This window comes from Mesoplodon bidens, assembly GCF_964165515.1.
Source record: "Mesoplodon bidens genome assembly, chromosome: 4".
In the NCBI taxonomy this organism is placed as follows: domain Eukaryota; kingdom Metazoa; phylum Chordata; class Mammalia; order Artiodactyla; family Ziphiidae; genus Mesoplodon; species Mesoplodon bidens.
In genome coordinates, this window is record NC_138160.1 from 97,986,532 (window position 1) to 98,058,620 (window position 72,089).

Consider the following 72,089-nt stretch of genomic DNA (forward strand, 5'->3'; position numbering starts at 1 on the left):
TGCTCACTCCTCGGGCATGGGTGGGGGCTGAGAGCTGAGGCTCGGACTTCGGAGGTCAGATCCCAGGGAGAGGACTGGGATTGACTGTATGAACACAGAAATGAAGGGGGCGACTGTGCCACAGCTAGCTGGGAGGGAGTCCAGGAAAAAGTCTGGAACTGCCTAAAAGGCAAGAGACCATTGTTTTGGGGTGTGCAAGGAGAAGGGATTCAGAGCACCACCTAAACAAGCTCCAGAGACAGGCGCAAGCCTTGGCTATTAGTGCAGACCCCAGAGACGGGCATGAAATGCTAAGCCTGCTGCTGAAGCCACTAAGAAGCCTGTGTGCAAGCACAGGTCACTATCCACACCTCCCCTCCCGGGAGCCTGTGCAACTTGTCAAGGCCAGGGTCCCGTGATCCAGGGACAGCTTTTCCAGGAGAACACACGGTGCACCTCAGGCTGTTGCAATGTCACGCTGGCCTCTGCCACTGCAGGTTCGCCCCACATTCCATACCCCTCCCTCCCCCCGAAATGAGTCAGCCAGAGCCCCCTAGTCAGCCCCCTAATCAGAAACACAAGAGAAGGAAAAGACCTACAATAACAAACGCAAAACAATTAAGAAAATGGTAATAGGAACATACAAATCAATAACTACCTTAAATGTAAATGGACTAAATGCTCCAACCAAAAGACATAGACTGGCTGAATGGATACAAAAACAAGACCTGTATATATGCTGACTACAAGAGACCCACTTCAGACCTAGGGCCACATACAGACTGAAAGTGAGGGGATGGAAAAAGATATTCCATGCAAATAGAAATGAAAAGAAAGATGGAGTAGAAATTCTCACATCAGACAAAATAGACTCTAAAATAAACACTATTAGAAGAGACAGAGAAGGAAACTACATAATGATCAAGGGATCATTCCAAGAAGAAGATATAACAATTGTAAATATTTATGCACCAACATAGGAGCACCTTAATACATAAGGCAAATGCCAACAGCTATAAAAGGGGAAATCGACAGTAACACAGTCATAGTAGGGGACTTTAATACCCCAGTTTCACCAATGGACAGATCATCCAAAATGCAAATAAATAAGGAAAACAAGCTTTAAATAATACATTAAACAAGGTGGACTTAATTGATATTTATAGGACATTCCATCCAAAAACAACAGAATACACATTTTTCTCAAGTGCTCATGGAACATTCTCCAGGATAGATCATATCTTGGGTCACAAATCAAGCCTTGGTAAATTTAAGAAAATTGAAATCGTATCAAGTATCTTTTCTAACCACAACGCTCTGAGACTACATATCAATTACAGGAAAAAAATCTGTAAAAAATAGAAACACATGGGGGCTACACAGTACACTATGAAATAACCAAGAGATTACTGAAGAAATCAAACAGGGAATCAAAAAATACCTAGAAACAAATGACAATGAAAATATGACGACCCAGGGCTTCCCTCGTTGCACAGTGGTTGAGAGTCCACCTGCCGATGCAGGGGACATGGGTTCGTGCCCCGGGCCGGGAGGATCCCACATGACGCGGAGCCGCGGGGCCCGTGGGCCATGGCTGCTGGGCCTGTGTGTCCGGAGCCTATGCTTCGCAATGGGAGAGACCACAACAGTGAGAGCCCTGCGTACCGAAAAAGAAAAAAAAAATGACGACCCAAATCCTATGGGATGCAGCCAAAGCAGTTTTAAGAGAGAAGTTCATAGCAAAACAATCCTACCTCAAGAAACAAGAAATATCTGAAATAAACAACCTAACATTACACCTAAAGCAATTAGAGAAAGAAGAACAAAAAACCCCCAAAGTTAGTAGAAGGAATGAAATCATAAAGATCAGATCAGAAAAAAATGAAAAAGAAATGAAGGAACCAATAGCAAAGATCAATAAAACTAAAAGCTGGTTCTTTGAGAAGATAAACAAAATTGATAAGCCATTAGCCAGACTCATCATGAAAAAAAGGGAGAAGACTCAAATCAATAGAATTAGAAATGAAAAAGAAGTAACAACTGACACTGCAGAAATACAAAGGATCATGAAAGATTACTACAAGCAACTCTATGCCAATAAAATGGACAACCTGGAAGAAATGGACAAATTCTGAGAAAAGCACAACCTTCCAAGACTGAACCAGGAAGAAACAGAAAATATAAACAGACCAGTCACAAGCACTGAAATAGAGACTGTGATTAAAAATCTTCCAACACACAAAAGCCCCAGACTAGATGGCTTCCGAGGCGAATTCTATCAAACATTTAGAGAGGAGCTAACACCTATCCTTCTCAAACTCTTCGAAACTATAGCAGAGGGAGGAACACTCCCAAACTCATTCTACGAGGCCACCATCACCCTGTTACCAAAACCAGACAAAGGTGTCAGTAAGAAAGAAGTCTACAGGCCAATCTCACTGATGAACATAGATGCAAAAATCCTCAACAAAATCCACACAAACAGAATCGAACAGCACATTAAAGGCATCATACACCATGATCAAGTGGAGTTTATCCCAGAAATGCAAGGATTCTTCAATATACACAAATCCATTAATGTGATGCACCATATTAACAAATTGAAGGAGAAGAACAATATGATCATCTCAATAGATGCAGAAAAAGCTTTTGACAAAATTCAACAGTCATTTATGATTAAAAAACCCTCCAGAAAGTAGGCATAGAAGGAACTTACCTCAACGTAATAAAGGCCATATATGACAAACCCACAGCCAACATCGTTCTCAATGTTGAAAATCTGAAACCATTTCCTTTAAGATAAGGAACAAGACACGGTTGTCCACACTCACCACTATTATTCAACTTAGTTTTGTAAGTTTTAGCCACAGCAATCAGAGAAGAAAAAGAAATAAAAGGAATCCAAATTGGAAAAGAAGTAAAACTGTCACTGTTTGCAGATGACATGATGCTATACATAGAGAATCCTAAACATGCTACCAGAAAACTACTAGAGCTAATCAATGAATTTGGTGAAGTAGCAGGATACAGTATTAATGCACAGAAATCTCTTGCATTCCTATGCACAAATGATGAAAAAGCTGAAAGAGAAATTAAGGAAACACTCCCATTTACCTTTGCAACAAAAAGAATAAAATACCTAGGAGTAAACCTACCTAAGGAGACAAAAAGACCTGTATGCAGAAAGCTGTAAGACACTGGTAAAAGAAATTAAAGATGAGACAAACAGATGGAGATATATACCATGTTCTTGGATTGGAAGAATCAACATTGTGAAAATGACTCTACTACCCAAAGCAATATACAGATTCAGTGCAGTCCCTGTGAAACTACCACTGGCATTTTGCACAGAACTAGAAAAAAAATTTCACACTTTGTATGGAAACACAAAAGAATAGCTAAAGCAATCTTGAGAAAGAAAAACCGAGCTGGAGGAATCAGGCTCCCTGACTTCAGACTATACTGCAAATCTACAGTAATCAAGAGAGTATGGTACTGGCACAAAAACAGAAATATAGATCAATGGAACAGGATAGAAAGCCCAGAGATAAAACCACGCCTATATGCTCACCTTATTTTTGATAAGGAGGCAAGAATATACTGTGGAGAAAAGACAGCCTCTTCAATAAGGGGTGCTTGGAAAACTGGACAGCTATATGTAAAATAACTAAATTAGAACACTCCCTGACACCATACACAAAAATAAACTCAAAATGGAATAAAGACCTAAATGTAAGGCCAGACACTATAAAACCTTAGAGGAAACATAGGCAGAACACTCTGTGACATAAATCACAGCAAGATCCTTTTTGACCCACCTCCTAGAGAAATGGAAATAAAAACAAAAATAAACAAATGGGACCTAATGAAACTTAAAAGCTTTTGCACAGCAAAGGAAACCATAAACAAGACGAAAAGACAACCCTCAGAATGGGAGAAAATATTTGCAAATGGAACAGCTGACAAAGGATTAATCTCCAAAATTTATAAGCAGCTCATGCTGCTCAGTATCAAAGAAACAAATAACCCAATCCAAAAATAGGGAGAAGACCTAAATAGACATTTTTCCAAAAAAGTTATACAGATTGCCATCAAACGCATGAAAGGTTTCTCAACGTCACTAATCATTAGAGAAATGCAAATCAAAACCACAAGGAGGGGGCTTCCCTGGTGGCGCAGTGGTTGAGAGTCCGCCTGCCGATGTGGGGGACGCGGGTTCGTGCCCCGGTCTGGGAGGATCCCACATGCTGCGGAGCGGCTGGGCCCGTGAGCCATGGCCGCTGAGCCTGCGCGTCCGGAGCCTGTGCTCCGCAACGGGAGAGGCCACAGCAGTGAGAGGCCCGCGTACCGCAAAAAAAAAAAAAACCCACAAGGAGGTATCATCTCACACCCGTCAGAATGGCCAACGTCAAAAAATCTACAAACAAAAAATGCTGGAGAGGGTGTGGAGAAAAGGGTACCCTCTTGCACTGTTGGTGGGGATATAAATTGATACAGTCACTATGGAGGACAGTATAGAGTTTCCTTAAAAAACTAAAAATGGAACTACCATATGACACAGCAATCCCACTACTGGGCATATACCCTATGAAAACCATAATTCAAAAAGAGTCATGTACCACAATGTTCATTGCAGCTCTATTTACAATAGTGAGGACATGGAGGCAACCTAAGTGTCCATCAACAGATGAATGGATAAAGACGATGTGGCACATATATGCAATGGAATATTACTCATCCATAAAAAGAAATGAAATTGAGTTATTTGTGGTGAGGTGGATGGACCGAGCATCTGTCATACGAGTAAAGTAAGTCAGGAAGAGAAAAAGAAATACCGTATGCTAACACATACATATGGAATCTAAAAAAAAAAAAAAAGTTCTGAAAAACCTAGTGGGAGGTCAAAAATAAAGATGCAGATATAGAGAATGGACTTGAGGACGAGGACACAGGGAGTGGGAAGAGGAGGCTGGGACGAAGTGAGAGAGTGGCATGGAAATATATACACTATCAAATGTAAAATAGACAGCTAGTGGGAAGCAGCCACATAGCACAGGAAAATCAGCTCAGTGCTTTGTGACTACCTAGAGGGGTGGGATAGGAAGGGTGGGAGGGAACTTCAAGAGGGAGGAGATATGTGGATATATGTATATGTATAACTAATTCGCTTTGTTATAAAGCAGAAACTAACACACCATTGTAAAGCAATTACACTCCAATAAAGGTGTTAAAAAAAAATCTCCTAGAGGAAAATAGGCAGAACACTTTCTGACATAAATTGCAGCAAATCTTTTTTGATCCACCTAGAGTAATGAAAATAAAAACAAAAATAAACAAATGGGACCTAATTAAACTTAAAAGCTTTTTCACAGCAAAGGAAACCATAAACAAAACAAAAAGACAACCCTCACAATGGGAGAAATATTTGCAAACGAAGGGACCAACAAGGGATTAATCTCCAAAGTATACAAACAGCTCATTTAGCTCAATATCAAAAAAATAAACAACCCAATCAAAAAATGGGCAGAAGACGTGAGCCATGGCCGCTGAGCCTGCGTGTCTGGAGCCTGTGCTCCGCAATGGGAGAGGCCAAAACAGTGAGAGGCCCGCGTACCGCAAAAAAAAAAAAAGGGCAGAAGATCTAATTCTCCAAAGAAGATATACAGATGGCCAAAAAGCACATATAAAGATGCTCAACATTATTACAGAAATGCAAATCAAAACTGCAATGAGGTATCAAATCACACAGGTCAGAATGGCCATCATGAAAAATCTACACACAATAAATGCTGGAGAGGGTATGGAGAAAGGGAACCCTCCTACACTATTCGTGGGAATGTAAATTGATACAACCATTATGAAGAACAAAATGGAGTTTCCTTCAAAAACTAAATATAGAATTACTGTATGATCCAGCAATCCCACTCCTGGGCTCATATCTGGAAAAACCATAATTCAAAAAGATACATGCACCCCAATGTTCATTGCAACACTTTATACAATAGCCAAGACATGGAAGCAACCTAAATGTCCATTGACAAAGAGTGGATAAAGAAGATGTGGTATATATATACAATGGAACATTATTCAGCCATAAAAAGAGAATGAAATAATGCCTTTTGCAGCACATGGATTGACCTAGTGGTTGTCATACAGAGTGAAGTAAGTCAGACAAAGACAGATATCATATGATATTGCTTATATGTGGAATCTAAAAAATGACACAAATGAACTTATTTACAAAACAGAAATAGAGTCACAGATGTAGGAAACAAACTTATGGTTACCAGGCAGGAAAGAGGTGGGTGGGATAAATTGGGAGATTGGGATTGACATTTACATACTACTATATATAAAATGGATAATTAATAAGGACCTACTGTATAGCACAGGGAACGCTACTCAATACTATGTAATGACCTATATGGGAAAAGAATCTAAAAAAGAGTGGACATATGTATATGTATATGTATAACTGATTCACTTTACTGTACACCTGAAACTAACACAACATTGGAAATCAGCTGTAATCCAAGAAAAAATTTTTTAAAAAAGGAAAAAATCAGTAAATACATTGCCAAAGCTTTATTTATTTAGTAAATTTACACAATATTTTTTCTTCCAAAGTGCTACACAGTAACAGCAGCTAGGCAAGATCCAAAAGGCACTTTGTCTTCTGGCTTCAGTTATTTTCCCTGAGCTCTTTTCTAAGAGCTAGCTCCAGTATCCAGCAGCTGTCTGGTTTAAGATGCAATGCACTCTCCTTTTTTTCCCTTCCCGACTCTCCTGTCTAAATCTTGACATTTTAACTTGCTTGTTTTGCCAACATTCTCTCCACCCCACCCTCTTTCTCTTCCTCTGTCTCTGTATCTCTCCCATCATTAGGACTCATTCCAACCTCCAAAGAAGAAAAAGTAAAAACATAAGCATTAAATCACTTTTTAATGTCTTGATAGGTCTTCTCATTTCTTATGTAACTTTGCTTTCTCACCTATGTGAAATGTTTGCTTTTTTTGTTGCTCTTCTCTAAGTTTCTCCTATTCTTATCCGAGTTTAACTCGGATAAGAATAGTTTGGACTAGTTATTTTTGTTTAGATGTCAATCTTACTACCTCAGTTTAAGAAGGAAGAATAAAATAAGATAAAAGAAAAATATTTAAAATGTGAATTAAAATTAACACACAGCTAATAGCATTTGGTGTTTAAATTATTTTTTTAAAGTTTCCTTTAAACCCAAACTCCCAATTTAAAAATGAGTTCCATATTTAACCCTTCCACTCTTGGTTTCTACTGCTGTTGTATTTTTTTGGATGTCCCTCTGTTCCTTAGTTGTTAATCCTCTAAGGGTAGGGACTATGGTTAAATCAATGTTTAAAGAACATTGTACCAAATAGACATGATGATATGTAATCAAAATAATAATCAAATGTGCTACCTAGCTTTATTATTTTTTTCTTTTACTTTCGGTAATGAATGCTCAGCCCAGTGAGAGGCAGAAGGAGAGAATGCTCTCTGAAGTTTCATTTTCTTTCGACGTATCTCCAACAGTGGGACATTAATATGTCTGTAACTTTGAAATACTGATTCTGAAGCCAGAATTACAACTATGAAGGCATCAGGAGTGCCTCTGGAACATATGTCTCTGGACAAATTACCTCTAATAGCCTGGAATCACTAGCGATCACTGCTCTCTTTTCATCAGATCTTCTTTGAGATACCAGAGATCGATTATTGATTCTTGATTGCCTGGGAAATATGATGGAGACTAGCCCTGGTTTTAAACAGCAGTGCATCCATTTAATTTCTATGAAAATATGAAATTTTATCCTTCTCTCTAGTTTCTATCCCAATTATCTAATGACTTTGTCCTGTGATGATTATGTGCTCTGAAAGTCTGACTGAGGTCTTCCCCAGATGTGGCTGTATGAGTCCCTGGTTAAGGAATTCCTTTACAGAAGTTTGGAAGGTGTGCTGGGAGTTGTTGTAATGGAAGGTGTTTACTTATATGCTGCCTCAGTAAATCAGAGACTGCTGTTTCCCATACAGGAAGCCTGATGAGCCAATGGTGACTGCAAAATAAAAGCAAACTTGGTGTTGATCGTCCCACATATAGCTATTAGGAAGAAGCACCAGCTGTAGATCATGCTGAGTCGGGGCAACAGGACAACCAATTTTACTGTTTCCTACTGTTGCTTTAACAATAGTTTAGCGCTTAAGAGGTCACAAAGCATTTCTGTATCTAACAGCTGTCATGTATTAAAACAATTTAGACGGCTCTCTTCTTTATAAGCAGAAATAAGACATTTCATGTAAAGGATGTATCTAGCAGATAACAACCTGGAAAGGCATCTGAACAGAGGAGAGTGGTGCTAAGGCACAAAGAAGGAAACCTCTGATTTCCTGTGTATTCTCAGCGAAACCTTCGGAGTCCCTTAGTAGCTACTTTCTGCTGCTTATGTGGGTCACTATAATGGCAAGGGTGCTGTGAGGGCTGGTGGTTTTAATTTTGTATTCTGAGATGCATTTTCCTTGTACATATGCTTTTAGGGACACAGACAAATACCCTTCTCTATTATATGGTTATTCTGGAAATTCCACTTCTGATATGAGAATACTAAGAGGAAACACTGAAATAGAAAAAGCAATGGGAAATCTCAAAATTTAGGGGGAGTTTCTTCTTGCTATACTCCAGTGGCCTGAAACTCCAGTACTCCTGGGGAGGAAAGGTTTATGCTGGTTGAACTGACTGAATTTATAAGCAAATTGCCAACTGGGAGATGAGAACAGACCCAAACAGGAAAGGAATAGGAGAGACAAAAGCTTAGCTTTGGTGAAAATGTACTGTGTGATTTTTAGAACAGAAAGTGAGATGGAAGAGTGGGAGAAATACAAATATTTGAGGGGAAATGAAACCATTCCATTAAACAAAGCTGGGTTGAGCCCACACATCTGTCATACACACACACACACACACACACACACACACAGAGGAACACATACCCAGTAAGGGACTGTTAGTCATTTTCTTATGCTTTTATCTCACTATCAAGAATCAAAACCATTGCTCTCAATGGGACCTCAATGTCAAGATACTAGACAAAAGAAATAACTCTTTTGCCAAATTGTGCAGTCTTATTCCAGGGTCACTAGTCCACTTAGAAATTCCCCATGAGAGCCATGGATTTGAAACTCAGTGGGTGTGAACAAAGAGGTGGACCTTTCCTGATCCTTGCTGTTCTGAGCTTGTGGACAGTCACGAACTTTTCATTTTATGTGATCTCATGGGTGAGAGAACTGCACACCTGCTTGGCTCACACTAAACTACATTAAAAAAAAAAAGTCTACATACATAACAGATGCACCAGAGGATTTCATTCTGGGAGGAATTATACGTTCAGACAGTTCACACATCCCCCCCAGTCCCAATCCTATCCCTATGCCAGCATTACGGTGCAGATTGGGCAAGCTGACGTGTGTGTTTCTCGTGGAAATGAATCCAGTATATTTCCCACATACTTGTTAGATATGCTCAATAAAGCATACTGCACATACATTCTTTTTAACCATCTTTATTGGAGTATAATTGCTTTACAATAGTGTGTTAGTTTCTGCTTTATAACAAAGTGAATCAGTTATACATATACATATATCCCCATATCTCTTCCCTCTTGCATCTCCCTCCCTCCCACCCTCCCTATCCCACCCTTCTAGGTGGTCACAAAGCACCGAGCTGATCTCCCTGTGCTATACGGCTGCTTCCCACTAGCTACTGGTTTTATATTTGGTAGTGTATATATGTCCATGCCACTCTCTCACTTTGTCCCAGCTTACCCTTCCTCCTCCCCATGTCCTCAAGTCCATTCTCTAGTAGGTCTGCATCTTTATTCCCATCCTTCCTATAGGTTCTTCATGACCATTTCTTTTTTTTTTTTTTAGATTCCATATATATGTGTTAGCATATGGTATTTGTTTTTCTCTTTCTGACTTATTTCACTCTGTATGATAGACTCTAGGTCCATCCACCTCACTACAAACAACTCAGTTTCATTTAAAATATGAGACAGTTTTGTACATTTTATTGGAAATATAACCTAGTCAAATATTTCAAATGACAGCAACAGTGGACAGGTAACATTCCATTTGCAAATCTTTCTAGAACATATCGGGGCCACCAAATCTGTCAGAACACTTTCGAAACCTACTTCCTCAAGGAAACTTCCCTCAACTAATTAGTGATGGTGAAGACCCTGACATGGAAATTCCACCAATTCTCTGTCCTCACAGCCTCTCTGAATGCATTTTGCTCTACAGAGTCAAAACACCCTGATGACACTTACTGGCTTTCCTCAGTGTAGGTATTCTGTGCCCTCGCCCTTATATGAAACAGTAGATTTCAAAATCAGAGTTTCTCAAATTTTTTTTTTTTTTTTGCAGTACGTGGGCCTCTCACTGTTGTGGCCTCTCCCGTTGCGGAGCACAGGCTCCAAATGCGCAGGCTCAGTGGCCATGGCTCACGGGCCCAGCCGCTCCACGGCATGTGGGATTTTCCCGGACCGGGGCATGAACCCGTGTCCCCTGAACCGGCAGGTGGACTCTCAACCACTGTGCCACCAGGGAAGCCCTCAACTTTTTAATAGTGTACTTCCAATAAACTGTTTAACATATACAAGTATAAATCCTACTCCTAGATAAGAAATTTTATGAAATAGACTCACTTTTATACTTCAGGTCATTTATTTGAAAGGGAAATTTTATATTGGTACTAGAGATGTGAAATTAGTATTTCATGAATTGAAGATAAATAAAAACGTAAATCAACGAATACAAAACCATGTAATTGAATTCCAGCTTGAGACAGTTGCCAGCCAAATCCCCTTTAAAGCCTGATTCCCCGAAGTCAAAAGAGGGAGAACAATGGTTTGGGAGATGCTAAGGACTTAATAGTACCTTGCTGAGACTTGTCTTTGATGGAAGCCTAGAGAATAACAAAGAATTAGATACTCTTAAAAAAAATGAGAATTAAAAAGGAGTAACTTTCTTGCCACTATTGAATGGTGCATCAGTAACACTGACTAAAATCACCACCACTGTGTGTGTCACATACTTGGGAACACCCTGCCTTGTTGTTGTGCAGTATTAGTTATGTATATAACTATGTAACGTGATGTAAAGTTTTGACAGTAACTTTTTTCTACATTAAAAAAGTATAATTCCATATGTAAAGTTCAAAACCCCTCTAATCAGTGATGCTGAATCAAAGTCATGTTTACTTTTGTGGGTTAATGCACGAGAGAGGATATGTGGGAGACTTCCAGGGCTGATAATGGTCTATATCTCAGTCAAGGTGGTAGTTAGTTACCTGAATGTGTTTACTTTGTGATAGTACATTCAGCTGTACATGTGATATATGTGCATGTTTCTGTTGTGTGGCATGCTTCAATAAAACATTATTTAATACAATAATAATTAAAAGATGTACTTGCTTACTTAAGAGATTTCATAGGAAGGGTCCTTCAGGGTAACTAGATTCCAGTGTTGTACTGGATCTGGCTTGTACTAACTTGTGAGAGCCAACAGCTAATTTTCAGGAATTCTGTGAGCTGGCTGTTAAACAAAGCCTTTTTGTGTTGTTGGTTTTTTATGGCCTCACTGCGTGGCCTGTGGGACCTTAGTTTCCTGACCAGGGATGGAATCCAGTCCCCAGCACTGGAAGCGCAGAGTCCTAACCACTGGACCACCAGGAAATTCCCCTTTTTGTTGTTGCTTTTTTGGTTTGTTTTTGGGTTTTTTGTAAACACAGCCATTATTAAAAATCAAATTATAGAAACTAAAACCTAAATAAATTATATTAAAATAAAGATGATAATTACTCAAAACATATCACTTGGTAATTATTTTACTATTACCTGTTCTCAAGGTTACTTCCATCTTTTGTATTTCTATAGTGGAAATACTATATAATGTTGTGTTCCTAAAACTTTTGTTCAGTGACCTCAGATTATTACCTTGAATTGGCAATGTCAGGAGTGCTTACACCACAGAAATCAGTAAACACTATAAATCAAGGCTTTCTTTACCCCTGAAGGGCCAGTTGTTAAACATTTATAGCACAGAACTCCTAAATCCAGTGTTTCAACAATGACATCAGTGATCAGATACTCGTAATACATGTAGTTGACAAAGGACTAATATCAAGAATATAAAAAAGCCCTACAAATGAATAAGAAAAAAATGGAAAATTAAATAATTAGAAAAATAGGCAGATGATTTGAACATTATAAAAGGGGATATGTATGAACATATGGAATGTGTTCTCCTTCATTAGTCATTAGAAATGTAAATTAAAATAATGAGAGCTTCCCTGGTGGTGCAGTTGTTGAGAGTCCATCTGCCGATGCAGCGACATGGGTTCGTGCCCTGGTCTGGGAAGATCCCACATGCCGCGGAGCGGCTGGGCCCATGGGCCGTGACCGCTGAGCCTGCGCATCCAGAGCCTGTGCTCCGCAACGGGAGAGGCCACAACAGTGAGAGGCCCGCGTTCCGGAAAAAAAAAAAATTAAAATAATGAGTCACAAATATAAATCCATCAGAGGGACTAGAAGATAAAGACTGACAAATCCAAATGTTGGTGAAGAGTAGAACAATTAGAATTTTCATAATCTGCTAGTAGAAGCATAAGTTTGTACAAACATTTTGAAAAACTATGTGGCAGTATTTAATAAAGCTGAGCATATGAATACCCTATGTACTACCTTCCTAGGTATATATTCAAAAAGAATGCTTACATATGTTCATCACAGGATGTTCACAGTAGAACTAGTCATAATAATCCCAAACTGAAAAATAAAGCAAATGTCCATCAACAGTAGCATGGATTAATAAATATAATGTCATGTTACATAACAATGAACAAGACTGAACCATAGCTACACACCAATCATGGATGCATGCTACAAAAATAAACTTGAGAAAAAGCAGCCTGACACATAAGTGTACATGGAGTAACGTTACAATTACAGTTAAATTAGTGTAAGAAGTTAGAGGACATGATAGTGGTACCTTTGTGAGTGTAGTAAGGGAGAAGCCACACAGGAGACTTCTGGTTGCTGGAAAGATTTTATTTCTTTATCTGGATTCTGGTTACATGGGCATCTTTGTGAAATACTGTTGTCAGCTTAAGGCTCTTAGCTTGGGGGCTATTTTCTCTTTGTTAAAAATGGAGATAAGCAAGTGTTGAAAAGTTGTTAAGAATATATGAGATTTTCTCTTTGAGACAATGAGAAGGAATGAGAGAAAACTGAAAATAGCTATACATTAAGATGTGTATATACTCCTATACATATACTATACTTCAATAAGAAGTTAACTTTGAAAGGTAAAGAAAAATGCTTGCTTACCTGAGAAAAAGCATATAGGTTGTACATACATCAGGATTGGTAGAAGCTTTTTTTTTTTTTTTTTTGCTGTACGTGGGCCTCTCACTGTTGTGGCCTCTCCCGTTGCGGAGCACAGGCTCCGGACGCGCAGGCTCAGCAGCCATGGCTCACGGGCCCAGCTGCTCCGCGGCATGTGGGATCTTCCCGGACCAGGACACGAACTCGTGTCCCCTGCATCGGCAGGCGGACTCCCAACCACTGCGCCACCAGGGAAGCCCTGGTAGAAGCTTTAATGTCAACAATGTCATGAAGGAATCTGTCTATTCTCTCTGATGACCAAAGAGTTAGCTTTATCCTGGGTCTAATTCCCCTAGGAGTTGTCTGCATCAACAGGAATGTTTTCTCTTTGTTTAACTCTGGCACAGCAGAGAGGTTTCTCAATTCTCTATTTGAAAATAGGAAAGGACTTTCCCAGTAGTCTACAGCAATATTACCCTTAAATATTATTGGTCAGAAATTGTCTACATGCTTATTCTTGAATCTGTTGCCATTAAAGAAGTGATATTCCCTTAATTTCAGTTCAAGGAATAGGCCTGACTGGTGAAATTCTTCAAACCTTGAGCTATTTAACAATGCACAGAAGATAGAGCAGATCTTGAATAATCACTCCTAACACCCAAGCCATTCTGGTGCTTACTGGTGGATACGTTTTAACTTGTGTTCCATACTTAAGCCAATTTTTTAATCCTGGAAAATTTTCAGCACAGACGACATCAAAATTTACATTATGATGTAAACATTAAATCTCACCCCCTTAAGACCCATGATCCCTTTAATGTCTTGAATGAAATTCACAATGCTTTACCCAGCCTTCCCATATCAGCTTAAAATACCAATACAATTGTCTAATAACAATATAAAAAAAACACTTAAAATAATGTTCATTATTAAAATATAGAGGATTAACTACATGAGTTGGCATAATGATGTAGCTGGATGCTTGCAAACATTTCATAATAAACAAGGTTGTATTTAGTAAAAGGAAGATAAACAGAGTATTTTGACTTTTTCTAAATATTTAACATTTCAATATGAGAACCAAATAAACACATGACTATGTCAGCGACTATTGCAGACTGCTAATGAGTGACTTAAGTGATTCTGGTAACTTAACTACCATGAGCAGCAATGTCATGAGTGAAGAGATTTTTGAAATGGCATATAGATCTTGGGAAATCTCCAAACAAAACAAATTTTAATCTTCTTCCTGAATTATCCAGAAGTTGCATTTCTGGAAAATTCAATATATATTAAAACAAAATATTTCTATTTATATGCAAAGCAGAGTTAGGTTTGAGTCTTGTAAAATCATAAACAGGATGTTTTTCTCTATGGTAATCTCTAGGAAAGCTTTCGAGTCACAGAACACACAAGTCATTTCTTTATTGTGTAAGATTGTCTTAATATTGCAGGCTGTCTAGACACTATCCTAGCACATCAACCATTAAATGCCAGCAATGACTTGTGATTCCTAAACATTTTGACAGCTTACACACATCCCCAAATTTCTAAAACACCTCTATAGTCTTTAGCAATAGGGTTATTAAAATTCTCTTAAAACGGAATGAACATGGATACTTGAGTTAGAGAGATCTGGTTTTAATTCTTTACCTTACTCCTCATTGTTTGCCTGGACTTGAGAATGTTAATTCAGGGTCTTAGTTTTCTCTTTTGCAAAAGAGGAATAACACTGCAACCTTCTTTTTAGGATTGATGCAGTTACTAGGCACAAAATAGCTGCTCTACAAAACTTACTTTCTTTATCTTTCCCTCCCTTCATTTCTCTCCTGTTTCTTTCTTTCTCTATTGCTCTAGATTACCCTTTCCAGCCTCTTTATTTGCTAAGAGGCTTTACCAAGAAAGAAAAGCATAAATCAAAGCTAGAGTCCAATCCAGTGTGGAGGACATTGGCAACCATATGGAAAAATACGAAAGGAGGGACTGATGATATTTAATTTCTTAAAAAGGGATAATTGAAGGAGTCAATTTATTAGCTATATATTAACTCTTTCTTCAGTTCTTAAAAATTTTTAAATTAAAACTTCATCTGTGCTAGTTTGAGTTTCACACTGTACTTGAATCGAAGGTCTAGACCATGTAAATACAATACCACCTCTTCACAAGTCATAGTGATATCATTAGAGCAAAAATTTTCAAAATAACAATGCCAAAAAAAAACTGGCTGAGATAAACAGCCACACATACCTGCAGTGATTACATTCAGTTGTTTTAATGTATGTATGTGATGAGTGAATTAGGAAAGGGGCTCTTAAGCTGATTTTCTTTTGCTAACAATTCATGGATTTCGAGGGGAACAACCACAAGTATACTAATGACAGATTTTTCTCCAGTAGTTGATTAGGAAATTCTGATTGATTGCCTAAAGTTTGCTTTAGATTGTTCTTTGGAAAAGTTTTTTGCATGTTCTCAAGTGGTAAAAAGGTCTTTTATTTCCTGTAGTTGGGGGAAGTCTTAGACATGGATGTCTGCATATATTAGGAGGTTAGAGGAATGTGAGTATAATGCTCTTACTCAAAGGTCACCAACAAGCTCCACATCTGTTGCCGTAAATATCTTCAGTATCCACATCAGAAATTTTACCTCAGTTGTTTCCTCCATTATTTCAATTTAGGCAAGATGCTCTGTCAATAAGTAAATTCCTGGAAATGAAATATAACAAATATATGTAATAATAATATATATATATATTATGCAGCCACATTTTAGAAGGGGTTACATTACTTAAGGATAATAGCATTAGTACAACTGAAATAATGCTTAAACATTTCTTGATCCTAATGAAGGCACTATATTGAATACATTGGCATACTGTTTCTCAGTAATTCAGATGCTTTCAATTTTTCCTTCAGTGTTGGAATAAAATCCTACTTTATTGATTGAGCAGTGTGGGCAAACTAGTTTTCTTGCACTTAGGATTTGTTTTGTGTGACATACAAAAATCTTAGCAAAGTTAAATCATGTTCAACATATGAGAGGTGCTCATATAATAAAAGGTATTACAAACTGAGGTTCACTGGAGACACAATAGATTTATGGTTTCTAGAAATAAATTTTTAAAAGAAGTGTAAAAGCTTTATAGAAAAAAATAAAGATCTTCTTGAAAGGCATAAAGTATGTCCTAAATTAAAGAGAAGCTATAGTACTTTCACTGATGGGAAAATCTACTGTCTTGAAGTTATCACTATTCCAATCAAAGTTCCAATCAGTGTTTATAAAAGTTAAATTGCTTATAGAATTTATATAGACATATAAATGTCAAAAATGGCCTAGGATATATTAACAACAAGCAAGGGAGAATTGATTTCCAGATATCAAATATTTTTATAAAGCTAGATAATTAAAGTTTTGACATAGTGGAGGAGAAAAAGATGAATGGATCAGTGGTACAGAGAATTCAAAAACTTACTGTTGTGTATCATGAAATCACGGACTAAAACAGTGGTGGTTGACAGTTCTTTTCTTTTGGAACTTGAAGAATGTTGTGCTACGTCCTCCTGGCCTCCATGGTTTCAGATGAAAAATCTTCTGTCACCCAAATTGTCATCCCCTATAAGCAATGCAAAGGGCTTTTTTTTTTTTTAAGCGTTATAACAGTTTAAAGGAATGAACTAATTAGATGAATTTATCAGTTTGAATAGTTTTCAAAAGCCTAGCATTGACATGAAAAGAAAATCCAATGGTGGAATAAGATACACATTCTAATAGAATTTACACGATACTTTTTAAACAGTCTGATAATATTGAACATATTTGTGTGTCTAAAAATTGTTAAAACAGTCTAGAAGTTTTCATGCACAGTTTTTATTGTGGATGCCTCTCAAAGGGTGAGAGAGAATGGGACAGAAGAAAGGAGGAAAAACATTGACCTTATCTATCACAGTGTATTTCTTCTCTAAAATCAGATTTTGTGAAACTCTGATAAAAGATATTCTTTTATTCTGAGCAGAACACACAGGAGTATTTATTATTTTTTTAGGTAACTTTTTTTTAATATCTAAAAAGTAGAAGCTTCCATTTGTAAGAACTCTCATTTCAAACTGTTCTACTGATGGTAATTTTGATAATATAATAAAAATATTAAATTTAATACCACTTATAAAATATGCTATAGAGAAATTGGAGAGGTTCACTGGATATATCTGAGAAAGTCACAGTGCCAACGATGCAGGAGCAGGGACATGGACCCAATTACAGTTCATTCTGTTGGTTAAAATATGGACATTCTGACCGAGAGCTGTAATTAGGCATAGCTCCCTCTGAACTATAATTCTGTCTTAGGTGTCTCGAGGAGGTATGCCTAGAATTAAATGGGGAAATCTTATACAGTAAGTTATTTCTCCTCTTACTATAAATTACATAATTGACCTTCAAATCCATTATTTCTCCACATAAACTATAGTAGGTGGTATTCTCTACAAATTATACTCTGCGAAGCAGTAAATTATAGGGCTCCTAAACTACTTACTACCCATCATAATTTTTTAAAACATAAAACTCTCTTCACTAATGCAACTGTACTTAGCCAAAGTTAAAATGTATATTTATCTAAATTTATCTAAATGTTTCTATGCCAGACTATAACATTCACAGACCTATGTGAAAGTGTTGACATTTTGATTTAGGTATATAAGAGTTTCTCTTCATTAGGTATTTCTAATAAAGTAAAGTAAAAAAAAAAAAAAAAAGACCTTCCTGAAGGAGAAAGTTGCACTTTTGAGGCTTCTAGTGGTTGTAAATCTCAACAACCTTTACCTTGTAACTCTTTGATGCATATGAAATTTCATTTGTCAAGTATAGAAGGCTTTAATACTCTCACAGCAAATGTATGATGCTCTGTACACATCAGATAGGAAGTTTGCTTTGTAAAGGGATCCTACCTCTTGACCTGTCATATTAACTTAATACCAGTGACTCCTGAGTTCCTAATTAAGCTTTTGCATGTTTTATCGGGAAGATTAGAGAAAGATATAGCAGGAGGAAGGAGGAAGAGGATTAAGGAAACCTTCCTTCTGAGGATGATAAACAACTAATAAACATACAAAGAAACTACCTTACATGCCTGCAGTGATTAGAATGAGGAGACACTGTTTTAAGCACTTTAAAAATATTAACTTATTTAATTTTCACAACCATTTTCTGAGATAACACTATTATTATTCCCATTTTACAGAATGAGGAAATAGAGTCACAGAGAAGCGTAGTAACATTCCCAAGATCACACAGCTAGGAAACAATGGAGCTGGAGTTTGAATCCAGGCATCCTGACTCCAGAGTCTGTATTCTTGGTTGCTGTAACACATTGCTGCACAAAAATCAATTCAAGGCTCTAAAAGGGTGGTGATAAAGAAAAACCACAAAGGTTAGATCTGTTTTTCGTATCAGTATTGTTTTAGTTAGAGGACTTTGAAATATATTTGATAACACTATTTTTTCCTTGCCAAAATTGTTTCTTTTTTCTCATTGCCTATCTAAATAAATGTGACCAGCTGTCATCTAGTAACACAAGCTAGAAAACTTAGACTTGTCCAAAATCTCTACTTCCTTTATACTTCCTACATCTAATCATTGGCCAAATCTTGTGATTTATGACTATGAATGATTCAAACAGCTTTCATTTACTATGCACAGAAGGTTACCAACTGTGCAAGTTCCCTTATTTCTGATGTATCTTAATTCCACAGACAAGATATGTATTAATATTTTTATCCCTACCTGAGATTCATAAAGTTTCATTAGCTTGCTTAAATCACTTTTCTAATAAGTAGCTGAGTTGGGGTTAAATCTATGTCCATATTCAAAGCCCATGTTCTTTCCAGCTATAACATACTATATTAATTCTTAAATATCACTCCAGTGTAACGTATCTTTTCGATCCCAGTGCCATACCCCTACATTGCAATCTTATCTCATCTCAACTTCTATAAAATCTTAACAAATTTTCTTTTTCAGTGTTGCAAAAATTCTCCTACTTCCATCCACTCAAATTCTACTGACAAATTCTTATCTAAATTTTTTCATACCACACCTCTGTGAAAAATAATCTTCATTTTCTACAAAATACAGTTTTCTAAATTGCTAAGGCCCTTCCAAATGTCTACCTACTTCAACAGCTTCTTATTTATCCAGACCACTCCATCTCCCCCCATACACACACTCTGTCCATAATCCAGCAAAATTAAACTGTAGGCAGGTCTCTGAAATGCATTTAAGTACTTCATGTTTATAAACATTTATTTATTCAAATCGACTTTGTTGTAATTGCCCTTGCATTTTTTTCTTTCTTTTTTTTTTTTATAAGTTTTTTTTTTTTTGACAGTTTTGCTTTATTTATTTATGGCTGTATTGAGTCTTCGTTTCTGTGTGAGGGCTTTCTCTAGTTGTGGCAAGTGGGGGCCACTCTTCATCGCGGTGCGCGGGCCTCTCACTGTCGCGGCCTGTCTTGTTGCGGAGCACAGGCTCCAGATGCGCAGGCTCAGTAGCCGTGGCTCATGGGCCCAGTTGCTCTGCGGCATGTGGGATCTTCCCGGACCAGGGCTCAAACCCGTGTCCCCTGCATTGGCAGGCAGACTCTCAACCACTGCGCCACCAGGGAAGCCCGCATTTTTTTCATAAACTATAAACTCAATTCAAGTATTACTGCTTCATGAACTATTTTATACACCCCCCCCCTTTTCTCAGTCTGGGTTATATATCTCTCTCCTCTGTACATAATTTTACGATAAGACTTTGTTATAATTGTCAGTTTTATTCTTTTTACATATTGTATACAACATAAGAAATTTCAGCACAGAGTTTTAAAGAAAACCATGACTTTATCAAATTTTAATGAAGAACAAACAGCTACATTTCTGGAAGGCTTTAATTAAAGTCAGTATGTAAGCAGTAAGATGGGTCATATTCTCACAATTCCCAACGGATAGCATGTAATTTAACTAATAAATATTTCCTAAGTAGGCCTGCAAATGAACACTGCTATAAAAAATCGTATATTATCATTAGTTTCATTTAAAAAATAAACTCTTTTTAACCAACTGAAAATATGCATTTGAATGCTGAGTAACGGACAGTGTGGGCAAACAATGATTTAACCTCGGGTAAAGAAATATTATATGTGGTTCAAAAAGAAAGCAAATGTACTTATGTACTTTGGTCTGAATACCAAACTCATCAGGTTAAAATTAATGTGCTGTTCATGTTGATAGGGAAATTATATTCAGTGATTTTTCTCAATAGATACTTACTGAATGTCCCAGACAGAGGAGGAGAGAGAAGGACAGTACATTTGTGGGCACATTAGGAGGTGTGTAATATACATGGGGTGCAGTACAGATAGATGAGGAGCAGAGTGCTAGGAGTACATAGTGGACCAATGGTAACAGACAAGAGGAAGCAGTGTGAAACTGAAGGCCCTGTGTGCTAACCGCAAGATCGAAAGTTATCTTGAAAGTATTATAATGCACTGGAGAGTTTTAAACAAAGAATGTCATAAATGGATTATAATTTTAGAAATGTTACTCAAGCAGCATCATGAAGTTTAGATAGGAGACTAACAGTGGGGTTGGGTTGCTGCTGGGTAAACTGATGGTGGAAAGATAAGATTCGAGGCTAGTCAAGTAGGCCTGGAGGTGAAGCCTGCATAATCAGTGACATTGGATAAGGAAAGATAAGGAATGAACAGAATGAGAGAGTTTCCACAGGAGTTGGAGATTGCTGATTATATTAATTTCCTATTGCTGCTGTAACAGATTACCACAAACTTAGTCAATTAAAATAACATAAAGTTATTATCTTACAGTTCTGGAGATCAAAGCCTGAAACAGTTTTGTTGGGCTAAACTCAAAGTGACAGAGGGCTCTGCTTTTTTCTGGAGGCTCTGAGGGAGCATCTGTTTCCTGGTCTTTTCCAGTTTCTAAATGTCTCCTGCATTCATTGGCCCATGGCTCCTTCTTCCATCATCAAAGCCAGCAGCGTAGCATCTTCAAAACCTTCCCTCTCTGACCTCCGCTTTATGACCCTGCCTCCCCTTTATAAAGACCATTTCAGTACGTTGCACCCACCAGGATAATCTTCTTACCTCAAAAATTCTTAACTAAATCACATCTTCAAGATCTCTTTTGCTATATACGGTAACAATTTCACAGGTTCCAGGGATCAGGATGTGGACATTGCGGTGGGTGGGTGCCTTATTCTGTCTACACACAATGATGAATGAAAGGTTGAGTTTTAGACTGATGTTCACATGTTTGTCTTGGGAAGTATGGATAATTGGTGATACTCTTCTCTGATACAAAGAATAAAGGGGAAAGAAGAAGGTAGAAGGGAGAGCAAATTAGCTTATTTGTGGACTCAGATTTTGAATTTGAGCTAACTCAATGTAGTACACCATATAGTATAGTTAACCTGTAGAAAATTGACCATATGTATTAAAAGCTTAAAAGAGGGGATTTGGCCAAATATATGGATTTCAGAGCCATTAACATTTAAATGCATGGTCGGAATGGTACTTCAGGCCATTAAGGAGTAACTGATTCTGAATCACCGCTCCTCCTATAAAGAGCTATAAAACATGAACATGATGAGTAAAAAAGGCAGTGGTTTGGGGGCATTGGGCAAATGTTGAAAAAGTATTTCAATTTCCCAGTTTAATAAAATGCATTAATTTTGATATCCAAGAAAGTCAGTGAACACTAAGCAAGGTGAACAGAAAGAAAAACACATCTAGATACAACTCAAAATATTTTGAAGAAATATTGTTAAAGTTTTCATATCTGTATTTATTAATTTTATCCTGACAGAACATAGGGATTCTGAATCAGAGAAAACACCTATTATTTACTTTGAAAGCATCTTAATATAGGTTCCCCACATCCCAACCCCACATGAAGTGGTGAGATGAGGGCAGATATCACCTGTATATATGGAGGTGTCTGTAACACAAGATAAGAGCTTAAAAAATCTGAATTTAGAGCTTATATGATTGGTGCCACAGCTAACTCTCCTCCTTCTGGAAAGGCAGAATGACTTTGTTCTAAGTGTTAAAGGAATCCTGTTTTCGGGGAGGTGAGGAAAGTCCCTAGGCTCAGAACACTTTGGAATGCAAACAAATAGCTCAAGTGGAGATAAACCTGTGAATGTTTCCGGAGGTCTCTATCATTTGTAAATAGCTACCAAGGAATGTTTGCCTTTCATGCATACTTTAACCTGGGTTGCCAGTAGGTTTTGCTCAGAAAGCCCTGATCATGCCAAAACATAAAAAGATTATTTGTTTCCCAACAACTTTATGCCAATACATTTAATAATTTAATTGAAATAGGCAAATTTAAAATTTACACATACACAAATAAAAATTTGAATAGGCCTATACTTAAAATTAAATTTATAGTCATAATCATGTCTACAAATAAATGGTTTAAGTGGTGTATTCTACCAACATTTAAAAAAATATTATGGCCAACTTACATAAAGGAGTAGAAACATTTTCTGACTTATTTACCGAGACTGGCATAGCCTAACACCAAAACCAGATAAAGACGTGATAAAAACAAAAAATTGTAGGTCAATATCTTTTGTGAATATAGATGTAAAAATCTTTCTGAAAATATCAGCAAATTTAAACCAGCACCGTAAAAAACAAAAAACAAAAGCAAAAACTATTACAATATAAGTGAGCATTTATCCCAAATACAATTCTAAAATCAATCAATGAAATTTACATTAAAAAAGAAAAGATACAAATCATGTTATCTCAATAGGTGCAGAAAAAAACAGCTTGAGAAAATTCATATCCATTGATGATGAAAAGACTCAGTGTTAGAAGAGAACTTTCTAAACTTGATAAAAGCTATATATGAAAAACCTACATCTAGCATCATGCTTAATGGTGAAATATCAAGAACTTTCTCCTTAAAACTGGGAATAAGATAATACTCACTTTTACCATTTGGGTTTAATATTATTCTTGCAAGAACATTTCTATTTTTAAATCTGCATTAGTTCCTTATTGCACCTGAAACAAATTACCACAAATTTATTGGCTTGTAACAGTAAAAATTTATTCTTTTACAGTTTTGAAAGTCTAAAGTCTAAAATCAAGGTGTCAGTGGGGCTGCATTTTTTCTGGACGCTTCAGAGGATGTTTTGTCTTTTCCAGCTTCTAATGGCTGCCTGCGTTCCTTGGCTTATGGTTGTTTCCTCCATTTTAAAAGTGCATAATCACTTCAACCTCTGCTTCTGTCCTCATATATTCATTTTCTGACTATGCTCCTTCCGCTTCCCTCTTATTAAGACCCTTGTTTTTTACATTGGGCACCTGGATAATCCAGGATGATCTACACATCTCAAAATCATTAGTCACATTTGCAGTCTCATTTACCATATAGGTAATGTATTTACAGGTCACAGGAGTTAGGATTTGGACATCTTGCGGGGGCAGCTATTATCCATTCAAGCACGATAAACAACATATATGACAAACCTATATCTAGTATTATACTATGGTGAAATATTGAATATTTCAATATTAGGGTGAAATATTTTCTCCCTAAGGTTAGAAATAAGATAAGGATGTCCAGCTGACTCTCCCAAAGTAGTCAGACACCTAAGGTGGAAACTCAGGCTTCAGATAGAATTCACGCGGCTTCTGTGACCCAACTACAGAAGTCACACAGTGTCACTTTTTCCACATTCTATTGGTTATGTCAGCCTAGATTAAAGGGGAGAATCTCTCTCTCAGCAGGAGGCATAGTAAAAATTTTTGTGGCTGTCTTGAATCTATCACACTGTTATTTCTCCTCAAATTGATAGTGTTACCATAGTTTCAACCAAAATCACAGAAAGCTTTCTTTTCTTTTTGTAGAAATCAGAAGACTGACTCTAAAACTTAAGTTAGAAGTGCAAAAACTTGGAATAGCCCAGATAATTTTGAAAAATAAAAACACATTTGGAGGCCATGCAGTAACTTATTTCAAAACTTAAATGAAAACTACAGTTCAAGGCAATATGATATTGGTATAAAGACAGAGAACCAAAATATAAGCTCATATATATGGCCAATTGATTTTCAAAAAGGATATTACCGTCATGGAGGAAAATGGTGTTACTAACAAATACTGCTAACAACTCCATTTTTTTTTTTTTTGAGTTTTTGACAAATTACTTAGCAGAGCTGATTTCAGGAGGTTTTTTTAAACTAATTTTTATTGGAGTAGAGTCGATTTACAATGTTGTGTTAATTTCTGCTGTACAGCAAAGTGAATCTGTTATACAGATACATATACCCACTCTTTTTTAGATTCTTTTCCCCTATAGGTCATTACAGAGTGTTGAGTAGAGTTTACTGTGCTATACAGTAGGTTATTATCAGTTATCTGGTCTGTATATATTAGTGAGTATATGTCAATACCAATCTCCCAACTTATCCCTCCCTCCCTTCCCCCTTGGTAACCATAAGTTTGTTATCTACATCTGTGACTCTGTTTCTGTTTTGTAATTATATTCATTTGTGAAACTAGATATTTGTATGAAAATATTTGAACCATGAACTCACTTGAAACCAAACACAAAGCATATCAAAATTTATCATGAACCTAAATGTAAATTCACCAAGTATTAAACTTCTAGAAGGAAATGTAGAAGATATCTTTGTGACCTTGAGATGGACAGGGATTATTGATAGGACACAGAAAGCATTAAACATAAAAGAAAAAATGTTAGGTGTGACTCATCAACACTTAAAATTTCTACTCTTAAAAGACCTTCTTGAGAAAATGAAATGTAAGCCACATACAAGGAGACGATATTTGTAAGGCACGTTTTTGACAAATTATCTATTTCTAGAGTACAATTCAATAATAATAAGAAAAAGGACACAATCAAAATTAACTGGTAAAATATTTGATTTGACATTTAATAATAAATGACTTATGAATGGCCAATAAGTACATGAAGTTATTCTAAGCACGATGTTCAATTGGGATATGCAAATTAAAACTACAATGAGAGGGCTTCCCTGGTGGTGCAGTGGTTGAGAGTCCGCCTGCCGATGCAGGGGGCACGGGTTCGTGCCCCAGTCCGGGAAGATCCCACATGCCACGGAGCAGCTAGGCCCGTGAGCCGTGGCTAATGAGCCTGTGTGTACGGAGCCTATGCTCCACAGCGTGAGAGGCCACAACACTGAGAGGCCCGCGTACCGCAAAAACAAACAAAAAACTACAATGAGAACCTAATTCACAGACATTAAAATAGTAAAAATTTAAAAGTTTCAGTGAAGCTGTTGATGAGTAACTTCAAATTTCTGACATTGCTAGAGGAGATATAAAATGTAAACACTTCGGGAAACATTTTGTTTGTTTGTTTCTTATAAACATATAGTTACCATTTGACCCAATAATTCCCCTCATAGGAATTTACCCCCCCAAAATATCAACTTATAGCCACCAAAAGACTTGTATATAAATGTTCATAGCAGCTTCATTAATAATTACAAATAGTAGAAATAGATAAGATGTCCATCAACTTGAGAATGGATAAACAAATTGTGAAATATTCATACAGTTAACCTATAGATACAATATGCATGAATCTCAAAAAAAATCCTGAATGAAAAAAATGCCTTACACAAAAGATACTTATTCTATTATTTCATTTATGCAAAGTGCTAGAATAGGTAAAATGAATTAGATTAGTGTTTGTTTCTGGAAATGGGTGGAGGCAGAAAATGACTGTGATAGGGCTTGAGGGAAATTCCTGGGGCTATAGAAATGTTCTATAATGTGAAAGGGGTTCAGGATGCACAGATTTATGCATCTATCAGAATTCAGCAAATGAATATTTATCTTTGAATACCTCATTGTATATAAATTTTATTTGAAAAACTCTGTATGAATACTAAACTCTCATTAATGATGTGCATGCTGAAATATTTAGGGAAAAGTGAACTGATGTCTGCAATATATTTTGATGTCTGCAATTTACTTGGAAAAAATGGATGATACATGAATAAATATGTAACAAAATGAGTATATAGTAAAATGTTTGTAGTAGAATGTAGGTGGTGTGTAAATGAGAATTCACTGCCCAGTTCTTTCAACATGGGTGTGTATTTGAAATTTTTCACAGTAAAATTAGACAAAAAATATACAAAGGATGTTATAAATGCACATTACTCACACATCAAAATATTATATGTGTGGTTAAATGCATTACTTTTTGCCAAATATTCTGTTGCCATTCCTTACAGTGACCCTCTCTGAGAAAAGAGGATACATTCCTGACCTGTTATATTCACGTGTGGCTCTTTGACTTAGAAGTGTGAGTGTCATTTCTAAACTGATAGGTTGAAAACCAGAGCATGATTTGCCTTTTTTTTTTTTTTTTTTGCGTTACACGGGCCTCTCACTGTTGTGGCCTCTCCCGTTGTGGAGCACAGGCTCCGTACGCACAGGCTCAGAGGCCATGTCTCACGGGCCCAGCCACTCCGCGGCATGTGGGATCTTCCCGGACCGGGGCACGAACCTGTGTCCCCTGCATCAGCAGGCGGACTCTCAACCACTGCGCCACCAGGGAAGCCCTGATTTGCCTTTTTTGTTGTTGTTCTCCCTCTGCTATAAACCTGGGGATCCTCCAGATAGACTCTTCTCTTTGAGTCTGGCACTCATGTGAAAATGATGTGGGGCAGAGATGTCACTGATTCAAAATGAACATGCATAAGGGAAGACAAAAAAACACTTTTCCTGAAAGTATTTATTGTCATAGCATAGTCTAATATAGTATATTTTGGGGTTTGATGAGGAAGAGAGGTTAGGAAATAGAAGATTAATTGATAAATAGGTAGGTAAGTAGATAGGTAGTTAGATATAATTTGCTTTCATATTAAGTAGCTAGCAGATTTTAGGAAAATGTTTGAGTATCTAGGAGACATTAGCTTTGAAGTTCTCATGTTCCAGCAGATAACCAATATTAATAACATGAGGTAGCATCTTAGAGTTTAAATCTGCTACTCCTGATTTAGCTAAGAGTAGTCAAAATATCTTCAGTAGTACAATGCAGTTTGACTGGAGAATATGCCTTTTCTTTATCTCTTCATGTCAGTTACAACATACAGCTGCCCATGTGTGGCAGATGTTCTTTCAGAAAATTAAGGGCCTGGGGCTGGAGGTGCTAAAATTTCTTTGATGCAGAATCAAACCAGAGACAAAATGGAAACCAATTAGAATAAGCAGGACAACTTGTCACATAAGAATTTATTACCCTATGCCAAAAAGTCCTTCCTTAAATCTGTATTGCCTCAACTTTGAAACTGATTGCTTGCCATTGAATTCTTTAGTAAATTTCATATTTCCACCATAAATAGCATACATCTTTGTCTGACCCAACAACATTTGCGTTTATCAGGTCTTTTAGTGCCACACGTTTGTATCCTCAAATGTGATGACCTTCAGAAAGAGAGAGAGAGGGAGGGAAGGAGGGAGGAAGAAGGAGAGAAGCAAAGAGGGAAGGGAAGAGAAGGAGAAGTAAATTTCTAAATCATATTGCACTCCAAATTCTAAAATCCTAGTTTCAGGGAGCATCTAACATACTAAAAAGTTCAAACCAATAATACTGCATTACTAGGATTTTCTTCAACAATGATATTGATCCTTTTCACTTTAACAGCATAACAGATTCTATGTCAGGCCCTGGGACTTGTGAAAAGATAAAAATCCAGAATGACAAGATTGAAAAAAGGAGGATAAGCTGGTCAGAGGGAAAAGAAGAATCACAGGGTGGAAAGAAACAATATATATGCAGATGTGGGGTGATGGGAAGCCTTAAAAATGAAGAAAATACTGACACAAGATAAAGTGCAGGGACAAATTTCTTTGAAAGCTGAATTTTATATGATTTGGGTGACAGTCACAATTGTGGTAATACACAAAATAGCAATTAGGTTATTTTATTAACCTTTTCTTAGGTCCAATATTTGGGAGATGCCAATTTCATGGTATTCAAGCAGGCTCAAAATATTGATTCAGCTTCAAAGGTAATAGATTCCTATATTGAAAAAAAGAAAGAGTTATTCTAGTAAATATTTATGATAGGTAAGAGGTAATATAATGAAAAAATGGCTTGAGCTATTAAAATACATAAAAATGTAAGGGGGAAATGTATTTTCTAGTTATTTTTTCTAGGTTGCTACCTTTAAAAAAAGTTTAAGGCAGACACACCATCAGTCTTTGAAAACAGTCTAGGTGTAAGAGTAGGTAACTTCTGTGTCAGGTCAGCTGGCTCACAGAGCAGGACCAAGCAGTGTGGTTCTTATATAACTTTAGTTTTTATTATTTGAATTGTTATAAGACAAGCAGCCAATTTTTCTCTGTTGGGTCTTTGTCAAATTTCTCTTTATTTTGTTCCTCTTGAACTCATTCCCAGTTCTAGAAGGTTGTGTTTCTGTCATTATCCTTGTCCACTTTTGCCCCTTCCATCACTCTTTCTCATTATTATGGATTGGCACTAAAACAGAAAACAAACAATACATATCACTTATTGTCTACTGACTTGCACATGTATGTGCTTGGGTCTGAGTGTATTTGTGTGTGGAGGAAACATGGGAGAGGGTATCAAGAAAGGATGAGGTTAAAAAACAAAATATCATGAAGACTCTGAAAATTTTTACTTGGAGAGATAGAGTAGTTATTGACAATGAAACAAGAAAAAGAACAAAGAATCATAAGAGAAAAAACTTAATGATTCCACTTCTTCATGGAGATTTTGGGTCAATATTCATATTAAAATAATACTTGGAGATATTGGATTATACTTTAGAGGAAAAGTAACACTTATGCAACACATGTAGAAAAGAGACTCTAAGAAAATCTACTGAAATAAACAGAGCCAATTCTCCCTATAGCTTTGTAGTAGAGGTGAGAATAATATGATGATAGCAGTTGCTAAAGGATGAAGAAAGATAGGTGCATGTAGAAATAGGATCCATATAAAGTAATGGGAGATTTGGGAAAGTATGTTCTAATATTTGCTTCTGTTTAAAAAAAGGAAGTAGTTCAAATAAGTGGGAAGTTTAATCAAACCAAGTGTCCCCTTAGAGAAGGAAATGAAAAATATCTAGGGAAGATAGGAGACTGATTGAGAAAGTTTACTGGATGAGTCTACAGAACATTTATAAGTTATCATTCTGATGGGATTTGAAGACGAGAACATCAGTGAAAGCGTTAGAGGACGTAGTTGATTATAGGTCCACTCTGTGTAATCATGTAGTAGTCTGGCCTTAGGATGACCTTCCAAAGCTTGGAGAATCCTGAGAGCAAAATTGTACCAAGGGAGCTGTAATAGTTAGGAGTAAAAATTAGGCTTCACTAGTCTAAGGTTCAGCATGAGAGTCAATTCTAGCAATTTTCCAAAACTATCATTCATAGAAAACCACAGCCTTGGTGATAGAGTTCTATTCAAGGTCAGCAAAAGAGAAGCAGACATAGTATCTAGAAATAAAGTAGAATCTGAGATGAGATGAGATGACTGATATTTCAGAGAAATACAATAAAGAGAGTTTGTTGTTGTTGTTTTCTTTTTTAAACAAGGAAGGAAGATGTTATTCTCAAAGCCTTCAAAGAGAGGAAGTCAGTTAAAGCAGGACCTGACAGTTCAGTCAGTCAGGGAGGGCAGGAGGCAGTTGCTGATATAAATGAATGGGCATTGGACTGCTGCAAAGAATGAGATAATCATTTTAGATTCAATCAGTATACACCCCACTTTTAGTGACTTTTGTGACCTATGTATGATCTAGTAAAAAAGATCTATTCTGAATTGTTCACTTCCTTTGCATAAACAACACTTTTCCAAGAGTATCTGCTTTACTGAGAGTTACTAGTCACTATAGGGGAAAGGAAACTGCTGGTGTGGCTGGGAGTTGAAAACAGTGGTGGCCCTATTTTCAGATAAAGAGGAAGGGAAGAAAACCCCAGCATCTAATACTGAAGGTGGTCATCCAGTGAAGCCCATGCACATTGAAATAGTCCATTGTGGACAAAGAGGGAACATCTGAGTCTCATTCTCTTATTGTACATATTTTTTGATGATTGTGATATATATATATATTTTTTTTTAACTGCCATCATGACCAGACATGGAGAAGATCATTCAACTGTCGAACCTTCCCTTAGGGCTCTATTTATGCACATATGATCTTTTAACAAAAGTGCATGACTCAATCTTGCTTTGTTAATCTGAGCAGCAATTTATTGGGAGGCTACCAAATATTCTATTTTAAACTAACATTATAACATAACACTCCATCCCATATTTATTTTCTCATTGTTGAAAAACAACACATTTCCATTTATTCTTTACAAATTTCTAGAATCAGAAACAAAAAAGTGAAATCACATCACTGGGTATGTATATTTCCCAGGGTCAGAGATTGGCCACACCAAGGAGCTTGAGGAAAAGAGATATGAATTAAAATGTAATAGAAGGGAACAAGATCACCCCTCTATTCCAGCTGACGAAAAAGTGAGGAGGGAAACGCCAAAATTCCAGGGTGATAAATTATTCCTATTATTTAAATTTTGTAAATAAACATTTTAAAATAATGCCTTTCTTCCAATAAAATAGATTTTAAATGACTGTGTTCAAACTATGGATTAGGATGTCTAAGTACTCAGATTCCCATACAGTGAGGCTAATGAAATTGCCAAAAATGCTCTGAGTCTTGAGCAGAGTATCTGGCCGCACTATTCCCAGTTGTATAACTTATATTCTCTATTCTGTTGTAGAACATTAGGATCTGAAGTTTATATGACCACCATAATTATAAAAATTATGTAATTAGAGTTTTGTAATTATTCAAAGCAGGTAAATATATATATGTATATATCAATACACACACATATATATATCCAATATTTTAGAAGTTGATAAAATGAGCATATAGAACACATATATGGTGTTCATAAATTCTTTAGATCTTCAAGTAAACTTATTAAAATCCTCACTTTTAAAGATAGATTTTTTTTATGTATTCAGTGTTAGGAGATGTGTGATATATGGATTGGCTGAACTTTGATCACTGTTCCTTCTGCTTTTTAACTTGTGGGTCATGTTAATAATTAAACAAGGTCACTCTATATAAAAAGTGGGAGTAGGGGATGAACAGAAATAAGGGTTGAGAGAGAGGAGAGCAGAGGAAGAAAGGAGGCAGAAGGTGTACATAGTTAAGAGTAAAAAACTAAACTAGAAAACAAGCAAGAAATGAAAAGTAAGGAATTTTACATTAACCTTTGGCTCAGAGTATTGTATCTACATAACATAATGCAGAGAAATCAATTTTTGTTCTGTTCTGAAACCAGGATGTGATATGTGGCTGAACTCCACCCTCTACTAAATCCCAAGCTTCAATTTTGGATTGAATTCCCGTCATTCTTTATATTTTTTGTTTACTTTTCACAAGAACTAAAATAAATCAATGGTGAGGTCAGAAGAAGGAATGAGGTAGAGAATAGAGAAGAGGAAATATTATGTTGACTACAGACTATTTCATACAGATTTCTTATTCTTTTAAAAGTCCTTGCCCTGCAACCTGAGTTCATATCTTCTTTTTTTTTTCTTTTCATATCTTCTTGATGAAGTTTCTTTGAGATAGTGAGCTATGACCCCCACAGGAAGGAAGATTGTTATTCTAAGCTCATCCCTGTCATGTAGTGACTTGTGTACGTTAAGCCCATTTTGAGGCACACTCTAGGTTTCAAACATCTTTGAGGTCATGTAGCAGATTTCAAAAATAGGGTGTGGTGCATTTTTTTGATATTAACTTCTGACCTAGGTAGAATTATTTCTGGTCCTCAGAACAACTGTCAAGAGGTTAGAGCTTTCTAATAAGCTGGTTACTAGCACAATAAATAAATGCAGTCCCGAGGTAAATATGTCTGTCTCTTTCCAAGTGTATAAGATATTGCTGGAAAATTTAGGTGTGCCTTCATCTACATTGGCTCTTGAAATACAGAGATCGCTCAGTTCACCTTTGCCAAGATAGGCTAACGATTGATAATCAAGGTATATATTTTATTTTCCTTGGGCAACCCATTGAAAACTGGTGTGAAATGTTGGCAGAACGGTTTTGGAGTTGTTTGTCTCTGACTTTACCAAAAGGTATGCAGGCCTGGCTGAAAGGCAGACATCCCAGTCCATAGAAGCAAATCATCCAAATAGGTTTTAAAATTATATATATATGTATGTGTGTATGTATATATATATATATATATATATATATATATATATATATATATATATATATATATTTTAAGCTGAAAACCTCTTAGAACCACAATTCACATTCAAAAAAAGGTACAGCTCAGTTTTCAGATAAGAAGGCAGTGGAAACAAAAAATTAAGGCCTTGTAAAAATTCCTTTGTGTTCTTTGCATTACCAAACAATACAATTTTTGCATTCAAACCTTGTAGGTGGGTAATCAAGCAAATGTAGAGCAGGAAGTGATTTCTTCAAGTTAGAGAAAAGCTGAGGTGGTTTGTGGGTAGTTTGGTGTGGAATTTTATATGCTCTGGTGACCACTTTCAACTTGACTTTCTATTAGAGCCCTTAGAGAAATTGTTAACAGTAATTCTCTTATCTCTTCAGTGTATGAACAAACTTCCCTGCCATTTTGATTCAAAATGGAAGATCTGAATTGTTGAGTCATATTTACATTGATAGACGATTCTTCATTTGTCAAGATAGACTTCATTTGACAAGATAGGCAATTGAAGCCTTCTTCAGTTTTGGCATCCTTGTCATTCCTCACAATTTCAACAGCACTGAGGTTCACCAGGTCAATACATTTGAAGAGAGAAGTAAAAAATTGTTTCCCCTATAGTTCGTTTTATAAAGCTCCTCCTGACTCCTATCTGGGCTGGGTCAAGAGAAGGTTGTAGATACAATTGGCTGCTGGCATTCGAGGTTCCAGATGTGTAAAGACCTCTGTGTACCTTGAGGTGAGACTATTACACTGTTCTGTTCTAATTCTTAGTAACAATAGTAATAATAACATAGGTACAACATCACACAATATGTGTAAGTACCATACAGTTATACCTGACAATAGCATTTGCAAATTTGTTATAAAATTTTACACTCAGTAAATAATTATTGAACAAATGAATAAATCTTAAAGTGCATTACTGAGTGATTTTTCAATTTTTTTGGAATCCATTTAACAAATGTTAAGATTCCTGTTTTACAGATGAGACAAGTGATATCCACATAACTTATATGATTGACTTAATTCCACATAGCTTAGTAAATGATAGAGGCAGAACGAAAATCAGTTCTGATTCCTTCTCCTGTACTGATTTCTTTGGCCCATGCTGTGTGGAAAATTAATTTCCAGTTGCCAGTTATCACAAATCAAGTCTTCCCCCTGTAGAATTAAGGCTATAACCCTTATTTAGGCTGAGGATGTTACATCATTTTTCCTATACCCTTTATCTGATTGTCCTTCTTCCCTATTTAAGCTTACCCGGTCCTCCAGGAATGTCTGACCTTTGTCAGCCAAAGATTCTTATGGGCTGGAAGACAAGGCCACAATTACCCAGGTCAAAGTTCAAGGTGGTGAGCATATTCACTTTATCTGCCCATATTTTAAGAAAGAGACTTCAAGGTGAAAGGTCAGATAGATTTTCACATTCTAACTAATGAGATTAACTTCCATTTTTATGTCAGAGACAATGCTAATAATCTACTCAAAAAGAAATGGAGAGTCTCCACCTCCCTTTTTGAGAAATTCATTTGTTTATTTACTCAACCAAGTCTATTGAGCATCTAGTGTGTGATAAGAACATGCGAAGTGCTACGTGTATCAGGGTGAGCAGATACACCACTGCATATTCTCTACAAATGGATTATGTGTTTGGATGGGCAGGAGAGCTTTGCATGCTTGAAATGATGATGCTGTCAGAGCCAGTCATGCATCATAGTACATGCCTTGTAGTTTTATCAAAATCACAGTGCCTTAGGCTTTGATTTCTGCTCCATCTTCTTGGATGGAATAAGTTGCATCCTCTTATAGGAAAATGGAAGGGAAAAAGACAGTGCTTAAGAATCACTGGGAAAGGGGAGAAGTGCAAAAGCAAGATCCAGCTTCTGTGCTGCTGTGGAGCTGGGCACCTTTCTGAATAGGTCCTGAGGCCCACTGATTAGCTCCCTAATCATTTGGGCTGATATGCTGGGTTACAGTTGCAACTGTGGTAAGAGACTAGTCTGGAGGCCATGAGCTGGATGACATAGCACATTTCGGTCCCCTACACAGGAGGTTAGGAATTAATGTTCAGAGACTATAGCAGTCTTTACTTGCAAGTGGGATTCATAAGGCTCCAGTTTGAGGAAGAGGAGAAATACTGGGAATGGCAAGCCAGCTGGCCTTGATTTTTTACACAGTCTATCAATACCGAAATGACTCTTCTGAAACTCATAGCTGTCTCCCCAGGAAGAGGTAGGAAATTCCAGCTCTTCCTGTTGCTGTCCTGCACCATGACAATCCCCTAACACCAATATTGCCAGTGCATACTGACACTGAAAGAACAAAGAAAATTTCCTAACTGGGTGAACCAAAAGCTTAGATTTTTGAAATCCCAAGAGGCTGATTATCATGGAAGATTAACAGATTATTGTTCATCCTATTACTTTGAGCTCTAAGACTTGATGGCTTAAGTCATGTACCTTCTGACCTTAGATGACTATTGCTCTGCTCGTCTTTCATGTCAAAACAGGGTATGCAGAGCAGCAATGTCAGTCCTGTATGATTAACACAAAAGTGGATCTTTACTATAGATCCTCCTATACCTCATCAGTATGAGAATGTTTAGGTGTTTCTAAGAGTGAGTCATGTGGGTATTCTGAACTTTGTATGGATGACAGATCACAGTTTAGGATGATCTTTAGACATGGCTTCAACAAACAGAAGTCTCATTACATACTTCATAAGGAAAAGAGTAGGTTTGCCCTCACACCAGTGCAAAAATCACCGGAAGATAGTCATAAAAACAATAATGTATTTGGTGATAGGCTGATAAACTGTATCTCTGAGGAGAAAAAGGCTCTAATATGTCCAAGTTTCCAACTTTTGTAGTGTAAATACTTCTTCCATGTGAGTTTAACAAATGGCTCTCAAAATTCTTGAATATTTAACAACTGGCTCTTGCAAGCCATTATAGGCTGGCTCCAACAGAGGCTTTATAACTGCATATTTTCCACATGGGAAAAAAACTGACCTTGATATAACCCAGTGTAGTCTTTTGGATTAATTAAAAATAATTACAAAGAGATCAATTCTTCCTCTCCATTGGTATGGAGACTGTGGAAGAATTGGACACTTCTCTTTATGTTGCCAGGGCACTAAGGCATATCCCAAGGATTCGCTTACCCTTAACTGGGATACACTGTGCTGAGGTTATGGACTGGACAGGTGTCAAAGTCAAATGCACAGATTGCAGGCCTAAATCGGGTTGCCAAAAAAGGAACCTGAAGAACTGATGATAATAGTAAATGCAAGAGGAAATGAAAAATTTTTTTAAAACCTAGAATGAATTCATTTTTGTATTCATTTATCTATTCAACACTCACCAATTATTGACCTTATGAACCATATATTCTTTTAGGGAATGGAGAAATCAATACACAAGTAAACAAAAAAAATGCATAAGACAATTGGAGCTAGCAGTATATGCAATCAAGAAAATTAAATGAACTAATAAAATAGAGTGACACAGTTGGGGTTTAAATAAGGAATTCAGAAAAGATCATTCTGAAAAAGCAACATTTAAACAAAGATCTGCGTGATCAGGAGCAAGCAAAGATTTGGAGTCAGCCATCAGTAGAGGGAACAAAAAATACAAGACACTCTAATACAGTAAAATGCTCAGCACATTCAAGTGACAGTTACTGTGGCTGGGGTTTGCTTCATGATCACGGAGAAAATTAGTAGGAGACGAGGCCAAAGAAATAAGGAGGAGTAGGTCACGTCAGGTCTTGTACAGCACAAAAAGACTTAGAATTTTATTCTAATTTTAATGAGAAGTCTTCGGAGGGTTTAAAGCAATGAGTGGTACCTGATTTGTGTTTTTTAAAAGATATGTGGGTGAGGGGGATCAGAGAAATAGAGAGTAGATGAATGTGAGCTAGGCTGGAAGAATCCAGAGACAGACACCTCTGGTTGCTTATCACACAATCCTAGCACAGATTTGAAGATAGACAGAGCTTGTAGAGGCCAAATTAAGATACAGAGACTTGGCTTTAAACGGTACTAACAACTTCGGTATTGAAGGAACATAGGATCACAAGTTACTGTTACCTTAACTGAATGACACACCCAATGGTACAATGTTTCCTGCATAAGACAGTCCAATCCAACCTTTGAAATCAAATGCCTAAGTGGAATGGAGCCAACCTCAACTTTTATATTGATGGTTGCTATTGCAAATGGTTGGTTTAGTCAGCAAAATGCTAGCAGAAAATGAAGCATGGAAAGTTTCTGACAAATAATGGCTTGTGGTACAAACAATAAAATTCAGTGAATATCCCTTCACCAAAGAAATAAATTAAGGAGAGCCAATTTATTTTCCATTCAACTGGATAAAAAAGCCCTTCGTGTGATGACTTGAATTGTGCATCCCCTATGTGCAGACAAGACATTTCATGAATTCACCATGGATTTAGAAAGTCATAGACAACAAATGTATTTCTTCCATTATGTCTCTTTATGGACTCTTAAGTTTCAGTAATTAGCCCAGAAATGGAACAAACCATTTTTAATTAACCTAAAGATAAAAGCTTTAAGAGGTTCATTTTCTATAAAAATTTAAAATGATTCTTTATGAATTAATTCATTTTAATTACACAAAATAAAATTTCAGATTGAGTTTTGAGTCACATACTAATGTGTCTAAAAATTAATTAACATTATTTACCATTAAGAAATATACCTGCAAGTCTTGTTTGTAGTGATGTTCAGCCCTGTCACTGTAATGGTAATATAATGGTGACAAAATACATAGATACAGTAGTAATCTATGACTTTGCTGTATTTCTCTTTACAAACTTCTTATGTCTAAAAATCAGATACATGGTAATTCCCTTTGCAAGTAAGTTTATTGCATTAAACTGTTTCAGACCTACCATCAAAGACCAAAGGTACACTTACAAGCAATAATTATTCATTTCATTACCTTTATAATTAACACCCACTAATTAGTTATTGACAGTATGTATAAGGACATACATGAAACACACACATATCCATTATATGCAGTCAATTTTCTGAATACTAAATGTCCTACAACAAATCTTGCATGTAACTTTTTGTTTACATCATCATTTTCTAGGTTAAATATTGGTGCAATAGTAGCCAAAGATTCAAAACACAGTAATAGTGATCACTTATACTTTTGACTGGAAAAATAGTAACAGCACTCTGATAAGGTAGAATCAGAAAGAGGGAGGTAGAGAGAGAGGAGGGGAGAAGGAGGAAAAAAAGAAGATCAAAAACAAATATCAGAAGAATAGGAAGAAGAGGGAGAGGAGGGGAAAGGAATAAAATAAAAAAAAACAGCAGAAGAGCAAGTAGAGGGACATTGGAAACTGCTGTCTTTGGTTCATTGGCTGAATATGGGAAGTGACATTTCACCTTCCTGCTTCCCCAGTGTGAAGTCTGGATTGGGTAGTACCTTTCCAGCCATCCTGATAATAATATATCAAAACTTTATTTAGAATGTTGTGATTTCCCATAATGTCTAACAGGTCATTTTTTTCTCATGCAAGCTACAGAAGTAATTTTAAGTCAAATATAATTTGGGGAGGAGATTTTATATTACATGGGATTATACAGTGCTCATCTCTTTATGAGAAACAAACTCATTCAGGTTATTCCAACAATAGAAAGTTTATGGTAAGAACACATCAGAACCAGATGGGTCAAGCCTTTGAGAAACCTAGTGAAAGACAAACACCTGGGCCTCTGAGAAAGAACAGGAGCTGCAGGAAAACCATGCTTCAAGATAGGTTCCAAGTACCCTTGAAGTTTTGCTGAAGGGATTATTTTGTTAACTTCTCAGCAGCAGAAAGTCATTGCTTTTCATATGTTCCTATCATTATCACTTGGCTTGTCCTGTTTACTCTCTATTTAAACCAAGTCAACCATTTCTTCTGAGTTTTCCATTTAATCCACCTTCCCTATTTGGTATTTCACAATTACATGACAGTGAAGGCCAATGGCAAACCTATACGTGAATTTCTTTTTGAGCTGTGTGATACTCCTCTCCAATCAACTGTGGTCAGGAGCCTGGGTCAAGAGTAGCAGCAGATTCCTTTCCAAGTGAATCATGGGAATGGCTGCCATTCTTATGTCTGGCTTCTACAGTCACTGAATATTTGAGAGGTAGCCCTGATTACATCTCTGAAATCCCCATCTTTCAGAACTTTATTGTCTGAATAATATATTTAATGGAACTAAAAGGGGAAGGACAGAATCAAAGGGGAATAATACCTGTATAAAGTTCTTATGGTACTCCCATCACATTGGAAAGTGAAATATCTCTTCAAATAAGCAAGTCCCTGTACTTCTGAAAGGAGCACATTCATTTAGTCATCCAATCACTTAGTTGCTTATTTCACACATATTGATTTCCTACTAAATTTCATGAACTAAACAAATAAGTCCCCAGCCTCTACTCCCCATTCCCTGGCTTCAGTGAGTCTTAAACTATTTTAGGAAATGATATACAATTAAACTAAATCAATGATAATGGAACTCGAAGAATTTTCTATTTAAAATTAAATAGTGATGTAAGTTTTCTGAGATTAAATGGGAGAAAACCATGTCAGAGAGTTTGCTTAAGGAAAGTATCTCTGATGAGGTGCTACTTGAGTGGAGACCTGAAAACTGAGAAGGAACCAGCCAAAAGTCATGGCATTCAACTTCAGTGTCCAATTTTTGCATTGCCTCAAAGTGGTAAGGATTAATAGGACAAAACATGTTTTTTAACATCAACTTTTGACCCAGCTCATTTAGTTCTTAAGGTAGAAACGGGTCCAATGGTAAATGGATGGAGGGATGTTTTCTTCACTTAGTTTTTTTAGTATCACAATGGTACTTTTATAATAAACTATTCATTGGCTTGCTTAACATGTTATGTAATTTGGGAATGAGAAAAGAGATTGCCACCTGGAAGAGAGTATTTCTCAAGAATGATAGGACAGAGCACACACCATGAAATTATAGTAAGAGCAGATGAACACTGATCCATCTGGAAACTTTAAACAATGCATCTGGCAATTTACAGGTAATAACGTGCCACATTTGACAGAAAAAGTCATAAATATTACTTATTATTACCAAACAAGACATCTGTGAGCTCAGAGCCAACACTTATAAATCTAGGGGCCATATTGGCTGGCTCTCCTGAAGTAAACATAAAGTCAGCTAATCTTTCAAATTGGAAACTGCCATAAACATACAAAAAAGTCATAAGATTCGTGAATAAAAGTAAACTGACAGTTGGATGCAGTTGGATTTTAAATGTGTCTTTGACAGGGTGACCATAGATCCCTATTTTCCTGGGACTCTCCTGGTTTATGCCATTTGCCCAGTTGTGTAATTAAAGGTGTCTCCTTTCACTCTCAAATGTGTCCTTGTCCCAAGTTGAAAGATAAATGACATCATCTCCTTAGTTTTAACACATCTATGTCCCAGAGGACAAAAAGGCATAAGTGAGAAAGAACAGAAGAACTGAGACCTCCAATTGTTAAAAGAAACAGGTAGTGAAAAAGATGTTAGCTTTACTGAGTCCATTACTGCTTTAGTGTCCCCTACCATGTTATGATCCACTCTGAAGAGATAGGGATGGCTCTCAGGAAAAGCAGGCTAATATCCTAATAAATGATTGATTGGCCGATCGATTGATGGGTAGATAGATAGATGCACATACACATACACACACACAACGTATGTATGGTTGGCTAAACTCTGTACTCAGCTAATTGCATCTCCTCTAATATTCTTTCTGAGAAGTAATGCTGAGCTACTAGTATTTTCTAACTCCCCAGTGATGCGACTCTTTTTCGTCAATCAGTAGATATATTTTATCCATATGCTAAAAACCCACCCAGGCAAAGAAAGAAGTCATTCATAGAAAATTTCAACTTTTTTAAAGATCAAGAATAACTATATTGAGCATAGAAATTCAAATTTCTAATAAAATAAGTTAATATGATGAATTCAGGTAGATATGATCCTTATCACATTATCAATAATTTGAAACATAAAGCATTTAAAAAAAGAATTTTGAACTAATTCAACTTTATTAATATCTCCTTTGCACAAACAATTACATTTTATTGCAACAAGCACATTTCTTCCCATCAAAAACTAGTTTCTCCTTTCCTTTTTAATGGGCCATCTTTCTGAAGTTTTGAACTTCATCTTTTGCTTTAAATAACTCATTCAATAAGAGTGACTAGCATTTTCTACACAATGAAAAATCAAGTCATTTCAGTCTTAGGATTTGATGAGCAGAATTAAACCAACAAAGAAAAACAAAGTAGAAATTTGAATTCAATCAACAAAGAAAAGCAAGGTAGATATACACAAATCACACTTTCTCTGAAGGATCCTATACAATTGTCCATGAAATCAGATCAAGGTTTAGACTGTGAAGGAAGTTGGTGAAGTTTAAAAACAATCGATTAAGAGGCTAAACTAGAATGTTTGCAGTTATATAGTGTTTTTTAAACAATAGCTCAAAGCCATGTTACCTGTATGTATATGCATCTTGGCTAAAATTTAACCAGGTTGTACAAAAAGGGAAGATGAATACTAATGATTAATTATCCTCTTGTCCCAGTTAAAAATACTTGCTAATTAAGATGTCCTGTTTCATTATTACCCCCGAGACATTCATGTAATACCTGAAATTCACAGTTTTTTTAAAAATTTTGCCTTATTGATATAAAACTGAGCAACATATTAAGATACTAATAATTAAAATTAAGGTATAGGGTATTTGCAAGATTTAAATGTCTATATCCTCCAAAGGAGAAACATAAATAAGGACTTGATTAGTGGAATTAAAACATTATTTTACTTTTAGCCACTAATTCCATTTATATATTTTTATCTTTTAAAAAAATTTTATTGCAGTATAGTTGATTTACAACATTGTATTAGTTTCAGGTGTACAGCAAATTGATTCATGTATATATATGTGTGTATATATATATATACACACATATATATCTATTCTTTTTCAGGTTATTTTCCCATATAGGTTATTACAGAACATTGAGTAGAGTTCCCTGTGCTACACAGTAGGTCCTTATAAGTTATCTATTTTATATATAGTAGTGTGTATATGTAAATCCCAATCTCCCAATTTATCACCCCCTTCTCCCCACTGGTAACCATAAGTTTGTTTTTTACATCTGTGACACTATTTCTGTTTTGTAAATAAGTTCATTTGTACCATTTTTTAGATTCCACATATAAGCGATATCATACGATATGTGTCTTTCTCTGTCTGCCTTACTTCACTCAGTATGACAATCTCTAGGTCCATCCATGTTGCTGCAAATGGCATTATTTCATTCTTTTTTATGGCGGAGTAATATTCTTTTGTATATATGTACCGCATCTTCTTTATCCATTCCTCTGTCATTGAACATTTAGGTTGCTTCCATGTCCTGGCTATTGTAAATAGTGCTGCAGTGAACACTGGGGTGCATATGTCTTTTCAAATTATGGTTTTCTCTGGGTATATGCCCAGGAGTGGGATTGCTGAATCATATGTTAGCTCTACTTTTAGTTTTTTAAGGAACTTCCATACTGTTCTCCATAATAGTTGTACCAATTTACATTCCCACTAACAGTGTAGGTGGGTTCCCTTTTCTCCACAGCCTCTCCAGCATTTATTGTTTGTAGATTTTTTGATGAGGGCCATTCTAACTGGTGTGAGGTGATACCTCATTGTAGTTTTGATTTATATTTCTCTAATAGTGATGTTGAGCATCTTTTCATGTGCCTCTTGGCCATCTCTATATCTTCTTCAGAGAAATGTCTATTTAGACCTTCCACCCATTTTTTGATTGGGTTATTTTTGTTTTTTGATATTGAGCTGCGTGTGCTGTTTGTATATTTTGGAGATTAATCCCTTGTCAGTTGATTTGTTTGCAAATATTTTCTTCCGTTCTGTGGGTTGTCTTTTTGTTTTGTTTATGGTTTCCTTTGCTGTGGAAAAGATTTTTAAGGTTAATTAGGTCCCATTTGTTTATTTTTGTTTTTATTTTCATTACTCTAGGAGGTGGATCAAACAAGATCTTGCTGTGATTTATGTCAGAGATTGTTCTGCCTGTGTTTTCCATTTATATTTATATCTTCATTTATATTTATATCTTTTTAAGACCATGTTTATCTCTGTATGTATACCCATGTAACTCTGCTGCTTTTATTGCTTTTATCGGTGATGTAATTAGATACATTTTCATTCATCCAACCTTACTCCATAGTGCTGCTTGAAGGGCACCGTGCAGAAACAGTGAGACAAGGAAACACTCAAAAGCCTCTGAGGGGGTTGATGGAGCTCTAAAGTCTTGCCTTGATTTGTGGCAAGATTAAAGCCATACCTGTTTACTATAACTAGACAAATCCATCCCTAGGTACCAGGATCCCTTCACTCCCATGTCTCCAGAAAATGCCAGATCTGGAGATCGCACCAGGCTGGTGAACAGATGTCTCAGACATGACCAGTGTAGGCAGATGACCCCTGGATGGTCTGACTCACATACGTGTCTCATCACATCAACTACCTATCCTCTCTCACCAGGGAGCCTTTGGGCTCATATTGATGACTCTCAGTGTAGCAACCCTTTTCACTTATCTCCATTTTTCTCCTTCTCTCTTTCTTATACTCAGGGAAAGTGAAGGTTCCCATTTCCAGGGAGCTCAGGAAAGGGGATTTAATGGTGCCAGTATAACTAAGAGTTTTCAATGAGGAGAATTTTTAATGGGTTTATTCTAACTCTCTGGAAATGTTTTATAATTGTATAATGTGGAGTCCTAAATATCTGCAAACCCCCACTTTTAAAGACTATATTCCTGCCTCGTACAACTTCATTTTGTCCGTTTTTTGATTTCCTACACTCTCTTTTATTGCCAAGTAATCCGTCCTAAAAAGCAACAGGTGTTAGGTCAAGAAGGTAGTCTTTGGGGCACCAGCTAGTATAGTTAATTTGAACTTCATGCACTTTTCTTCCCAGGAGAGAAGAGTGGTCCCAGATGAATCAAGCTACTTGTGAATTAAAATATATACTTTGATTTTGTATAATATTGGGTATTTTATCTCAAAGTGTCAACAGATGAAAGATGTGAAATCCTGGTTAGAAATATGATTCTGAGTTAGTAAAAATGTACCTTTGGCATCACCTCTTTCCACCATCTCTTCCCCTTCCAAGATACGGTGGTGCCATGTCTCATCTTGCTCTTCAGTGGATCATCTGGCCAGAATTCTTCTGCAGATCCCAACTAAAATTACACTTCATAGGCATTCCCAAATATCTGGAAGGAGAAAATGTGGATGGTGTGGAAAATACATGAGTCAGACAGGCTTTAATTTGAATCTCTATTCTGCCAGTTCTGGGACATTAAACAAGTTGTTTTGGGTCTTTTATTGTTAACTTTCTTATATATAAGGGAGAAGACCAGCAACTATCCTTTAAGCTTGTTGTGAAAGTTAAATGAGATATAAGTTTAAATCACTTTTGTGTCTGGTACACAGTAGGTGCTCAATATATAATTAGCTTTTCTATTCTACTCTGCAGTCAAACACATCTATCTTAAATAATAAAAATTTATTTACCCCAGTGTACTAATGGGTTAAATAGGTCCTTAATGCCTTAATTTTCTTTCCTGTGAAATGCACGCATTAAAACTAAAACATCACAGAAGCTGAAATTTATTCATAGTTTTACACATTTCTAAACAGAATCTAATTTTACTTTTTCATTTTTCTTACAATGTTTGAATGTATATAATTATAGATTTTAAAAGTATGTGTATACAGTTACATATTATTTCCAGTTTTTTAAATTATTACTTTCAATAGTTCATGTCTCATAGTTGTTGAATTTATAGTTGCATAATATCGTCATTAGCTATTATTGAACCCTTAAGAATATTTCCTGAATTTACCATGATAAATAATCTTGCTATAAACAGCTTGTTACATAAAATATTTTTTCAAAAATTCTAAGAAGTAAAATCACTGGATCAGTCGGTAATCACTTTTTTAGGTGCCTCTTAATAGCAGTATGTGAAAGAAGAGTGGGTTTTTGAGGCAATACCTCTGTCTTTACTCAAAGGAATGGTATTAAAATTGGAGTTCAATTAAAGTGTCTTCCTAATGGTGAGCCTTAAGGAAATACTTTGAGCAGCCAACATTTTTGACTTCTTGGATCTGTCACCAAAATTTGGGATTGATTGTCTTACTCAGGACCTTCCAAGCACTTCACAATAGAAACCTGAGATCACTCTACAAATACGGATCCTGTGCCCCATGAAATATATTTGCCAAAAATGTGCCTCTGGTATAATGTTTTTACACATATAATCAACAATGCTTATCTAGGAAACACTAAATTATGAAGAATTTCACAAATAATTTTCCCAGTACAGGAAGTTTGTATTTATAGGCATATTTACTCATTTATTTTTTATCATTTTTCTATTTTTCAGCTTCATTTTGATTATTGTAACATCTTCACTTTTATGTAAGATGTATGACATCTTCCTAATGCCAGTTTTTTATTCCTAGTTTCAACTCATTTGGAATGCAGAAGATTCTTTCCTGAAGTAATAAATTGCCAATTTGGTGCATATTTCATTTCCTTTGTATGAGTTTCCGTGTTCACCCCTGTTAGGATATGTTTGACTTCTCTCTCTTGATTTATGTCACTTTCTTTTTCCTTCTCTGCATAGCCCTCTCGCCTTCCAGCCTTTCCCATTCATTGAGGATATGAAGGTTTGATGTAGGTGAATTGGCCTCCTTGAAGACAAGGAGTTTGACACAGATTGCAGAAACTTTCCTATAAAGTTGTATATCAGATGGAGAGTTTTTAAAAGAAATAGCTGCCTAAAGCATCTCATTCATTTCCCATTACCTGGGGAGGGAGGTTTTGTCAGAAGCCATCATACAGAATAGGTGAAAATATGTTGCCCAGCATATCCACCAGCAACACATTATAGATGTTATTCCCATGAATAATTGAAATTGTTTCCCACAGAGTTTACATTATTAGCATTCATTTAAGCAGCATGATAATAAATTAGAGAGAAAAACTCACTCTGAATATTTAATAGTAATATTTTGCATTTTTATTGTGTGCTATATTTTGGAGGTGAGGTTAAATGTATTGTAATGAATTAGTGAGTTCCACAGGATGTACCTTGAAGGGAAGTCAAGCTCCCTATGCCCATTTCACAGTTTAGAAAACAGAGGACCTGAGAGATGAAAGGATATGTTCAACGTATATCCATGAGTTGAAATTAGAAGGAAATAACATAAAATTGCTGAATCTTTTATTGAGGTCTGCGGTCAGAAGACATTTTAATCATTCTGTTAGGAAAGGGAAAATTAAGATAAAAATGTAATATTTGGGTTTCTTAATGAAATTTAAGTATCTGAATAACGTTGACAATAACTTCTCAATCAAGAGGGTAAGTGAAGCAAAGGACACTGGTTTCTTGATTCTCTAAAACTCTTCAGTAATAAAGATGCCTATAAGTAGGTATTAGGCATATAAGAGAACTGTAGAGTAATGACAATTTTTAGGTGAATTGCCCTTAAGATTCAGGTCATGAGTACTCTTCTAAGTCAAGAAGCAGTTCTACAAACTGATGTGTGGGCTTGCTGAAATACATGAAATTAAGTATCTTCCTAAGGGCCCTTTTGTCTACATACTAATTTCCAAGAATTCTGTAACTTGACGTGAGAAATTCAGTACCAAATGGTACAAAGTAACCAGACATTCAGGACAATTAAAAACAACACCTAATTTCTAGAAAGTAACCAAGTGAGTGAAACCATTGCCCAAATATTTCCAGTTTATCACTCTAATCAAGAAAAAGCATTCTCAAGAAAAAGGTTTCTGATACTGTTAAACATAATACAGTTGACCCTTAAACAAGGGGTGGGTGGCTAGGGGCATGGACTCCCATACAGTCAAAAATCTGCTTATAACTTTTGACTCACCCAAAACTTGACTACTAATAGCCTACTGTTGACTGGAAGCCTTACTGATAACATAAATAGTCAATTAACACATATTTTATATGATATATATATATATTATACACTATACTCTTACAATAAAGTAAGCCAGGGAAAATGTTATTAAGAAAATCATAAGGAAGAGAAATACATTTATAGTTCTGTACTGTATTTAGCGATATTGTAATTATATTTTGTCTCTTTACAAGATGAACTCTCTGTCAGTACCTACATCAATATGATCTTATTTGATACAAAACACTGGATGTTATATGTGTTACTAACACTAGGCATCAAAAAAAGAAAAGGTGAAAAAGAAATTTATATTTATTTGCAGGTATAAAAATTCATGCATCAATAACAGAGAAGCAGCAGTATGGTTCCTTTATGGTAGCCTACTGTAATTGATAAGATTGCCTCATGATAGCTTAGCCTATACATGTATGAATTGTTATAAAGTTTTTATGGCATACAGTATTACAGTCATATTCATAATACAGTATTGGAAATATTATTACATTTTTTTCACCTCTTACCTGTGGTGATAGGCTAATAGGCAGTTTCTCCAATTACAAGAGAGAGACATACTGTATGGTAATATAATTATTTGAAAACAAAGTTATAAAACAGTAAGAAAAGTAACACATTATTAATTTTATATTGAACATCACTCACCTTATACCTACATAAAGATAGATTAGTATCTACATATATATTTTTTATGCATTCATGACATACCTTTTTCTTAATTTTCTCTTATTTCTAGACTATGCAGTTTGTCTGGGTTTTTTCAACTTTTTGCAAAAATTTTTTCCAATATACTTATCAAAAACAAATCCATGGATAGATAGACCCACACTATTCAAACTCGTGATGTTGGGTCAACTATTTATGTGTGTGTGTGTATTTATTTATTTTTAGTTTAGTTTTATTTTTTGTAAAAAAAGGGTCTACAGAGAAAAACAGTCCATTGTGAAATTCTTACAATACCATAAACAAAACTATATGTGCATAAATGAATCCATGTGAAGACTTAAAATGTATATATGTATATATAGTTGTATAAATTTTTATTTAAACAGCATTATAGAATGGCAACACATTCAGTGCTAAGGGTATTGTTCAAAATTATTTGATTGTAAGTAGAGATATAAGATATATTGTTTAAAACTCCATCAATACGAACTGAATAGAATGCAAAAATAAGGAGCCTAAAGTTTCCCAGTTAACCTTGGCATATTTCAGGATTTGTCTCAGAATTTCTACAGTCACTTTTGACAAATGTCAGAGTCAAAGCAAGAAGGTGTTTTCAGACAACAGGCTAAGAATAATGATAGGATTTTGAAAATTGAATATATTAGTATTGAAAGAATCTAAGTGATCATGTGCTTAACCCCCTAATTTATAAACGTTTATATTGGGGTCCAGAGTGATTTTATTCAATGTCCCAGAACTGAGATTAAATCAGAGGCCTGCTCACTTGACTTTAAGGTTTTTTTCTCTTTTATTCTTTCATCTTGCCTCTCGATGGGAAATGGCAGCAAACTGAGAGTTGCCTTAAAAGAAATAATTTTCATATTTCACAATTTACTTAAAATATAAACCTTGTAGCAGTAGAAGCTTATTCTGTCATTCTCCATCTGTCCCCCACCCCCCAAATTTTGGTGGTTCTCTGTTGATGACACAACAAAATTCTACCCCTTCAGTTTAATGTGTAAGACATAATCTTATTTATCTGTAGAGAAATATTTACCTTTATTTTATTATTCTTGATTCTCATGGCCAACCTGTGTTCTGGCCAAACAATCATTTATTTGGAGTTTCTTTCCCATTCGTCCTGACTTCCCTGGTTTTGCTTGTGGTCTTCTCATTGCACAAGATTCTATTTATTCTCTCTCCACACAGCCTGAATCTTGTCAACAGCAAAGCTAATCTTAAATTCTGTATCTTCCATGAAGTCTTCTTTGGACCCCAGAGCTAGAAGTGACCTCTCTCTTCTGTGAACTTCCTGAGGTTTCTATCTAGAGCAAATCCATTTTTATCACATCCAATCTGCCAGACTGTAAACTCTTGCAGGTTAGATTTCTAGCTAATGGACCTTTGTCTTGCCAATAGCACTCCCAAAGTAAAAAGCTTTCTCTTTGTTCATTCATTTGTTTATTCATTCACTGTTCAACTAATGTTGCTTCAGGACCCTTTAGGTGCTACACACTGCTCTACTACTGAGTAGATACTCAATAGCTATTTTTTTGAATAAATAAGAATGAGCTAAAAAGGGTCAGTTTGAAAGGACCTAGAAGCTGAATAAGAAGGCTACCTGACAAGAGAGATAAAATGGACTCTTATTATTAAAATTCCATGGAGGTTAGTACTATTGTTAAATAAATCCTATATATGGTGCTATAATGGCAATCTCTAGCAGATGTAGCACTTGTAGCTAGGAAGAAAAAATATATATGTAATGCAGATTTTTTCTTCTCTATATTTGATATACCATGACTGGCTGAACTAGCTTTTGTGGTTCAGAATTAACTTTGAAAGTTAACATTTATCTGAGTTCTGGGGGGCTGATTTCCACTCCCTCTATATGTTTACTTATCTCTTCCATATGTAAAATGGCTTCCTTTTGAAGTTAGTAAGAATTTACATGTGGCAGAGATAAAAATATTAATACTAGTTTCTTAAAACTCATATCAGACACATACAAGAATACTTAAGGACTTCAGGAAATCTTTCTGTAAGACTGAAACAAGCAAAAGAATCGTTTCCAAGAATATGTCAGTAAAAATCACATATCAAGATTTTTAAGGCAGAATGTAAATAAATATATTTATATATTTGTTTAAACTCCAGTAATTAATTTCAAGTACAGTGAATATAACACATGGACGTCTATATGCTAAATGTCCCTATGTATCCAAATTTTGGCTCATGTAAATTATAAAAGAGATATTTGTTGAGATTTTCTAAGAGACATCATTTCTAACATTAATTTTTTGCTTTGGAAAAATGGAAGTATACCTGAAATATAGTACCTGATACCTTTCAAAGTCTCTTTACAGGTTGATAAGAATTCTTCATGGTACATATCTTATTTAGCGAACAGGAGCCCAAAATATGGATTGTTAGGAAAAAAGATAATCTCTCACTAGTCAATTTATTCTTTTTTTTTTTTTGGCGTTACGCAGGCCTCTCACTGTTGTGGCCTCTCCCGTTGCAGAGCACAGGCTCTGGACGCGCAAGCCCAGCGGCCATGGCTCACGGGCCCAGCCGCTCCATGGCATGTGGGATCTTCCCGGACCGGGGAACGAACCCGTGTTCCCTGCATTGGCAGGTGGACTCTCAACCACTGCGCCACCAGGGAAGCCCCAATTTATTCTTTTCTAGAGGGGAGAAGAACCTAGGGAATTGTACATCAGTGATGGAAATTAAAAAGGAATTAAAAATATTATTTTAGTTACACATTTGCTGGCAGCTTAATGTAAACAAAACCTACACTGTTGATTGAAGTGTGTTTGCTCTTATCCACTCCACTCCTTTCTGTGAACCACATCATGTTAACAGAAGTTACAGTTTGGCAGGTAGAAGCTGGGCTATTGATTGTTTCTCCCCAGAGGACTGATTGCAAGCCTTGATGATTTGGCTTAAATTGCTTAGCCCACTGGGGAATCGATATTATCAAACCCTTTTACAAAGTTTATGTATACGTATATATATATATGTATATATATACACACACACACACATACATACATATATATATATATATATATATATACACACATATATGAAGGTTGTAAATAAGGTCATCATGAATTTTCCTATCTTTAAAAATTTTTCTGTAGCAGTAAATTTAACTCATATTCTTTCCTGAAAACACAAGACTGTACTTCTTTAAACTGAGTAAACTTGGTTATATCTTTACTTGGAAATTTATTTTCTTCTACATATTATTCTAATATTAATATTTTGGTCCTTTATTTCAATATAGGTGAGACCAAAGGATCACAGTATATGATTTTTTACTTTTTCTTTTCCATTTATTTCTGTATCAGTTTCTTAGCCTGCTCCCTTTTTTACCTACTAGATTGTGATATTTACTCCAGCATTTCCAAGTTTACTTGTAATCACTGTGAACTATCTATACCCTGAAACCAGGTATTTAAATGATTCCACTTATTTTAATTCAGATTATATTTTCCATTAATTCTTATTAGTTAATTACTTTCTGTTTGAATTTAGCATCATCCAAAAATTTGCAAGCCTCATTTGTAACATTAGCTAATCACATTCTTTATTTTCTTGATCAATTTCTCTATTATTAAAACTTATGAATGCAAATTATATTGACTACTTTAGTGTGAGACTGTTGCATTTTCTAAAATATACCCCAGGATAAAAATGAGAAAATTGAGGAAGAAAAATTCTTATTTATCTTTTCTTTACCTTACATTCTATACATACTTTTTAATAATGTCAAGATCCAAGCATAGAAAGTAACCCTCAACTACTCATTACCAATATAGCTCTAAGGGTTCAGTTGCCATTTTGGTGCAGTGGAATTATGAAAAGAAAGAGAATATAGGTAGTCCTCCACAAAATTCAAAAGTAAAAACAAGAAAGGTAGTGATGGAGTTCTACTGAAAGGAGAAAGAGAAATACAACTCTTTTTGAAATTAAATCATTTAAAAATCTCATATAGGTCTAATGAAATATAAAGATAAAAATACAAAATATTTATCATGTTAACCAGATTATAATATGCCTATAAAAGTACATAATTTGTAAGTGTATATATTGGTAAATATTCACGAAGTGAATTCAACCATTAAGGCATCACTCAGGTAAAGAAATAGAGCACTGACAGTCCCCAGAATACTCCTTTGTGTTACCAGAATATGGGAATCCCCCCTAAAGTTTACCATATTGTGATATTTATCATCATTTGATTAGTTTGGTTATTTTGAAACATATATGGCTTTTTTCACTAAGTATCATGTTTCTGATTCATCCATATTGATGCCTGTAAAAATAGTTAATTTTCATTGACATATATACATATACTCATATATACTTACATATGTATATATTTTAATAGACTTTATGTTTTAGAATAGTTTTTGGTACACAGCAAAATTGAGAGGAAGTTATAGAGATTTTTCATATACCCTCTGCCTGTACACATGCACAGCCTCCCCATTATCAACATCTTCCTCCAGAGTGGTATAATTATTACAGTTGATGAACCTACACTGACAAATCATGATCATAGTATACATTAGGGTTCCCTCTTGGTGTTGTAAATTTGTGGGTTTGGAGAAATGTATAATGGCATGTATTCACAATTATAGCATCATATAGAGTAGTTTCACTGTCCTAAAAAATCCCCAGTGTTCTACTTATCTTCATACCTCTGTTAACCAAAATTTCAGAAATGGAGATCTGATTGAAATAAAAAGATGTTTATTTGGAGTTTGTTAGGACTGCAACCTGGGAGAACCAGATTCAAGAAGCACTTGAATTGTGTTCTGCTGAACTACAAAATGAGGGAGGCTTGTAAAGGCAAAAACCAAAAGGTTACTGTTAGTTACATGAGTTGTTTATCAAGAATTATAACTGGAACATGCAAGAAGCAAGGGTGTTTGTTAAGTAAGGATTGACTGGGATATGAAATGCTTACAGAGTTACAGGGGTAGGTCTTGTAACCATAATGTTGGAGCTGGCAGGTGTTTTTCTGAATAGGGCTGGTGGTGTTCTTGGGTCTGGTACAGTTCAAAGAAGCTTCAAGTTTTCAGTGGTGCAGACAAGTCTGAGACCAGATCCTAAATGGCCATCCAGCTGCATTTTTGTATGCCTGAACTATGATTGCTTCATTATAATTTCAATTTGTCATCACCTCCCTCCTGCCTAACCACTGGCAATCACTCAGGTTTTCACTGATTGCATATATTTGCCTTTCCAGAATGTCATACAGGTGTTATCATACAGTATGTAGCCTTCTTGGATTGTCTTCTTTCACTTAATCATATGCATTTAAGTTTCCTCCACGTCTTTTCAGGGCTTGATAGCTCATTTCTAATTATCGTTGAAAAGTATTTACCTTTCTAGATGAACTGCAGTTTATTTATCCATTTACCTACTGAATGACACCTTGGTTACTCTCAGGTTTTGGCAATTATGAAAAAAGCTGCTGTAAACATCCATATTTAAACATGCAAACTTTTGTGTGGACATCAGTTGCATCTCCTCTGGGTAAATCCAAAGAGCATGATTGCTGGATTGTATGGTATATGTCATATGATGTGGAGTGTCTTTTCATATGCCTGTTTGCCATATTTATTTCATCTCTGGGGGAGATGTCTGTTAAGGTCTTTGACTCATTTTTTAATCAAGTGGTTTGTTTTCTTACCATTGAGCTTTAAGAATTTTTGTGTATTTTGGATAACAGTCCTTTATCATATGTGTATTTTTCAAATATTTTCTCCCAGTCAATGTCTTGTCTTTTAATTCGCTTAACAGTACCTTTCAAAGAGCAGAAATGTTTAATGAAGTCCAGTTTATTAATTATTTCTTTAATGGATTGTGCTTTTGGTGTTTTATCAAAAAAGTAATCACCAAAACCAAAGTCATCTCCTTTTCTTCTAAGTTATCTTCTAGAAGTTTTACAGTTTTGTGTATTATTTTTAGGTCTGTGATCTATTTTGAGTTAATTTTTATAAAGGGTGTAAGGACTACGTTTAGATTTTTTTTGCATGTGGGTGTCTAGTTGGTCCAGCATCATTTGTTGAAAAGACTCTCTTTGCTCCGTTGTATTGCATTTGCTCCTTTGTCAAAGATCAGTTGTCTGTATTTATGTAGGTCTATTTCTGGGTTCTTTATTTTATGCCGTCGATGTGTCCATTCTCTTGCAAGTACCACACTGTCTTGATTACTGTCGCTGTATAATGTCTCAGAGTTGGATTGCATTATTCTCCAATGTGTTCTTTTTCAGTATTGTGCTGGTTATTCGGGGGTTTTGGGACTCTTATGTAAACTTTTGAATCAGTTTGTCAATATCTACAAAATAATTTGCTAGGGTTTTGATTGAGATTGCATTGAATCTGTAGATCAACTTGGGAAGAACTGACATCTTGTCAGTATTGAGTCTTCTTATCCATGAATGTAGAATTCCATTTATCTAGTTCTTCTTTGATATCTTTTACCAGAGTTTTGTAGTTTTTCCTCATAGATCTTGTTTGCGTTTTTTTAGACTTATACCTAAATATTTCATTTTGGAGGGTGCTGTTGTAAATGATATTGTTTATAACTTCCAATTTCACTTGTTCATTGCTGGTATATAGGAAAGTAATTGCTCTTTGTGTAAGTTAACTTTGTTTCCGGCAACATTATGGATTGTTTTTTAGTTCCAAGAATTTTGTCAATTCTTTCAGATTTTTCAACAGAGAAAATCATGTCATCTCTGAAAAAAGACAGTTTTATTTCTTCCTTCTCCATCATTATACCTTTTATTTCCCTTTCTTGCCTTATTGGATTAACTAGGATTTTGAGTATGATGTTGAAAAGAAATGTTGAGAGGGAGCATCTTTGCTTTGCTCTTCATCTTATAGGGAAAACTTGTAGTTTCTTGCCATTAATTATTATCTTAGCTGTAGGTTTTTCATATATATTCTATGTCAAGTTGAGCAAGTTCCCCTCTAGTACTAATTTGCTGAGAATTTTTATCATGAATGTGTGTTTGATTTTGTCAGATACCTTTTCTGCATCTCTTGATATGATCATATGGTATTTCTTCTTTAGACTGTTGATGTGATGGATAGATTAATTTTTGAATGTTGAACCAGCCTTGCATTCATAGAATAGATTGCACTTGGTCATGGTGTATAATTGGTTTTATATATTTTATTTTGTTGAGGAGTTTTGCATCTGTGTTCATGAGAGATATTGGTCTGTGGTTTTCTTTTCTTGTAATGTGTTTAGTTTTGGTATTAGGATGATGCTGGCCTCATAGAATGAGATAGAAAGTATGCCCTCTTCTATGTTCCAAAAGAGACTATAGATAACTGGTATAAATTCTTCCTTAAATGTTTGGTAGAATTCACCAGTGAACTCATCTGGGTCTGGTGCTTTCTGTTTTGAAAAATTATTAATTATTTATTAAATTTATTTCATGGATATAGATGTATTTAGCTTGTGTATTTCATCTCTTGTGAGTTTTGGCAGATTGCGTCTTTCACAAAATTTCACAAAATTCATCGAAATTATAATGTTTGTGGACATAGAGCTGTTCATAGTATTCCTTAATTGTCCTTTTAATGTTCTTGGAATCTGTAGTGATAGCCCTTCTTTAAGTTCTGATATTAGCAATTTGCATCCTTTCTTGTTTTTTCCCTAGTTAGCCTGGTTAGAGGCTTTGAATTTTATTGATTTTTTTTGAAGAACCCATTTTCGGTTTCACTGATTTCCTTTATTAATTTCCTGTTTTCAGTTCATTGATTTCTAGTCTAATTTTTATTATTTCTTTTCTTCTACTCACTTTGGATTTAATTTGCTCTTCTTTGTCTAGTTTCCTAAGGTAGAACTTACATTATTGACTTTAGATCTTTGTGCATTCTAGTATATGTTTTCAATGCTATAAAGTTCCATCTAAGCACTGCTTTCCTGCATCTGAGAAATTTTGATGTGTTTTTTTAAATTTAGTTCAAAGTATTTTTAAATTTTTCTTGAGATTTCTTCTTTAACTCATGAATTACTTAGAAATACATTGTTTAATCTCTATGCATTTTGGAATTTTCCATCTATCATTCTGTTATTGATGTCTAGTTTAATGCACAATCTCAGACCAGATTGTGGTCTGAGATCAGACATTGTATGATTTCTATTCTTTTAAGTTTGTTGTGTTTTATAGCCAGAATGTGTGGTCTGCCTTGGTGAATGTTCCATGTGAGTTTGGGATAAATGTGTCATTGGTGTTGCTGGGTGAAGTAGTTTATAGATATCCACTATGTCCAGTTGATTGGTGGTGGTGTTGAGTTCAACTATGTCTTTATTAATTTTCTGCCTGCTGTATATGTCCATTTCTGGTACAGTGGTATTGAGCTGATTCATCAATTTCTCCTTACAGTTCTATTAGTTTTTGCCTTACAAAGTTTGACTCTCTTTTGTTATGTGCACACATGTTAAAGATTGTTAGGTATTCTTGGAGAATTGGCCCTTTTATCATTATGTAACGTCATTCCTTATCTGTTATAACTTTCTTTGATCTAAAATCTACCCTTTCTAAAATTATTAGAGCTTACCTTTTTCTTGCTTTTGATTAATGTTGGCATGGTGTATTTTTCTTTACTTTTAATATATATGTATCTTTATATTTAAAATGGGTTTCTTACAGATAGTATATAGTTGGGTATTGTTTTTTGAACTACTATGACATTCTCTGTCTTTTAGTTTGTGTATTTAGACCATTGATGTTCAAAGTGATTATTTTATTTAGTTGGATTAATGTCTACTGTATTTGTTATTGTTTTCTATTTGTTGCCCTTGCTCTTTATTACTATTTTTGTCTTCTACTCTTTTTCAACATTTGTGATTTTAATGGAGCATTTTATATGATTTCATTTTCTCTCCTCTCTTAGCATGTAGGTCATAGTTTTTTAAAAAATTATTTTTTAGTGGTTTGCAATATATATTTACAACTAATACAAATCTACTTTCATTTTACTCTAAATCACTTCACAGGTAATTTTAGTGAATTATAATAATAAAATAATTCTAACTCTTCCATCTCATCCCTTGTATCACTGCTGTCATTCATTTTACTTATATATAAACATATAAAAGCTTACATAAAGGCTTACATAATATATATGAGCTTACATAATCAAATATATTGTTGCTATTATTACTTTGATTAAACTGTTATCTGGTAGATCATTGAAGAATAAGAAAATTTTTTTTTTTTTTTTGCAGTACGCGGGCCTCTCACTGTTGTGGCCTCTCCTGTTGCGGAGCACAGGCTCCGGGTGCACAGGCTTAGTGGCCATGGCTCACGGGCCCAGCCGCTCCACGGCATGTGGGATCTTCCCCGACCAGGGCACGAGCCCGTGTCCCCTGCATCGGCAGGCGGACTCTCAACCACTGCGCCACCTGGGAAGCCCAAAAACAATTTTTTAATTCTATTTTACTTTTACATATTCCTTCTTTGATGCTCTTCCTTTCTTTATGAAGATCCTAGTTTTTTCCTATTTTATTCTCCTTCTCTCTGAATAACTTTTCAAAACACTTTTTGCAGTGCAGTTGTACTGGCAACAAATTCCCTCAATTTTTGTTTATCTGAGAAAGTCTTTATTTCTCCTTTGCTTTTAAAAAAGAATTTTGCAGAGTACAGAATTCTAGTTTGGTTGCTTTTTTTCTCTCTCTCTCTCAACATTTGGAATGTTTGATTTCACTCTCTTCATGCCTGCGTGGTTTTGGAGAAGAACATAGATGTAATTCTTATCTTTCCTCCTCTAAATGCAAATACTCCATCCCACCACCCCCCTGCCACCGGCTTCTTTCAGAATTATTTTCTTTATCTTTGATTTCCTTGTCGTTTGAATACATGCCTAGGTGTAATATTTTTGACATTTGCTTGGTGTTCACTCAGATTCTCAGATCTTTGTTTTGGTGTTTGATATTAACTGGGGAGAAATTCTCAGTCATTATTATTTTTCAATAGTTTTTCTGTTCCTTCCTCTTATTCTTCTCTTTCTAGAATTGCCATTACATATATGATATGCCTTTTATAGTTTTCCCACAGTTCTTGGATATTCTGTTATGGTTTTATTTTTTTCAGTCTGTTTTGTCCTTGCTTTTTAGTTTGGAAGGTTTCTTTTGAGATACCCTTAAACTCAGAGATGCCTCAGCTGTGTCTAGTCTCCTGATAAGCCCATCAAAGACATTCTTCATTTCTATTACAGTGTTTTTTAGCTGTATCATATTTTTGGTTCTTTTTTAGAATTTCTTTCTGCTTACATTGACTGTTTTTTTATGCTATCTACTTTATTCATGAAAGTCTTTAGCATGCATATCATAGTTGTTTTAAATTTTGTGTCTGATTATTTCAACATCCCTGCCACATCTGAGTCTGGTTCTAATGCTTGATCTGTTTCTTCAAATTGTGTTTTTTTCCTTCTGTTGTGTTTCTTGCCTAGAGAAGTTCCTTTAGCATTTGTTGTAAAGCTGGTTTGGTGGTGCTGAACTCTCTCAGCTTTTGCTTGTCTGTAAACGTTTTAATTTCTCCATGAAATCTGAATGAGATCCTTGCTGGGTAGAGTAATCTTGGTTGCAGGTTTTTCTCCTTCATCACTTTAAATATGTCCTGCCAGTCCCTTCTGGCTTGCAGAGTTTCTGCTGAAAGATCAGCTGTTAACCTTATGGGGATTCCCTTGTGTGTTATTTGTTGTTTTTCCCTTGCTGCTTTTAATATGTTTTCTTTGTATTTAATTTTTGACAGTTTGATTAATATGTGTCTTGGCATATTTCTCCTTGGATTTATCCTGTATGGGACTCTCTGTGCCTCCTGGACTTGACTGACTATTTCCTTTCCCATATTAGGGAAGTTTTCAACTATAATCTCTTCAAATATTTTCTCAGTCCCTTTCTCTCTCTCTTCTTCTTCTGGCACCCCTATAATTCGAATGTTGGTGCGTTTAATGTTGTCCCAGAGGTCTCTGAGACTGTCCTCATTTCTTTTCATTCTTTTTTCTTTCTTCTGCTCTGCAGTAGTTATTTCCACTATTTTATCTTCCACGTCACTTATCCGTTCTTCTGCCTCAGTTATTCTGCTATTGATCCCATCTAGAGTATTTTTCATTTCGTTTATTGTGCTTTTAATCGTTGCTTGATTCATCTTTAGTTCTTCTAGGTCCTTGTTAACTGTTTCTTGCATTTTGTCTATTCTGTTTCCAAGATTTTGGATCATCTTTACTATCATTATTCTGAATTCTTTTTCAGGTAGACTGCCTATTTCCTCTTCATTTGTTAGGTCTGGTGGGTTTTTATCTTGCTCCTTCTCCTGTTGTGTGTTTTTCTGTCTTCTCATTTTGCTTATCTTACTGTGTTTGGGGTCTCCTTTTTGCAGGCTGCAAGTTCGTAGTTCCCATTGTTTTTGGTGTCTGTCCCCAGTGGCTAAGGTTGGTTCAGTGGGTTTTGTAGTCTTCCTGGTGGAGGGGACTACTGCCTGTGTTCTGGTGGATGAGGCTGGATCTTGTCTTTCTGGTGGGCAGGTCCACGTCTGGTGGTGTGTTTTGGGGTGTCTGTGGACTTTTTATGATCTTAGGCAGCCTCTCTGCTAATGGGTGGCGTTGTGTTCCTGTCTTGCTAGTTGTTTGGCATAGGGTGTCCAGCACTGTAGCTTGCTGGTCGTTGAGTGAAGCTGGGTGCTGGTGTTGAGATGGAGATCTCTGGAAGATTTTTGCTGTTTGATATTATGTGGAGCTGGGAGGTCTTTTGTGAACCAGTGTCCTGAAGTTGGCTCTCCCACCTCAGAGGCACAGCACTGACTCCTGGCTCCTCAATTTGGGATAATTCGTTGTGTATTCATGTATTCCACAGATGCAGGGTACATCAAGTTGATTGTGGAGCTTTAATCCGCTGCTTCTGAGGCTGCTGGGAGAGATTTCCCTTTCTCTTCTTTGTTCTCACAGCTCCCGGGTCTCAGCTTTGGATTTGGCCCCGCCTCTCCGTGTAGGTCGCTGGAGGGCATCTGTTCTTCGCTCAGACAGGACAGGGTTAAAGGAGCAGCCGCTTCGGGGACTCTGGCCCACTCAGGCCGGGATGGAGGGCGGGGCATGGAGTGCGGGGCGAGCCTGCAGCAGCAGAGGCCGGCGTGACGTTGCACCAGCCCGAGGCGCGCCGTGCGTTCTCCCAGGGAAGCCGTCCCTGGATCCCGGGACCCCCCAGCAGTGACGGGCTGCACAGGCCCCCGGAAGGGGGGAGTGGACAGTGACTTGTGCTCACACACAGGCCTCGTGGTGGCGGCAGCAGCCCCAGGGTCCCACGCCCGTCTCTGGGGTCCACGCTTTCAGCCGCGGCTCGCGCCCGTCTCTGGAGCGCCTTTAAGCAGCGCTCTTAATCCCCTCTCCTCGCCCACCAGGAAACAAAGAGGGAAGAAAAAGTCTCTTGCCTCTTCGGCAGCTCCAGACTTTTTCCCGGACTCCCTCCCGTCTAGCTGTGGCGCATTAACCCCTTCAGGCTGTGTTCACGCCGTCAGCCCCAGTCCTCTCCCTGCACTCCGACTGAAGCCCGAGCCTCAGCTCCCAGCGCCGCCTGTCCCGGCGGGTGAGCAGACAAGCCTCTCGGGCTGGTGAGTGCCGGTTGGCACCGATCCTCTGTGCGGTAATCTCTCCGCTTTGCCCCACCCAGGTACGTGGGGAGTTTCTTGCCTTTTGGGAGGTCTGAGGTCTTCTGCCAGCGTTCAGTAGGTGTTCTGTAGGAGTTGTTCCACATGTAGCTGTATTTCTGGTGTATCTGTGGGGAAGAAGGTGATCTCCGCGTCTTACTCTTCCGCCATCTTCCCCGGAAGTCTTCAAATTGTGTTTTTTGCCTTTTAATATGGCTTGCAATTTTTTTTGGTTGCTGGACATACTGTACTGAGCAAAATGAACTGCTGCAAATAGTCCTTTAGTAATGTGGTGGCAAGGTGTGTGGGGAGAGAAAGCATTCTATGGTCCTATGATTAGGTCTCAGTCCTTTAGTGAGTCTATGTCTCTTGACTGTGAATTTCAAGAGTGCTTCTAATTTACATCCTTCCCCTCCTAATTGAGGCGGGTTGGCTAGAACTGGCTAGAGTCGGGTATTTTCCTTCCCCCAGTTCAGTTAGGCTTTGGTCAAACCCTAGTAGGTTTAGGCTCTGGTTTAATAGTTTTTCTTCAAGTGGGATCTTGTTAAGAACACAATGCTCTGGTGTATTTCATAATGGTTCCTTTTTTCTTTCCCTTCTGGAAGCATGAGGACTTTTTCTTTGATATTTATTTTGACAGCCCAGTCAAGCTGCTGGAGGTAAAACTCACCAAAAGTATGGGTGTCACCTATGACTTGGTCCCTCTGGGGTTTTTATCTCTGAGACTTATCCATACTGATCCTCCAACAATTCCTTAATTATACTTCAGGTTTTCCTATCCTGCATTTATTCCTGTGGGTTTCTGCAATAAGTTGTGATTCTCCGTATTTGCCTATCTGTTTCTTTAATTTTAGGGGCAGTGGTTTGCCAGGTGACCTCATTTCTCTTACAGATATAAGAAGCGTTGTTAAGGTTTACGGTTTTTTTTTAGTTTTTACCGGTTGTTAGGATTAAGTGGCAACATCCAAGCTCCTTAAATGCCAGATTGGAAACCAGAAATAACATATTTTTTCAGTGTACAAGTATATCAGAATTATCCATTCTACTGCTAATAAACATTTTTGTCATTTTCAGTTTCTGACAGCTTAAGTTTTTCTCCAAATATTTTATATATTTTTTAATTAAAAATATGTGTGCATTTCTGTTTTATATATATGTATATATATGTATACATATATAATGTAATATATATATATAATATCTAAGACAGGAACTGCTAAAATCATTAAGTATGCCTATGTTCAATTTATTTAATTTTCAGTTGAAAAGATGATTCTTTCTGTATTTATCTTGGTCACTTATCCAAAAAACAATTGATTGTATAAATGTTGGCTCATTTGTAGACTCTTTATTCTGTTCCATTGATATATATGTCTTTCCTTATACCTTATAGCCTGGTATCTTAATTACTGTAGTTCCATAATAAATCTTTAAGTAGTGTAAATCCTCCAACACTGTTCTTCTGTTTCCAAATTTTCACAATTCTAAATCTTTTGATTATTTATATAGATTTTAGAACCAGATTATCAACTGGTAAAGGGAAAAAACATGCTGAGGTTATAAGTGGAACTACATTAATTCTATAAAGCAGTTTGGAGAGAAATGACATCTTAAGAATATTGAACTACCCGGTTTGTAAGCATGGCATACCTCTCCACGTTTTATGTCTTCAATTTTTACCAGCATGTACACCTCATGAAAATCAGAATCAAATAGCCCTGCCAGACTAGTTACTTATTTACTAATTTATTTATTTTTTTTGCTTGCTGGTCTCTGAGCATAAAAAGTCCAAAGTGCCATGACAGCTGCTATAACTTATAGTTCACTGGGATTCTTGCTATGATTCTGGCAACAGTGTGCTCATTCGGGTACCTGGACCTCTAGCCATGCAAAAGCCACACTTTTGAGAAAGGGAAGCACAGATTTTCCTAGTGGGTCACTGAATGATGGTAAGTAGAACCACTCATGCCTCCTCCCTCTAGATTCTCAGACATTAGTATTCTTTCTGTTGGGATATAATACCATTTAAGGGCTTTGATTAATGCATATTCTTCATTCTGTAAAATTGTAGCCCATCCTCATAGAATATTTTCTCCAAGCTAGTGCTTTGACTGTGAAGAGTAGGATTATCTAATGCCATATCAGGCTGGCAGCTTTTGGGTGCTATGGTATGTGATATTACCAGTGGATTCCTTGATTGTGGGCCCACTCCCATACATTTAAAGTAAAACCCCATTCTTAAGTGACTTCATGTGATACCACATACTGATGGATCGAGTACTCCATACTTCCTCAGATAGTGAAGCTAACTGAAGCTCTACAGGCAGGAAAGGCAATTCCTTATCAACAATGTATATTTTTTGCTGCTTAGAAAATATTTCCAGAATGGAAAGAACCCCATGTAATCGACTTGCCATCAAGTGGCCAGTTGGTATCCTCAAGGAATGGTGTCATACTGGGGCTTCAGTATCAGTCTATACTGCTGGCAATTTGCATATTCCATGGTAGCAATAGCTACACCAGTCTTGGCAAGTGGGAACCTATGCTGTTGCGTTCATACATGGCCTTCATCTTTACTTATGGTCATTCTCTTCAGGTGCCCATCATGACAGCAAGAGTGTAGCTGTTTACTGAGGTCAGTTGATGCAAACTGGCTGAGTCCTTCTGTCTACTTGGTTGAACAGTGCCTCTTCTGTGATAGATACTCTCTGGTATTTATAGGAGATACAAAGATCTTCAAATATTTTTCTATATATCCATCCACATTGTCTCCACCACAGAACCTTTTCTGCTATCTTAATATTTCTTTCATGCCCCTGATAAATCTAGCATGGCAGCTAAAATTGAACCTACTAACTGAGTTTTTGGTATTGTCATCTCCACTTGGATATACACAGCTCAGACTGATGAGTTAAATATGATGGGCGCTGCCAGTAATACATCTCTCTGATCCTCAGGGTGAGTGCACTAACTTTTTCCTTCCACCTCTGACTACAATAATGTTTTTACTGTAATAACCTGGATGACAGTTTCAGAGGCTTCCAATTCAACTTTGCTAGTAGCATAGCCCTTAACTCTCAGGATATGTAACCAACACAGTTTACATCCACTAGTTCTCTTTCAAAGTTTCTCTAAGGAACAAAGGACAAACGATCAAAATCTTGGTGGGTCTCCCTGGTGGCGCAGTGGTTGAGAGTCCGCCTGCTGATGCAAGGGACATGGGTTCATGCCCCGGCCTGGGAGCAGCTGGGCCTGTGAGCTATGGCCACTGAGCCTGCGTGTCCGGAGCCTGTGCTCCGCAACGGGAGAGGCCACAACAGTGAGAGGCCCCCGTACCACAAAAAAAAAAAAAAAAAATCTTGGAGTTGTTTCCGTTATATATATAAAACTTGGATTTGAGCAGAGAAAGTGGTTTACTGTTAAGGAAAGAGGTCTTGATGCCATGTAGAACCTCAAGGGAGGATTTGTTGCCTCAGCTGCTAGCAGACAGCCTCTAGCTGTCTGAAACATCAGAGTTTATCTCAGCTACAGAGGTCTGCTTCACCAAGGGCATGCCCTTTTTATAGCAGCCCACATCCCACGAATGATTGAATTTGGAGGTGGGGGTGGCTTAGAAAGTTCCAGATATTACGGCAGGACAATTCTGATGGACCGTGTACTCCCCCAAGGTCCCAGTGGGCTTGGCTGAAGCATTGTCAGAATGACATCACAGTTTAATTTCTCCCTCTCCCCATTCTTTCTTCCTTCCTTTCCTTCCACAGGTGTTTATCCTTAATAAATATCCTGTACACCATAATCCCTCAAACTTGGATACTGTAATCTGGCTTTCATTATTTATGATGAGAACTCTCTTATCAGTATATTATATTATATGTATATATATCAGGATAATATATATAATATGTATATATATGTAAAAAATGTTTTCCTCTGAAGACTATCTTTTCTTTTGTTCTAATTGCTTTTAAGCTTTCCTCTTGAAAATTTTTAAAGATTTTTGAGAAAATTTTTATAAAGATATTTATTTTAAAAGTGTGATCATGTTTGGTGTTGACCAATTTTACTGTAATTTACTGGGATATGGTTTTCTTTGTAGTTTCCCTCTTATGTTTTCCTTCTTAATATGATTTTTGACTGCTTTCACCATTTTTTAAAACTCCTAGGCATCATCTTTTTAAATATTGCTTCTTCTCCAGTCTTTCTCCTCTCACTGAGATTCCAATCATATGCTATCAAACTTTACCATTTTCCCTGTCCTTCTCTTCCATATTTATTTTACACCTGTTTGCATCTTCATCCTTCATTTGGGTATTTCCTTTTGAACTCTCACTCATTTTTAAATAGATGTATTTAAAATTTTATAAACTTAACATTTGTGTTCTTTCTTTTGAGATATATATATATATATATATATATATATATATATATATATATTCATTTATATAACTTACACTCGATCCTTCTTTATAGTTTCTTGCTCTGTGTCAAAATTCTCAACCCTTTAGAATTTTGGCTCATGAAATTTTTTCTTCTCAGCTGCTTTTGCTGCTGCTTCCATGTTCATCAAAAGATCTCCTAGGGCTAATTTTATAAGAAAACTAGGGGAAAAAAAGAGCAAATAAAAATGAGGATTCCCATCATTCTCTTTCGGCTTTCAGAATTCTTTATTTTTGCTCTATGAGTCAAACTAGTAGGTTTCTTTGGAATTGCTTGCTGTCTGAATTACAGTTCTCATTTCCAGTTTTCAGATTGTGCAGATTTCAGGCCAGGGAATATCAGAATGGAAAAAATTGTAAACTCACCACTGGTTTTATGGGACATAGAATTCTGGTATTCTTCCCTTATCTGCCTGCTCATTTTTAATTTTCATAGTTCTCAAATAGCACCTATGCATCTGTCCAGGTTTCTTTGGTAAATTTGGTGGGAGATAGAGAGGTGTGTGTGTACTCCATATTACTCAGAATCAAAAATCCCCTCCCCGAATTTGTCTTCTATTACCTAAAAAATGAATGACCATAGTTATTTTTATACTAATATCCAATAATCATATTATCTGTACTTTCTAAGTTTATGTATATGTTGTAGATTGCTTTTCTTGGTTTTCATTGCACTGTGTTCTCTTAAGGTAGTTTTTATTGTGTCCTCTTAAAGTAGTTTTTATTGTGTCACTGACATTTTATAGAAAAATGTTGTACAAAGAAGATGAAAACAAGTTTCTCTCAAACACGCAATCCTTGATAATCTTAGTTCCATTTCAGGAGCTAGATAATTTGAAGGCATTAGGTGCAACATATATTCAGTTTGCCCTAAGTCCTAGAATGTAGTTTTCTTAATTCCAACCCACTGGGTTCTCCCATCACCAGGCTTTGAGTTCTAATTTTACCATACTAGCCTGCAAGTGTGAGCAAAGTTTTGTTCAGCATTCCAGGCTTTCAGCTCCTCCTTATGAATATGTAATACCCAAATATACATGCCCAGAGGCTTCAAAGACTAACAGGAAAATCCTTGTGATTTCTTTCTTTTGGATTTTCTTATTTTGTTCTATTAAGAGATGGTCCTCAGTAAATGCCTATTATTACTGTTCCTTCTTGCTTCAAGTGGTTGTTAGATTAATTTGGCTATGGCAGTTATTTTTTTAGTTAAGAATAATGCCATTGTGTACATTATTGTGTGTTTCAGTTTCCAACTCATAGAAATTGTCTTTGAGAAAAATCCAAGAAAATATGGAAGGAAGGATTTAACATAAATTCTTGTCATGCTTTAAATGGAGTTGATTCTGAATATCAACTTAGGAAATGTAACTCTGGACAAAAATATGAGACTAAAACAATACAAAGTAATTGATTTTGTATTATGTGCCAGTCCACACATTAAAGAATCTTAAAGAATCTTCCTAAAATAATTGTTAGTCATGGGGGATCTGGTTTATTCATGTTGGTGACAGGCATTTAAACTTAGTCTAGTTCTCTAGAATTATGTGGGCTACTTTAAAAGGGACCATTCATTCATGGGTTTATTCATTCCAAACACATTTATTTAACACCTAATATAGGGACTTTGAAGGATATTAAGGATAAAGAATGTATATAATGAATGCAGAGCCTTCTAGAAGGAGTGTATGGTTTAACACAATAAACATTATTATGAGTTCAATAAAAAAGCTATTAAGTGACATATTGCAAGAGTGTATTAGCCATCACATAAACAGCAGTGAAAAGTAAAGCAGGTGACATTTCTATCTTAGGTAATAAAAGGCCATTAAATATCTTTACTGTTTGTACACAGTGGACACTCAGTACATGTTTATCAGTGCACTACAATTTTCTGTTACTATGATATACAACTCTGAATCTTTAGTTCTTACAAAATTGAAGTGGACTATAAGTTATATACATAAACTAATTTATTTGTTTTCTTTATTTCCAACAATTATGTAATATTGACATCATCCTGGATCCTCAAATACTGATAAAGCAATGGCTTTACTGTAATTTTAGGACATAAAATTCTCCAAGAAACATTTGAATAGATTCTAATTATATAACAATTATATCCATATATATAAATATATATAATTACTGCATTATTTCTCTTGATCTGCAATGTTTGAAAATAGATGTGAATTGAAGTTCTGGGGAGAACATAGTATTCAACTTCCAAATCCTTTAGGTATGCCTACAGCAATCCTCACTCCAGGGACTCTCTGGAAAGGTTGCCTGGATATTGGAACTGTCAGGAATGTCACTGCATACTTTAAGCAAAAGTTTAGATTCTATTCACTTGACACATGTACCACTCCAGGTAGGTACAGATCAATCCAATTGCATCTAAGCCACTGGAGGTCTGATTAAACTACAGCGCTTCCTAACCTTCTCCTCTCCAAAGTTGTATTAAACTAGGGAGAAATTTCAGAAACATTTCTGAGGTCTTTTCTGTCTGAAGAATGGGTTCATAGTAGCAAGGGCAGCTGTCCTTTTGCTATGTGTAGTATATAAAGCAAGCAGGTATTACTTTTTCTCTATTTTGTAATTAAATAATAAAAAAAATATATACAGAATTACTGATGTGCTTTTCCAACCCATGCCCCCTAATACTCAGAGGACTGTGCCATTTTATTCAAAAGGCAGGAAAGAACAGGAGCAGCACCCACCAGCCAGTGTCCCTAAACTGATAAAAGTCCACTTTACCTCAAGGTGCTTCTAGGCCTCAGCACCTCTCATGGGTCAGGCACTAGGCTGGACCCAGAAAACCCAAAGCTGAATAAGACATAGTTCTATTTTGAGATGCAAACTATCTACCAATGGCCTTCTTCAAGAAGTTTGCATCTGTTTCTGGCACAGTTTTGCTTTGAAGATTTAGAGTGCTTCAGATGTTCAGAAATGTGCTTAAATCTTTAAGACATGTTTGTGCTGTTTTTGATAGAACAAGATGGAATATTCTTGCAAGTGTCTGATGCTAAATAGTTTGAGGTCTCCGTACCTGAAAATGTGTTTGGTTTTAAAAGAAGAAACAGAAGAATGACTTCTCATAATAGTCTCTGGAAAACATAAAATACAGTTTAAAAAATGATAGCCTCTCAGCCTAAATTCCCCATGTATAGCAAGATTTGTTCCTATCAGTCAGGAAGATGTCAAATAAATCTATCTGCACATCATCTTAAATGCCCATGCAGTAAGATCAGATGGAAAGAGAATTTCCTTGCCGAGAATGCTCTTTATCTTTTATACAGGAAGGAACGCAGGGCCCTGGGGTTTTTGTTGTTGTTTGGTTTGGTTCGGTTTTCGTTAATTATTTTATTGTCACAAAAGAAATGTATGTTTATTATAAAATTCAAACAACTCAACTATGCAAAATAAAAGTGAAAAGCCTCTATTTTTCCTCAATTCAGTGTTTACTGTGGTAAAAGCTATCTCATTAAAATGAGCGATCAGTTTGTAAGGCAGCCAACATGAAAATGAGAGTTTTGAACTCACTTAGGTTCCTAAATATAATTATTACTGGGGAAGTCTCAGGATGTCCAGAGAAGAGTAACCAGAAGGTTGAGGGGTCAGGAAAGCATAAGGGCCCACCTAAAGGAACTGCTTGGTCTTTTTACCTGAAGTAAAAAGAGACTTAACAGGGAGAATGATTTCCTATCTTCAAATTGTTGACAGTCAGCAAGCAGAAAACAAAGTAGAACTTGTTCCAGGGAGCAAAGGACCAGCTTGTAGAGGCTAATAATACTTTTACCCAGTTATGACATAGGCTGCCCTCTGAAAAATAGAGCTGTCCACACAGGATACACCTAAGAAAGGACTACGTGGATGTCAGCCAAGAGCACTGCAATAGGGCTTCCAGTATTACGTGGGAGGTAGGTTCAGGGGTCTTTTATTTTGGAGTGCATTTCTGCTTCCTCTCCTTGGCTCTGCTCTCTCTCTTTCTCTCATTTCAAACATCTAAGTTCAGGCAGATAGACTCCCAATAAAGCCATGAGAAATAAGTAGTTAGCTTGTGATAGATGGCCAAGAGAATGGTAGGAATTATTTTCAGTACTTTATAAAGGAAGCCTTAACCCTCTTGATGTGAGAGCCCTGGGCACTCTGTCTTTCCAGAACAGATAAATATGAGAGACACAGATGTGAGCCTTCTTTTTGCTTTGGTGAAGAGAATTCACATCTCTTTAGTATCCAGAGCCCAGCACCACCATGCTCAGCTTAAAGCAGACACATTTTATTGCATCTATACTGTGTGGGAATATCTAATTTTTCCCAGAAAAAAATCACGAGACCCTTGAATGAATACAAACATATCCAAAGTGCTATTTATACCTCATATTGCCTAAGTATTAAAAAATAATCAAAGCATATGAAATTGTGTTATTCTTATATTCACTGATTACCTCCTCCTCCTCCTCCATTTCTAATTTCAGTTGTAGAGTTTCAAAAAGAAAAACAGAACAGTATGAGGAGACAGATGGCTCAGCTGATGACAAAATCCATTTGACTTTTACCACACTGAGAGATGGAGAGCTTGATTAATAGTTGGTCAGCCAGTGAGGCAATATGAAAAGAAAAGCTACTTGGCAAATGTTTCTTAAATGAATATAAATAACTTATAATTGCTTGATTTAAATGTTCCTCATGGAATCACCATTTTGCATCACTTCACTTAAAAATTCCAGGTTGAACCACCTCAAACCAACATAAACATGTTCCTAACACTAAGTCTAGAACATGAGCCACTGTAAACCTATTTTAACCACATCTACTGTTTAGGTAAAAAACATGCAATTGAAACTTAGTGCCTTACCCCAGATGGCATTATAATTACCAAAGAGTAAAAGGATCAAAGAAACTCTGCCTATACAGATTATTCTCAGAATACTAGAACCTCAGAGTTGGAAAGAGCCTGAAACTTCTGGCCAATTACCATTTTTTTACAAGTGAAATTAATGAGGCTCTGAGGAATGAAGTGATTTTGCTGAGACCACATAGCTTTCATGTAAAACTTATGCTAGAACCTTAGGATTCTAGTGTTCTAATTTAATATGCACTATCCTTTACTACGTGTATAGTCAGTATCTCATAAAATGATGTTAAGATTATTGCTTCTTTTATTTCTAACGTTGGAGGAGACATTGAAGATTAAACTACATGTGTCTGTGTTGTAGATTTATGTAGAATTGGAAATAGTATATCTCAAAGTAAATTTATGTGAATGGCATTATTTAAATGTCTTAAGAAGAACATAATATCCTTATAAAAGCCAGGGGATATATTATGATATGTGTTCATTTTAACTAGATTTATTCTAAATGCTGGCCTAGAGGGGGAGAGAAATTTCAGCTCAATGATTCACTTGTGACCACTGGCCAGATTGTTGGTGACCTTGCATTTTGTGAACCCAATTGTAATATTATGGGAAAAAATAGCCAATGGGGCAATGACTATAGAGCAGATGCTCCTTTGAGCTAAACTTTTCCAGGGAAATAAATTACAGCAATTTTAGCTTCAACTTGAGAATAGATGCTCAAAATGTTATGGTGGTTATTAAACAATGATATATTATGTGGATGATTTTCTAGGGAGTCTTCTCTCTCTCTTTATCATTATTTGACCATACTGGAGTATTTATAAAATTTTAACATGCTGCCACTCTCATTTCCTTGAGAATATGGATGCACATGCACACACACATACAATGTCTCTGACTATAGCTGTAAAATGTCAAGGAATAGCATTTGACACATATATAACTGCAAATCAATATACGTGGCATTTTGTTTTCTTAGCACATTTTGTATAACTTAGAGCTTCAGGTATATGGTGTGTCAAGTCATGCCTTCTGTATTGTAGCAGCTGAATAAAGGAAAAGGCTGATATAACATAATTAGCTTCTTTGTATAGATTACTTTTATCACCACTTAAAAAATGCTTCTTACATTTTGAATTGAAAGTTATTTATAAAATTGGATAAAACAGGGGCTTCCCTGGTGGCGCAGTGGTTGAGAGTCCGCCTGCCGATGCAGGGGACACGGGTTCGTGCCCCGGTCTGGGAAGATCCCACATGCCGCGGAGCGGATGGGCCCGTGAGCCATGGCCACTGAGCCTGCGCGTCCGGAGCCTGTGCTCCGCAACGGGAGAGGCCACAACAGTGAGAGGCCCGCGTACCGCATTTAAAAAAAAAGGTAGATGTAAATATAGAAAGTTGCAAAGATGGATAGATATGTGATAAAGCAAATATATATATATGTGATAAAGCGAATATATAGCAAATACAGCAAAATATTAATTGTAGAATCTATGAGGTCAATATATGTGTGTTCACTGCCCCATTCTTTCAGTATTTCTGTATATATGAAATCTTTCATTAAAAAAATTGGAAAAACTTAAATGTGCCCAAATTGTGGCTACTATTTGAGATGTTCCTCCAAATATCTCCAATCTTACAGACAATTTTACAGTTCCAATAAAAACAATCAACTCAAATTTTATTAGAAATGACTTGTGACTCAAGCAATTTTTAAATTGACTACTTATGGCCTCAGAAGTAAATGACACACAGCCCTTTTGGTGGATACACTCAATATGTACCACCTCTAAACACTAGTTTCAAAGGGCAAGTTACAGATACTAAGTAAGTCTAATGAGCCAGTTACTTATTTCATTAGCTAGGGATACAACATGCATACAACTCACCCTGACAGCCTTTAGGGAAGCCAGAGCTGGTAACTATCAATCCTGGCCTACCTTCAAATGTAGTGCAGTGGTGTTCCACCTAAGTGAGAACATTTGTCAGAGCATTAAACATGATATTTGGAATATCACCCCCAAATACTTCTAGAGTATGTGAACAGGTGCTTTCTGTGCCAAGCCCTGTGTGAATCCCTAAGCACAAAGATGAATAAAAGCAGCGGAATATCAGGCTTTTAGTATAGACTTAATAATAAATGTTGGTCACTCGGGTTCTAAGAAAGATTTTTTAAGGAAGCTACTCTATGAGAAAGGTATCTTTTCTACTGTATTAACAAGTTTTAATTATCAAGTTAGACCATCAGGTAGCCACATATCTGTATGTATTGAATTTTAATACGAAATTTTTAGATTTAATCAAGGGAAATAAAGAATAAATTCACTTTTGTCACTAACCTTGATTTCAAAGGCATGGTATATATAAGTTCCCTGCAAAGTCAAAATAATTAACTATAATTAAAAATTAGCAAAATTTAGACTCCATAGAAAATGTGATATGCCACTTCTTTCAAACAATGAAAACCACGTAATAGGATTTTGACTAGACTTCCAAGAAATTCAAAGTGAAATTAAGTGTTCAACAACTGTAACTATATTGATTTCCTATTTCCATTTTTTTTTTTTTTTTTTTTTTTGCGATACGCCGACCTCTCACTGTTGTGGCCTCCCCCGTTGCAGAGCACAGGCTCCAGATGCGCAGGCCCAGCGGCCATGGCTCAGGGGCCCAGCCGCTCTGCGGCATGTGGGATCTTC